Source organism: Pithys albifrons, chromosome 20 (assembly GCF_047495875.1).
Source record: "Pithys albifrons albifrons isolate INPA30051 chromosome 20, PitAlb_v1, whole genome shotgun sequence".
Lineage (NCBI taxonomy): Eukaryota > Metazoa > Chordata > Aves > Passeriformes > Thamnophilidae > Pithys > Pithys albifrons.
The window spans coordinates 1,070,955-1,141,397 of record NC_092477.1 but is presented as its reverse complement, the minus strand read 5'-3'; the positions used below and the strand labels follow the sequence as shown (position 1 = coordinate 1,141,397).

General features: G+C 48.3%; 2 protein-coding genes and 1 long non-coding RNA gene across 13 annotated transcripts; all 3 read right to left on the bottom strand.

The window, feature by feature from the left end:
* Window positions 1-30,866: 30,866 nt before the first annotated feature.
* On the bottom strand, window positions 30,867-40,016 carry LOC139681164 (fibrillin-2-like). Of its 5 annotated transcripts, none has more exons than XM_071574388.1 (9): window positions 39,895-40,016; window positions 37,848-37,961; window positions 37,435-37,575; window positions 34,633-34,758; window positions 33,086-33,292; window positions 32,290-32,415; window positions 31,616-31,738; window positions 31,351-31,467; window positions 30,867-31,264 (listed from the first exon to the last, which is right to left on the bottom strand). In XM_071574388.1, the coding sequence occupies exons 5-9, from the start codon at window positions 33,249-33,251 to the stop codon at window positions 31,227-31,229; spliced, it is 570 nt and encodes a 189-aa protein (XP_071430489.1). In that variant the 5' UTR covers window positions 33,252-33,292; window positions 34,633-34,758; window positions 37,435-37,575; window positions 37,848-37,961; window positions 39,895-40,016; the 3' UTR covers window positions 30,867-31,226. The 5 variants fall into 4 exon arrangements, 4 of the variants coding, with proteins under 4 accessions (XP_071430489.1, XP_071430491.1, XP_071430490.1 ...); XM_071574390.1 differs by lacking the exons at window positions 37,435-37,575; window positions 37,848-37,961; XM_071574389.1 differs by lacking the exons at window positions 37,435-37,575; window positions 37,848-37,961; window positions 39,895-40,016 and adding an exon at window positions 35,735-35,830.
* Window positions 40,017-41,255: 1,239 nt separating this feature from the next.
* Window positions 41,256-51,158, bottom strand: LOC139681151 (nuclear pore complex protein Nup155-like). 6 transcript variants are annotated; one of them, XR_011699480.1, is made up of 11 exons: window positions 51,018-51,158; window positions 49,044-49,797; window positions 46,947-47,067; window positions 46,150-46,282; window positions 45,596-45,749; window positions 45,248-45,352; window positions 44,986-45,140; window positions 44,374-44,503; window positions 43,990-44,102; window positions 43,386-43,544; window positions 41,256-41,878 (listed from the first exon to the last, which is right to left on the bottom strand). XR_011699480.1 is itself a non-coding variant. In XM_071574355.1 (10 exons), the coding sequence occupies exons 3-9, from the start codon at window positions 47,041-47,043 to the stop codon at window positions 44,004-44,006; spliced, it is 873 nt and encodes a 290-aa protein (XP_071430456.1). In that variant the 5' UTR covers window positions 47,044-47,067; window positions 49,044-49,797; window positions 51,018-51,158; the 3' UTR covers window positions 41,256-43,544; window positions 43,963-44,003. The 6 variants fall into 6 exon arrangements, 5 of the variants coding, with proteins under 5 accessions (XP_071430456.1, XP_071430458.1, XP_071430460.1 ...); XM_071574355.1 differs by having other exon boundaries at window positions 41,256-43,544; window positions 43,963-44,102; XM_071574357.1 differs by lacking the exon at window positions 43,386-43,544 and having other exon boundaries at window positions 43,963-44,102.
* A 1,987-nt stretch (window positions 51,159-53,145) lies between these two features.
* LOC139681308 (uncharacterized) lies at window positions 53,146-64,853 on the bottom strand. 2 transcript variants are annotated; one of them, XR_011699503.1, is made up of 11 exons: window positions 64,749-64,853; window positions 62,971-63,116; window positions 60,671-60,829; window positions 59,714-59,849; window positions 59,413-59,532; window positions 58,318-58,540; window positions 57,868-57,974; window positions 56,018-56,174; window positions 55,131-55,234; window positions 54,803-54,985; window positions 53,146-53,389 (listed from the first exon to the last, which is right to left on the bottom strand). It is a non-coding gene; the product is annotated as an uncharacterized lncRNA (long non-coding RNA). The 2 variants fall into 2 exon arrangements; XR_011699504.1 differs by having other exon boundaries at window positions 58,318-58,504.
* Window positions 64,854-70,443: the final 5,590 nt, after the last annotated feature.

Genomic DNA, 70,443 nt, shown 5'->3' with positions numbered 1-70,443 from the left:
ACATCCAAAACTACAACAGATACAAATCTGGTGACCCACGTTCCAGGTGTCCATGTCGGGCACACACCTGGTGACCCACGTTCCAGGTGTCCATGTTGGGCACACACCTGGTGACCCACGTTCCAGGTGTCCATGTCGGGCACACACCTGGTGACCCACGTTCTGGGTGATCCATGTTGGGCACATACCTGGTGACCCACGTTCCAGGTGTCCATGCTGGGCACACACCTGGTGACCCACGTTCTGGGTGATCCATGTTGGGCACACACCTGGTGACCCACGTTCCAGGTGTCCATGCTGGGCACTCACCTGGTGACCCACGTTCTGGGTGATCCATGTTGGGCACACACCTGGTGACCCACGTTCCAGGTGTCCATGTCGGGCACACACCTGGTGACCCACGTTCCAGGTGTCCATGCTGGGCACACACCTGGTGACCCACGTTCTGGGTGATCCATGTTGGGCACATACCTGGTGACCCACGTTCCAGGTGTCCATGTTGGGCACACACCTGGTGACCCACGTTCTGGGTGATCCATGTTGGGCACACACCTGGTGACCCACGTTCCAGGTGTCCATGTCGGGCACACACCTGGTGACCCACGTTCCAGGTGTCCATGCTGGGCACACACCTGGTGACCCACGTTCTGGATACTCCATGTTGGGCACACACCTGGTGACCCACGTGCTGGGTGATCCATGCTGGGCACACACCTGGTGACCCATATTCCGGGTGGTCCATGTTGGGCACACACCTGGTGACCCACGTTCTGGGTGATCCATGCTGGGCACACACCTGGTGACCCACGTTCCGGGTGATCCATGTTGGGCACACACCTGGTGACCCACGTGCTGGGTGATCCATGCTGGGCACACACCTGGTGACCCGCATTCCAGGTGTCCATGCTGGGCACACACCTGGTGACCCACGTTCCAGGTGTCCATGCTGGGCACACACCTGGTGACCCACGTTCTGGGTGATCCATGCTGGGCACACACCTGGTGACCCACGTTCCAGGTGTCCATGCTGGGCACTCACCTGGTGACCCACGTTCTGGGTGATCCATGTTGGGCACACACCTGGTGACCCACGTTCTGGGTGATCCATGTTGGGCACACACCTGGTGACCCACGTTCCGGGTGATCCATGTTGGGCACACACCTGGTGACCCACGTTCCAGGTGTCCATGTCGGGCACACACCTGGTGACCCACGTTCCAGGTGTCCATGCTGGGTACACACCTGGTGACCCACGTTCTGGGTGGTCCATGTTGGGCACACACCTGGTGACCCACGTTCTGGGTGATCCATGTTGGGCACATACCTGGTGACCCACGTTCCAGGTGTCCATGTCGGGCACACACCTGGTGACCCACGTTCCAGGTGTCCATGCTGGGTACACACCTGGTGACCCACGTTCTGGGTGATCCATGTTGGGCACACACCTGGTGACCCACGTTCTGGGTGATCCATGTTGGGCACATACCTGGTGACCCACGTTCCAGGTGTCCATGCTGTGCAGTGTATTGGGTTTGGGTGCCCAGGTTTTGGTAGTGGGGGGGTTGCAGGGGTGGGTTCTGTGAGCAGCTGCCAGAAGCTTCCCCCATGTCCAGCAGAGCTCCAGGACAGACTCAGCGCTGGCCAAGGCCGAGCCCAGCAGAGATGGCAGTGATGCCTCAGGGAGAACATATTGAGGGAGGAAAAAGTGCTTGTGCAGATGGAATTGGGTGCAGAGAAGTGCAGGGGGAGAACATGGCAGAGGAACAGCTCTGCAGAGCCCAGGGCAGTGCAGAGGGAGGGGCAGGAGGTGCTGCAGGTGCCAGAGCTGAGGTTGCCCTGCAGCCCAAGGAGGAGCCAGCCCAGAGCAGAGGGATGCCCAAAAAGGCAGAGACAGAACTGCTCAGAGACAATTTGGGGTCTTTAAGCAGCAAAGGTATTTATTTAGAGCAACAGCAGCTCCTGCTCACAAACAGCTCCAAAGTTCTCTGGGAAAAGGCAGGAGGTTTATAAATCTTCCATAGGGGTTTACAACCCTTGTTCATGCATATTCATTGAATTTTCATATAAGAGGCAGATCTTGGGGTGCAGTTGTTCTTTCAGGGCATTCTCTGGGGGGTCGTTCGGGTTCTGCAACCTCATGATGGGTCTTTTTCTTCTCCTCTTCATCCATGAAGTTTTCAACCTTTCCTGACTGTGCTTGGATGTGCTGGTTTAAAGGTAAACCTGCAGGAGAAACCAACCCAAAATACACTCAGGGGAAGGTGTGTTTAATTGGAATTCTGTTTAAATGGAAGGTGTGATGCATTGGAAGGTGTAGTTAATTGGAACTGTGTTTAATTGGAAGGTGTGTTTGTGCTGGTTTCAAGGTAAACCAGCAGGAGAAATGAATCCAACACGAAAGAGATTATAAGTCATAGTTAGAATTTAATAACAATATTACAATCAATGCAATGGCACAAAGAGAAATTGGGTTTCACCCACAAACCCCAGAAGTGTAACCCACCCCCTGGGGCACAAACACAGGGGGGTTTGGTGGCCTCTGTGCTGAGCCCCACGTGGTTCCCCCGAGTCCAAATTAGAAATAAGGGAAAGAAAAATCCTGTTGGTGCAGATGATGTCACAGTCTGGTCCAGAGTGGTGGTGTCCTCCTGTCGAGGGTCTGCTCCCCATCTGGGTCTGACAAATGGTCCCAGAAGTCCCCAGACCCCAAGATTATACACCCTCTGGTTCAGGTGGGAGCACCCAGTACCTCCCCCAGGGTGGGGAGTTCCACACTGGGTGATCTGACTCTGGGAGTCAGGGGGGATTTTGGAATCACTGATGGCCCATGAGCAGAGCTGAGCCCCCAGGTGGGTGGGAAGGTGCCAAGGACTCCCTGGAGGGGAGTTCTCCCAGCTCTTATCTCACAGGCTGGTTTCACACCCAGCTCCCAGCCTGGGGGGTCAGGTGTGCCCTGGGCAGCTGCTGCAAATGGTTCACTGTTAACAGTTCTTGGGAAACGAATAAAGGGTGGAGAATGCACAGCTTTGGTCACACCCACACAGTGATGAGCTGGTCCCACCTGCTGAACTGGGACTCCCCTGCCCAAGGAGATCTCTAGAAGTCACTGGGCATCTTATGTCCAAAACCAATCAGCTTTCCCAAACCCATGCACTTGCAGACCACATAATATAGCAAGGGATGCACAAGAATGTCTGAAAGAAATAGAAAGTTTGGGAATGGTTTAGGAGAGAGTAATTTTATTCAGTGACCTTAATTTTTACTCCCCAGAGTCAAGTGTAAAAAACAGAAATTCCCCAAAGGGTGGAATTTTTATTTATAAAACTGGAACTTGTCAGATCTGGCTGACAAGTTCATATTAAACTGGGGAGTTTGAGCTAGAGGAATTTGCAGAGTCCCTGAGACTAAATAAATGAGGAATTCCTGGAACTCGGGAGAACTCCAGAGACCTGGAACCTGTTTGTCCACGTCGATCCCAAACTGCAGCACAGGGATGTGCTGCCACTTGAGGTCACTGCACCTTTGCTGAGGGAGGGAATGATTAGAAGCTCAGAGAATCACCAAATCATGAGATGGTTTGGGTTTAAGGGACCTGGAGCCCATCCAGTGCCATCCCTGCCATGGGCAGGGGCACCTCCCACCAGCCCAGGGTGCTCCAAGCCCCGTCCGGCCTGGCCTTGGACACTGCCAGGGCTGGGGTAGCCACAGCTGCTCTGCCCAACCTGTGCCAGGGCCCCCACTGGATAAATGAGGATATTGACCCTCTAGTGAATGGTAAAGTCATCTCCAAAGGACAGCAGAAAAATGTGCTGCTCAGTGTGCAACAGCCCCAGGAACTTCAAGTAGCCCTTTTTATTGTTTTTTTTTTAAAGATTTCTCTTTTGAGGAAGGGATATCCATTTCTAATTTCCCTCCAAATGAAATCAGCAGCTGTGAGAAAACTACCCAACAGAATGGGTTTAACGAGGAATACCTCTCTGTACACTGTCAATCTTCCACATCAGTGAAGGCTCTTTCAGAGTTCCTCCTCTAAGCCTGACAGGAATGAGAGCCACGATGAAAATATTCCAGCTTTATGTGGCAACCACACACTTGCCTGTCCATGTTCAATAAACAAAAATAATTAGAAAAATGCTACAACCACAGGTTTTTGAAAATCCAAAAGAACAAGAACAAAACCACTTCCACACAATTTCTCAAGCCAGTCTTTCCCTAATGCCAGGTAAACTCCAGCCTTTGCTTCAAGCCCAGTTCACTTGAGTCTTTCTCTGCTGAGATGAATCCAACTCACAAGTGCTAAAGGCACATTCAAGGGACAGGTAGACCAGTCCAATGCCAGAGTTGACCACAAGTTATTTCTTAAAGTCAAGCTTATATCTGTTATTAGTTCAATTGACATAGATATGGTGCCAGCTCAAGACAGAAACTCAGAAGGGATTTTTGTTATTTGAAGGAAATAGTTAACACTGATATCATCCAACTGGCAAATCTGGAGAGTAAGAGATCAGAGTAATCTGTTAGAGATTGGGAAGGCTTGGGAAAAAAGGATCACAGAATCACAGAATCATGGAATGGATTGGGTTGGAAGAGACCTCCGAGATCATCAAGTCCAACCCTTGGTCCAACTCCAGTCCCTTTACCAGATCATGGCACTCAGTGCCACGGCCAAGCTCCCTTTAAAAACCTCCAGGGATGGGGAATCCACCCCCTCTCTGGGCAGCCCATTCCAATGCCTGAGCACTCTCTCTGCAAAGAAGTTTTTTCTGAATCCAACTTCAATTTCCCCTGGCAGAGCTTGAGCCCATCGTGCCCCCTTGTCCTATTGCTGAGTGCCTGGGAGAAGAGACCAACCCCCACCTGGCCAGAACTTCCCTTCAGGGAGTTCCAGACAGTGCTGAGGTCACCTCTGAGCCTCCTCTTCTCCAGGCTGAACACCCCCAGCTCCCTCAGCCTCTCCCCACAGCACTTGTGCTCCAGTCCCTTCTCCAGCCTTGTTGCTCTTCTCTTCTCTTCTCAGTTGGGTTGGAAGAGACCTCTGAGATCATCAAGTCCAACCCTTGATCCAACCCTACTGTGATCACCAGCCCAGGGCACAGAGTGCCCTGGGCTGGTGATCACAGTGGGGTTGGATCAAGATGTGGTGGATTCTCTGTCCCTGGAGGTGTTTAAGAGGACACTTAGTGCCACATCCAGTCCCTTCTCCAGCCTCGTTGCTCTTCTCTGGCCCCGCTCCAGCCCCTCGAGATCTTTCCTGAGCTGAGGGGCCCAGAACTGAACACAACACTCAAGGTGTGTCCTCCCCAGTGCTGAGTCCAGGGGAAGGGTCACTGCCCTGGGCCTGCTGGCCAAGCTATTCTTGATCCAGGCCAGGATCCCATTGGCCTTCTTGGCCACCTGGGGACTCTGCTGGCTCATGTTTTAGGGACCAACTGAGGGATTTAGGGAAAAATCCCACATTTTGGGGATAAAATCTTGGGATTTGGGGATAAACCCCTGAGATTTGGGACAAACTGAGGGGTTTGGAGATAAAAATCCCATATTTTGGGGGCCAGACTGAGGGATTTGGGGCCAAACTGCGAAATTTGGGGAAAAACTCTCATATTTTGGGATAAACTGTTGGATTTGGGGACAAACAGAGGGATATGTGGGAAAAATTCCATATTTTATGGACAAATTGAGGGATTTTGGAGATAAAAATCCCATATTTTGTTCCTAAGAATTTTTTATTTATTTTAAATCTTTCCTAAGATTTTTAATATTTTTTTAAATCTTTCCTAAATTTTGTTTTAATTTTATTTTAAAATTTTTACTAAGAATTAAAAAAAATATTTTAAAAATCTTTCCTAAGAATTCTTTAATTTTTTTTTCAATCCATTCTAAGAATGTTTTTTAAAATAGGATTGGGATAAAAATGGGATTGGGATAAAAATGGGATTGGGATAAAAAATGGGATTGGGATAAAAAATGGGATTGGGACAAAAATGGGACTGGGATAAAAAATGGGATTGGGATAAAAAATGGGATTGGGATAAAAATGGGATTGGGATAAAAATGGGATTGGAATAAAAAATGGGATTGGGACAAAAATGGGACTGGGATAAAAAATGGGATTGGGATAAAACTGGGATTGGGATAAAAAATGGGATTGGGATAAAAATGGGATTGGGATAAAAAATGGGACTGGGATAAAAATGGGACTGGGATAAACTGGGATTGGGATGAGATTGGTAAATCCCATAATTTGGGGAGACACTGAGGGATTTGGGGATAAAATCCCGTATTTTTGGGCCAAACTGAGGGATTTGGGAGTAAATCTTATATTTTGGGAACAAACTGCTGGGTTTTGAAGAAAAATTAAATATTTGTGGGACAAATTGAGGGATTTGGTGATAAACTGAGGGATTTGGGTATAAATCCCACTTTTTGAGCACAAACAAAGGGATTTTGGAGAAAAAAATCCCATATTTTGGGGACAAAGTGAGGGATTTGGGTAAAAATCCCGTATTCTGGGAAAAAACAGAGGGATTTGGGGATGAATCCCATATTTTGAGCACAAACAAAGGGATTTTGGAGAAAATAAGAGTGGACATTAAAGAGGAAGAGCCCTGTTGGAATTTCATTGCTGTTAGACCTAAAGGGCAAACCGTGTAGCTCTAATGCTGAACTTCCCTCTGTGATTGAGTGTGATGGAGCTTTAAGGAACCAGTAACTGAGATCAGAAGGGGCTGCAGCCACAGCCTCAGCAGATGTGCATAATTAGCCCATTACAGTGAGTCAGTAACGGCATCATTAGCCAATGATTAGTGGCCAAGTGGCAAAGCCTGTGGGTGAACACGGGGCCAATGTGTACATGAGTTTTACACCTGCAATAATAAAGGTGTGGAGCAGCTAATTCGTGTTGAATTATCTGTGCCATCCAGACCCACGTCTCCCTTCAGAGCCCAATCAGAAGCTGCTGTTATTATAAATTTAAGGGTTACATTCTATGTGTAATTTTTACTGTTCCCTTGGGAAGATCCAATGGTGATAAATGTTGTTCAGTGCAAATCAAACTGTCAGTGTAACGTGATTCTATAGTAAAAATTGGCATGGGCTCTCAGGTCATATATATGAGACTAATAGTCTCCTGTCCCCTCTATCCCCTCCTGTCCCCTCTATCCCCGCTGTCCCCTCCTTTCCCCTCCTGTCCCTCTGTCTCCTCCTGTTCCCTCCTGTCCCTCTGTCCCCTCCTGTCCCTTTCTGTCCCTTCCTGTCCCCTCCTGTCCTCCTATGTCCCCACCTATCCCTCTGTCCCCTCCTGTCCCACTGTCCCCTTCTGTCCCCTCCTGTCCCTCTGTCCCCTCCTTTCCCCTCCTGTCCCTCTGTCCCATCCTTTCCCCTGCTGTCTCCTCTGTCCCCTCCTGTCCCTCTGTCCCCTCCTGTCCCTTCCTGTTCCCTCTGTCCACTCCTATCCCCTCTGTCCCCTCCTGTCCCTGTGTCCCCTCCTGTCCCCTCTGTCCCCTCCTGTCCCTTCCTGTCCCTCTGTCCCCTCCTTTCCCCTCCTGTTCCCTCTGTCCCCTCCTGTCCCCTCTGTCCCCTCCTGTCCCTGTGTCCCCTCTGTCCCCTCCGTCCCCTCCTGTCCCCTCCTTCGATAATAAAGACACAGTCACTTCAAGACTATAGGTCTGGTTTCCTATTTGTCGTTCAGGTTTTGTTATAAAATGCCCTGTTCTTGTTTCATTCCCCATTGGAAGTTCTGGAACTTTCCCTGTCCCCTCATGGCTGTGGCCCCTGCCCTCCTATTGGTCAGTTTTTGCTGCATTGCAGACCCTTTCCATATATGGTTATCCCCGCCCTTGCTCCGCCCTTGGCTCCGCCCACACTCCACCCGACCCTATAAAAGGCTCTGCCCAAAGGCCTGAGGGAACAGCTCCAGGAGAAGCCTCAGCAGAAGATGCAGCCAAATCCCCTGTGGTGAAACACCTCAGGGAAAAAGCTTCTGCCAAACCACTTTGGCCAAAGTGCCTCGGGCCAAAAGCCTCAGGGAAAAGGCCCCAACAAAAAGCTTTGGGAAATTCCTCAGGCAAAAACCCCCTGGCCAAACCAGCTTGGGCAAAATGCCTCAGAGAAAAGGCCTCGGGCAAAAGGCCTGGGAAAAGCAATGCAGCCAAATGGCTTTAGGCAAAAGGTCTCAGCAAAAGGCCTTGGGCAAAACAGTGTGTCCAAAATGCCTCGAGCCCTCCTCGTGCCCACTGAGGCTGTAATATGTATTCTATATACTTTAGAGGGATATCATTATCTAATGCTATAAAATCTCTATGTTTTCAGTTACATAGGATTTATGCTGTATATAATAAAACAACATTACAGTAGCAAAACCAGTAATACTATTTGTAATAATAACAATCCCAATAACAGTAGCAGCTGTTAAGGATATAAGGATAGTGATGATAATATCAGTAGAAATATTACCAGTAATAATAACAATAATAGCGATGGCTCTGAAATTCCAGATCCTTTTCAGGAAACTCGCCCTGACTCCGTATTAGTCCAAAAAAGTCAGTCGGAGGGGGCAAATCCAAGGCCATACTTTGCAGTCATTTAAACAAGATTCTTAATAGACTTTGGAATGGAATTCCAGGTTGATGTGGAGATGTGTCAGAAGCTGGTGAGGGGAAACCAACACTGGGGTCCTTGTCCCCTTGCCCAGGGTGCCCCCTGGCCTGGATCCTCTGCCACCTCATGCCCACCAGGGCTGGGGAACCAGCTGGGACTGGGCCTGGCCCCACGACCGGGGTGGTTTAGATTAGATACAAGGAAAAGCTTTACACCAAAAGGCTTGTCAAGAATTGGCCCAGGGAAGAGCCTGAGTCACCATTCCTTGAGAGTATTTAAAATACATGTGGATGTGTTTGGGACATGGTTCAGTGGTGGACTTTGCAGTGTTGGATTAATGGCTGGGTTCAGTGACCTTAAAGGTGATTTCCAATCTAATCTGAATTCTAAAGATGGGTATATGGTAACCTCTTTTACACAGAAACAAAAATTATGTGCTGATTTTGCACACCTTTCTAGTAAGAAAGGCGCTTGTCAAAATTTTAAAGTCAGCAGATATAAGACACTTACATAATGGAATTTCTGAGCCTATTTCATGCTGAATCTACATATACCTTACCTTCCAAATATCTTTCATACGTTCCTTCTAAAAATGTGTTTTCACTTTAAGAAGGAGCTTAATACAGCCCTCTAACTCAACATTTCCCCAGGAACCCCAAAACAACTCTGGCCCCCCCAGAGCCAGAGGTGACCATTCCCAGGGACACCAAATCCCCCAGGGACCCTCCCCAGGAACCCCAAAACTCCCCAGAGACCCACAAAACACCCTAGAGACCATAACCCCACCCCCCGATCTCTCCCAGGGACCCCAAAACCTTCCCGAGGGACCCCAACCCCCCCCAAGGATCACAAAACTCCACCAGGGACCCCCCAAGTCCCCCCAGGCCCCATCCAAGGACCCCAAATCCACCCCAGACCCCAAATCCTCCAGGATATCCCCCCAGGGACCCCAACGCCCCCAGACCTCCCTTCCCAAAGGCCCCCAGACCCAGCATCGATGAGGGCCCCCAGTACCCCCCAGTGTCCCTCGCGCAGCTAAATAACCACAGCGACTCCAAGTTTTATGCTCAATTCTTATTCACGCTCCGCACCGCCTCAGGGCTGTGTTGTTGGGAGTGCCCTGTCGGCCCGGGCTAGGGCCAGGGCGGTGCCGGCTACAGCGAGGGCGGTGCCGGCCAGCGTGACAGCAGTGCCGGCCAGGGCCAGGGTGGTGCCGGCTACGGCGAGGGTGGTGCCGGTCAGAGCGAGGGTGGTGCCGGCCAGGGCAATGGCAGTGCCGGCCAGGGCGAGAGAGACCCCAGCTGCAAACATGCTTCAAACAAGCCCTAAACCCATGCTAAAACCGACCCTAAACCAGCCGTAAATCCAGATCTTAAGCAGCCCTAAATCCAGCCTTTAAACAGCCAGAAAAAGAGACCAAAACCAGCTCGAAACCATCTCCAAACCAGCCCTGAACCAACCCTAAACCAGATGGAAATAAGCTCTAAACCAGTCCGAATCCAGGCCATAAAGCAGCCCTAAATCCAGCTCTAATCCAAAAGCTAAACCAGCTCTAAAGCAATCCAAACCAGCTCTAAACTAGCCCTAAAAGCAGCTCTTAAAACACCCAGAAAAACAGACCCAAACTATCTCCAAACCAGCCCTAAACCAATAATAAGAACTGTAAATGATCAACGGCATCCCCAGCCCTCCCGGGGATGGTCCCCAACCCGCAGTGTCCCCACCGCCGCTCCCGGGCTGGCGATGGAGCCGGTGGTGCCCGACCCGGGAACACTGACCCGCCCCAGGGGGCACCCTCAGCCCCCTCGTAAGGGTCGGGGGGGGGGTGTTGGGAGGCACAGGGGGTTCGGGGGGGCCAGGGTGGGCCCCAAAATCACCTGGGACCCCCAGGTTCACCCCAGGACCCCCAAACTGCCCCCCAGCCCTCCCATCAGGGTCCAGCTCGGGGTGGACACAGGGGGGTCGGGGGGGCCAGGACACCCCAGGAATCCCCCCAGGGACCCCAAAACCCCTCAAAGCACTCCAAATCCCCCCCAAGCCCCTCTTGAGACCCCAAACCCCTTCCAGGGACTAGCAAAACCTGCAAGGACCCTCTCCAGGAACCCCAATACCCCTCTGGGCCCCCCAGAGCCCCCCCCCACCATTCCAAAGGACCCCAAAACCCACCAGGAACCCTCCCCAGGAACCCCAAAACTCCCCAGAGACCCCCAAAACGGCCCAGAGACCATAAACCACCCTCTGATCTCTCCCAGGGAGCCCAAAACCTTCCCGAGGGACCCCAAACCTCCCCCAAGGATCACGAAACTCCCCCAGGGACCCCCCAAGTGCCCCCAGGCCCCCTCCAAGGACCCCAAATCCACCCCAGACCTCCAAACCCTCCAGGATCTACCCCCAGGGACCTCAACGCCCCCAGACCCCCCTTCCCAAAGGCCCCCAGACCCAGCATCGATGAGGGCCCCCAGTACCCCCCAGTGTCGCTGACACAGCTAAATAACCACAGCGACTCCAATTTTTATGCTCAATTCCTATTCACGCTCCGCACCGCCTCAGGGCAATGTAGTTCGGATGGCCCTGCCGGCCCGGGCTAGGGCCAGGGCGGTGCCGGCTACAGCGGGGCGGTGCCGGCCAGGGCGAGAGCGACCCCAGCTGCAAACATGCTTCAAACAAGCCCTAAACCCATGCTAAAACTGACCCTAAACCAGCCTTAAATCCAGATCTTAAGCAGCCCTAAATCCAGCCTGTAAACAGCCAGAAAAAGAGACCAAAACCAGCTCGAAACCATCTCCAAACCAGCCCTGAACCAACCCTAAACCAGACGGAAATAAGCTCTAAACCAGTCCGAATCCAGGCCATAAAGCAGCCCTAAATCCAGCTCTAATCCAAAAGCTAAACCAGCTCTAAAGCAATCCAAACCAGCTCTAAACTAGCCCTAAAAGCAGCTCTTAAAACACACAGTAAAACAGACCTAAACCATCTCCAAACCAGCCCTAAACCAATAATAAGAACTGTAAATGATCCACAGCATCCCCAGGCCTCCCGGGGATGGTCCCCAACCCGCAGTGTCCCCCCCGCCGCTCCCGGGCCGGCGATGGAGCCGGCAGTGCCCGACCCGGGAACACTGACCCGCCCCAGGGGGGGACCCGCAGCCCCCTCGTAAGGGTCGGGGGGGGGTCGAGAGGCACAGGGGGTTCGGGGGGGCCAGGGTGGGCCCCAAAAGCGCCTGGGACCCCCAGGTTCACCCCAGGAACCCCAAACTCCCCCCCAGCCCTCCCATCAGGGTCCAGCTCGGGGTGGACACAGGGGGGTCGGGGGGGCCAGGACACCCCAGGAATCCCCCCAGGGACCCCAAAACCCCTCAAAGCACTCCAAATCCCCCCCAACCCCCTCTTGGGACCCCAAACCCCTTCCAGGGACTCGCAAAACCTGCAAGGACCCTCCCCAGGAACCCCAATACCCCTCTGGGCCCCCCAGAGCCCCCCCCCACCATTCCAAAGGACCCCAAAACCCACCAGGAACCCTCCCCAGGAACCCCAAAACTCCCCAGAGACCCCCAAAATGGCCCAGAGACCATAAACCACCCTCTGATCTCTCCCAGGGAGCCCAAAACCTTCCTGAGGGACCCGAAACCTCCCCCAAGGATCACGAAACTCCCCCAGGGACCCCCCAAGTGCCCCCAGGCCCCCTCCAAGGACCCCAAATCCACCCCAGACCTCCAAACCCTCCAGGATCTACCCCCAGGGACCTCAACGCCCCCAGACCCCCCTTCCCAAAGGCCCCCAGACCCAGCATCGATGAGGTCCCCCAGTACCCCCCAGTGTCGCTGACACAGCTAAATAAACACAGGGACTCCAATTTTTATGCTCAATTCCTATTCACGCTCCGCACCGCCTCAGGGCAATGTAGTTCGGATGGCCCTGCCGGCCCGGGCTAGGGCCAGGGCGGTGCCGGCTACAGCGGGGCGGTGCCGGCCAGGGCGAGAGCGACCCCAGCTGCAAAAATGCTTCAAACAAGCCCTAAACCCATGCTAAAACCGACCCTAAACCAGCCTTAAATCCAGATCTTAAGCAGCCCTAAATCCAGCCTGTAAACAGCCAGAAAAGAGACCAAAACCAGCTCGAAACCATCTCCAAACCAGCCCTGAACCAACCCTAAACCAGACGGAAATAAGCTCTAAACCAGTCCGAATCCAGGCCATAAAGCAGCCCTAAATCCAGCTCTAATCCAAAAGCTAAACCAGCTCTAAAGCAATCCAAACCAGCTCTAAACTAGCCCTAAAAGCAGCTCTTAAAACACCCAGTAAAACAGACCTAAACCATCTCCAAACCAGCCCTAAACCAATAATAAGAACTGTAAATGATCCACACCATCCCCAGCCCTCCCGGGGATGGTCCCCAACCCGCAGTGTCCCCCCCGCCGCTCCCGGGCTGGCGATGGAGCCGGCGGTGCCCGACCCGGGAACACTGACCCGCCCCAGGGGGGGACCCTCAGCCCCCTCGTAAGGGTCGGGGGGGGTCGAGAGGCACAGGGGGTTCGGGGGGGCCAGGGTGGGCCCCAAAATCACCTGGGACCCCCAGGTTCACCCCAGGACCCCCAAACTGCCCCCCAGCCCTCCCATCAGGGTCCAGCTCGGGGTGGACACAGGGGGGTCGGGGGGGCCAGGACACCCCAGGAATCCCCCCAGGGACCCCAAAACCCCTCAAAGCACTCCAAATCCCCCCCAACCCCCTCTTGGGACCCCAAACCCCTTCCAGGGACTCGCAAAACCTGCAAGGACCCTCCCCAGGAACCCCAAAACTCCCCAGAGACCCCCAAAACGCCCCAGAGACCATAAACCACCCTCTGATCTCTCCCAGGGAGCCCAAAACCTTCCTGAGGGACCCGAAACCTCCCCCAAGGATCATGAAACTCCCCCAGAGACCCCCCAAGTGCCCCCAGGCCCCCTTCAAGGACCCCAAATCCACCCCAGATCCCCAAACCCTCCAGGATCTACCCCCAGAGACCCCAACGCCCCCAGACCCCCCTTCCCAAAGGCCCCCAGACCCACCATCGATGAGGGCCCCCAGTACCCCCCTATATCCCTCGCGCAGCTAAATAACCACAGCGACTCCAATTTTTATGATCAATTGCTATTCACGCTCCGCACCGCCTCAATGTGTAGAGGAGGGGAGGGCCATGCCGGCCCGGGCTCGGGTCAGGGCGGTGCCGGCTACGGCGAGGTCGGTGCCGGCCAGGGCGAGAGCGGTGCCGGCCAGGGCGAGAGCGACCCCAGCTGCAAACATGCTTCAAACAAGCCCTAAACCCATGCTAAAACTGACCCTAAACCAGCCTTAAATCCAGATCTTAAGCAGCCCTAAATCCAGCCTTTAAACAGCCAGAAAAAGAGACCAAAACCAGCTCGAAACCATCTCCAAACCAGCCCTGAACCAACCCTAAACCAGACGGAAATAAGCTCTAAACCAGTCCGAATCCAGGCCATAAAGCAGCCCTAAATCCAGCTCTAATCCAAAAGCTAAACCAGCTCTAAAGCAATCCAAACCAGCTCTAAACTAGCCCTAAAAGCAGCTCTTAAAACACCCAGTAAAACAGACCCAAACCATCTCCAAACCAGCCCTAAACCAATAATAAGAACTGTAAATGATCCACACCATCCCCAGCCCTCCCGGGGCTGGTCCCCAACCCGCAGTGTCCCCCCCGCCGCTCCCGGGCCGGCGATGGAGCCGGCGGTGCCCGACCCGGGAACACTGACCCGCCCCAGGGGGGAACCCGCAGCCCCCTCGTAAGGGTCGGGGGGGGTCGAGAGGCACAGGGGGTTCGGGGGGGCCAGGGTGGGCCCCAAAATCACCTGGGACCCCCAGATTCACCCCAGGACCCCCAAACTGCCCCCCAGCCCTACCATCAGGGTCCAGCTCGGGGTGGGCACAGGGGGGTCGGGGGGACCAGGACACCCCAGGAATCCCCCCAGGGACCCCAAAACCCCTCAAAGCACTCCAAATCCCCCCCAAGCCCCTCTTGAGACCCCAAACCCCTTCCAGGGACTAGCAAAACCTGCAAGGACCCTCCCCAGGAACCCCAATACCCCTCTGGTCCCGCCAGAGCCCCCCCCCACCATTCCAAAGGACCCCAAAACCCACCAGGAACCCTCCCCAGGAACCCCAAAACTCCCCAGAGACCCCCAAAACGGCCCAGAGACCATAAACCACCCTCTGATCTCTCCCAGGGAGCCCAAAACCTTCCTGAGGGACCCGAAACCTCCCCCAAGGATCACGAAACTCCCCCAGGGACCCCCCAAGTGCCCCCAGGCCCCCTCCAAGGACCCCAAATCCACCCCAGACCTCCAAACCCTCCAGGATCTACCCCCAGGGACCCCAACGCCCCCAGACCCCCCTTCCCAAAGGCCCCCAGACCCACCATCGATGAGGGCCCCCAGTACCCCCCAGTGTCGCTGACACAGCTAAATAACCACAGCGACTCCAATTTTTATGCTCAATTCCTATTCACGCTCCGCACCGCCTCAGGGCAATGTAGTTCGGATGGACCTGCCGGCCCGGGCTAGGGCCAGGGCGGTGCCGGCTACAGCGGGGCGGTGCCGGCCAGGGCGAGAGCGACCCCAGCTGCAAACATGCTTCAAACAAGCCCTAAACCCATGCTAAAACTGATCCTAAACCAGCCTTAAATCCAGATCTTAAGCAGCCCTAAATCCAGCCTTTAAACAGCCAGAAAAAGAGACCGAAACCAGCTCAAAACCATCTCCAAACCAGCCCTGAACCAACCCTAAACCAGATGGAAATAAGCTCTAAACCAGTCCGAATCCAGGCCATAAAGCAGCCCTAAATCCAGCTCTAATCCAAAAGCTAAACCAGCTCTAAAGCAATCCAAACCAGCTCTAAACTAGCCCTAAAAGCAGCTCTTAAAACACCCAGTAAAACAGACCCAAACCATCTCCAAACCAGCCCTAAACCAATAATAAGAACTGTAAATGATCCACAGCATCCCCAGCCCTCCCGGGGCTGGTCCCCAACCCGCAGTGTCCCCCCCCGCCGCTCCCGGGCCGGCGATGGAGCCGGCGGTGCCCGACCCGGGAACACTGACCCGCCCCAGGGGGGAACCCGCAGCCCCCTCGTAAGGGTCGGGGGGGGGTCGAGAGGCACAGGGGGTTCGGGGGGGCCAGGGTGGGCCCCAAAATCACCTGGGACCCCCAGGTTCACCCCAGGAACCCCAAACTGCCCCCCAGTCCTCCCATCAGGGTCCAGCTCGGGGTGGGCACAGGGGGGTCGGGGGGGCCAGGACACCCCAGGAATCCCCCCAGGGACCCCAAAACCCCTCAAAGCACTCCAAATCCCCCCCAACCCCCTCTTGAGACCCCAAACCCCTTCCAGGGACTAGCAAAACCTGCAAGGACCCTCCCCAGGAACCCCAATACCCCTCTGGTCCCGCCAGAGCCCCCCCCCACCATTCCAAAGGACCCCAAAACCCACCAGGAACCCTCCCCAGGAACCCCAAAACTCCCCAGAGACCCCCAAAACGGCCCAGAGACCATAAACCACCCTTTGATCTCTCCCAGGGAGCCTAAAACCTTCCTGAGGGACCCGAAACCTCCCCCAAGGATCATGAAACTCCCCCAGAGACCCCCCAAGTGCCCCCAGGCCCCCTTCAAGGACTCCAAATCCACCCCAGACCCCCAAACCCTCCAGGATCTACCCCAGGGACCCCAACGCCCCCAGACCCCCCTTCCCAAAGGCCCCCAGACCCAGCATCGATGAGGGCCCCCAGTACCCCCCAGTATCCCTCGCGCAGCTAAATAACCACAGCGACTCCAATTTTTATGCAGTTACCTTTATTCATGTGCTTGCCTCGCCCCGTCCATAGGCCTCATTCTGTTGAAGGAATCTCAGGGCCAGCATGGGCTAGGGCCAACACTCCTCCGTACGCCGGCGAGAGCGGTGCTGGCCAGGGCGATGGCGAGGGTGGTGCCGGCCAGGGTGAGAGCGACCCCAGCTGCAAGCATGCTTCAAACAAGCCCTAAACCCATGCTAAAACCGACCCTAAACCAACCTTAAATCCAGATCTTAAGTAGCCCCAAATCCAGCCTTTAAACAGCCAGAAAAAGAGACCGAAACCAGCTCAAAACCATCTCCAAACCAGCCCTGAACCAAGCCTAAACCAGACGGAAATAAGCTCTAAACCAGTCCTAATCCAGGCCACAAAGCAGCCCTAAATCCAGCTCTAATCCAAAAGCTAAACCAGCTCTAAAGCAATCCAAACCAGCTCTAAACTAGCCCTAAAAGCAGCTCTTAAAACACCAGAAAAACAGACCCAAACCATCTCCAAACCAGCCCTAAACCAATAATAAGAACTGTAAATGATCCACGGCATCCCCAGCCCTCCCGGGGCTGGTCCCCAACCCGCAGTGTCCCCCCGCCGCTCCCGGGCTGGCGATGGAGCCGGCGGTGCCCGAGCCCAGAACACTGACCTGCCCCAGGGGGGGACCCGCAGCCCCCTCGTAAGGGTCGGGGGGAAGTCGTGAGGAACAGCGGGTTCGGGGGGGCCAGGGGTGGCCCCAAAATCACCTGGGACCCCCAGGTTCACCCCAAGACCCCCAAACTCCCCCCCATCTCTCCCATCAGCGTCCAGCTCGGGATGGGCACAGGGGGGTCGGGGGGGCCAGGACACCCCCAGGAATCCCCCCAGGGACCCCAAAACCCCTCAAAGCACTCCAAATCCCCCCCAAGCCCCTCTTGAGACCCCAAACCCCTTCCAGGGACTCGCAAAACCTGCAAGGACCCTCCCCAGGAACCCCAAAACTCCCCAGAGACCCCCAAAACGGCCCAGAGACCATAAACCACCCTCTGATCTCTCCCAGGGAGCCCAAAACCTTCCGAGGGACCCCAACCTCCCCCAAAGATCACGAAACTCCCCCAGGACCCCCCAAGTGCCCCAGGCCCCCTCCAAGGACCCCAAATCCACCCCAGACCCTCCAAACCCTCCAGGATCTACCCCCCAGAGACCCCAACGCCCCCAGACCCCCTTCCCAAAGGCCCCCAGACCCAGCATCGATGAGGGCCCCCAGTACCCCCCAGTGTCGCTGGCGCAGCTAAATAACCACAGCGACTCCAATTTTTATGATCAATTGCTATTCACGCTCCGCACCGCCTCAATGTGTAGAGGAGGGGAGGGCCATGCCGGCCCGGGCTCGGGTCAGGGCAGTGCCGGCTACGGCGAGGTCGGTGCCGGCCAGGGCGAGAGCGGTGCCGGCCAGGGCCAGGGCGGTGCCGGCCGGGGCGAGAGCGGTGCCGGCCAGGGCGAGAGCGACCCCAGCTGCAAACATGCTTCAAACAAGCCCTAAACCCATGCTAAAACTGACCCTAAACCAGCCTTAAATCCAGATCTTAAGCAGCCCTAAATCCAGCCTTTAAACAGCCAGAAAAAGAGACCGAAACCAGCTCGAAACCATCTCCAAACCAGCCCTGAACCAACCCTAAACCAGACGGAAATAAGCTCTAAACCAGTCCGAATCCAGGCCATAAAGCAGCCCTAAATCCAGCTCTAATCCAAAAGCTAAACCAGCTCTAAAGCAATCCAAACCAGCTCTAAACTAGCCCTAAAAGCAGCTCTTAAAACACCCAGTAAAACAGACCCAAACCATCTCCAAACCAGCCCTAAACCAATAATAAGAACTGTAAATGATCCACAGCATCCCCAGGCCTCCCGGGGATGGTCCCCAACCCGCAGTGTCCCCCCCGCCGCTCCCGGGCCGGCGATGGAGCTGGCAGTGCCCGACCCGGGAACACTGACCTGCCCCAGGGGGGGACCCGCAGCCCCCTCGTAAGGGTCGGGGGGGGTCGAGAGGCACAGGGGGTTCGGGGGGGCCAGGGTGGGCCCCAAAAGCGCCTGGGACCCCCAGGTTCACCCCAGGACCCCCAAACTGCCCCCCAGCCCTCCCATCAGGGTCCAGCTCGGGGTGGACACAGGGGGGTCGGGGGGGCCAGGACACCCCAGTAATCCCCCCAGGGACCCCAAAACCCCTCAAAGCACTCCAAATCCCCCCCAACCCCCTCTTGGGACCCCAAACCCCTTCCAGGGACTCGCAAAACCTGCAAGGACCCTCCCCAGGAACCCCAAAACTCCCCAGAGACCCCCAAAACGCCCCAGAGACCATAAACCACCCTCTGATCTCTCCCAGGGAGCCCAAAACCTTCCTGAGGGACCCGAAACCTCCCCCAAGGATCATGAAACTCCCCCAGAGACCCCCCAAGTGCCCCCAGGCCCCCTTCAAGGACTCCAAATCCACCCCAGACCCCCAAACCCTCCAGGATCTACCCCCAGGGACCTCAACGCCCCCAGACCCCCCTTCCCAAAGGCCCCCAGACCCAGCATCGATGAGGGCCCCCAGTACCCCCCAGTATCCCTCGCGCAGCTAAATAACCACAGCGACTCCAATTTTTATGCAGTTACCTTTATTCATGTGCTTGCCTCGCCCCGTCCATAGGCCTCATTCTGTTGAAGGAATCTCAGGGCCAGCATGGGCTAGGGCCAACACTCCTCCGTACGCCGGCGAGAGCGGTGCTGGCCAGGGCGATGGCGAGGGTGGTGCCGGCCAGGGTGAGAGCGACCCCAGCTGCAAGCATGCTTCAAACAAGCCCTAAACCCATGCTAAAACTGACCCTAAACCAGCCTTAAATCCAGATCTTAAGTAGCCCCAAATCCAGCCTTTAAACAGCCAGAAAAAGAGACCGAAACCAGCTCAAAACCATCTCCAAACCAGCCCTGAACCAACCCTAAACCAGACGGAAATAAGCTCTAAACCAGTCCGAATCCAGGCCATAAAGCAGCCCTAAATCCAGCTCTAATCCAAAAGCTAAACCAGCTCTAAAGCAATCCAAACCAGCTCTAAACTAGCCCTAAAAGCAGCTCTTAAAACACCCAGAAAAACAGACCCAAACCATCTCCAAACCAGCCCTAAACCAATAATAAGAACTGTAAATGATCCACGGCATCCCCAGCCCTCCCGGGGCTGGTCCCCAACCCGCAGTGTCCCCCCCGCCGCTCCCGGGCTGGCGATGGAGCCGGCGGTGCCCGAGCCCGGAACACTGACCCGCCCGAGGGGGGGACCCGCAGCCCCCTCGTAAGGGTCGGGGGGAAGTCGTGAGGAACAGCGGGTTCGGGGGGGCCAGGGGTGGCCCCAAAATCACCTGGGACCCCCAGGTTCACCCCAAGACCCCCAAACTCCCCCCCATCTCTCCCATCAGGGTCCAGCTCGGGATGGGCACAGGGGGGTCGGGGGGGCCAGGACACCCCAGGAATCCCCCCAGGGACCCCAAAACCCCTCAAAGCACTCCAAATCCACCCAAGCCCCTCTTGAGACCCCAAACCCCTTCCAGGGACTCGCAAAACCTGCAAGGACCCTCCCCAGGAACCCCAAAACTCCCCAGAGACCCCCAAAACGGCCCAGAGACCATAAACCACCCTCTGATCTCTCCCAGGGAGCCCAAAACCTTCCCGAGGGACCCCAAACCTCCCCCAAGGATCACGAAACTCCCCCAGGGGGTTCCTGGGGGTGATCATGTCAGATCTGGGAGTTTCGAGGGGGGATTTTGGACTCCCTGGGGGTTCCAGCTCCCCCAACCCCCTCCAGGGAGCTGCTGTGGTTCCTCATGATCCTGGGGGGCGTCCTGGGTTGGGGGTGGGGGATCTCCAAGGGGCTGATACGAATTTAGGGGTCCTTGGGGGCCTTTGGGGGCCCCTGGGAGGGTGGTCTCAGATTTGGGAGGTCCATGAGAGGGTTTGGGGGTCCCCGGGGGGGGTGATCTCGCATTTGGGGGGTCCCTGAGAAGGTTTGGGGGCCCCAGCCTGACCCCCCTGCCCCTCCCAGGGAGCTGCTGCGGCTCCTCACGACCCTCACCCGGGCTCTGGGGCAGACCCTGCTCAGCTTCTCCGCTGCCCTCCAGCCCCTCCTCGAGGGACCCCCGGCCCGGGCCCCTGTCAGGGGGCACTGACCTCCCCCCAGCCCCAGACCCCGCCCCCTTCCTGGAAACCCCGCCCCTTTCTGCTCGGACCCCGCCCCTTCCATTGAACCTCCATTTCAACCATTAAAAAGGCCCTAAAATCTCAGGAAATTGGCCCAAATTCCAGAGGGGACTTGAGGAGGGGTGTTGGGGAGAGCAGGAGAGGGGGGAAAAGAAGTGAAAAAAATTGAGAAAAATGGTTTAAAAAGCTAGAGGATTTATTTTTCCTAAGCTACTGCTGTGTTGGGGTGAATTTGAGGGGAGTCCCATCACCTTGGGGGTCTTTGGGGAGTCCCAGGAACCTCTTTTGGGTCTTCTCTCCCCTTCTGGAGCCTTTCCCAGCCCCCCCAGCAGTGACTGGGTGGGGTTTCCCATCACCCTTGGGGGTTCCCTCAACCCAGGGGGGCAGTTGGGGTGAAGTTGGGAGGGGTGTCACTTCTCCAAGGGAGGTCCCAGGAACCTCTTCCTGGTGTGTCCCCCACCCTCTGGAGCCTCTCCCAGCCCCCCCTGTCACTCAGGAACAGCTCCAGGTGGACTCTGCAGACCACCCGCGGCCCGTGGGGTCTCACAGCAGCTCCTGCAGATGGGGGGCTGTGGGGGAGGAAGGGCTTAGAGGGGCTTTGGGGGGACTCAGAGACCCCCTGGAGGGGTTAGAGGGGCCTGGGGAGCCTGTTCAGTGCCCAACCAGCCTCTGGGGGAAGATCCTCTTTGTTGTGACACTGCAGGGCCCAGGGGACACTGTGACACTGCAGGTCCCAGGGAACACTGTGACACTGAGAGGACCAGGGGACACTGTGACACTGAGAGAACCAGGGGACACTGTGACACTGCTGGGCCCTGAGGACACTGTGACAGTGCAGGTTCCAGGGGACACTGTGACACTGCTGGGCCCTGACGACACTGTGACAGTGCAGGTTCCAGGGGACACTGTGACACTGCTGGGCCCAGGGGACACTGTGGCACTGAGAAACCCAGGGGACGTTGTGACACTGGGAGAATGAGGGGACACTGTGACACTGCAGGGCCCAGGGGACCCCAGTGTTCCCCTGTGCCCCCCAGAGTCCCTCTGTCCCCCTCTGGGACCCCCAGGAGATCCCTTGTGCCCCTCCTGTGCCCCCCAAGGTCCCTCTGTGCCCCCCAGAGTCTCCCTGTGCCCCCCTGAGACCCCCAGAGTCCCCAGGCCCAAGACCACCGAGCCCCCCAAGCCCCCCCACCCCACTTCAGTGAGCCCCCCAGACCTCCACAAATACCCCCCAGTCCCCCCTTACTCAATGGTGCCAATTCATAGCACTGGTTGTACAGGTACAAGACCCTCTTTGTCCCCCTCCTATTGCCCCCCTGAGCCCCCCCAGACCCCTCAGACCCCAATGAGCCCCCTAGACTCCTCTGTGTCCCCCTGACCCCCCCAGGGGGGCTGCGGGGGGCGGGGGATGCGGGTCCCCCCGGGGCGGGTCGGTGTTCCCGGGTCGGGCACCGCCGGCTCCATCGCCAGCCTGGGAGCGGCGGGGGGGACACAGCGGTTTGGGGACCCCCGGGAGGGCTGGGGAGGGTGTGGATCCCAAGGCCTACTGTGCTGTGCCTGGCAATGTTGGACCATGGCCATGTGCCCAGGCTGGCAGGGGCCAGGGAATTGCTGCTGCCCTGGGCAGGTTGAAGTCCATGTGAACTTGAGTTGAAGGGCCTGTGAGCTGTGGATGAGTCCAGGATGGAGCAGAGACCCCCCTGCAGCCAAGGGATGAGCCCATGGCAGAGCAGGTTTGGTGGCAGGACTTGTGACCCTGTGGGGGATCCACACTGAAGCAGCCTGTTCCTGAGGGACTGAGCCCGTGGATGGACTCCCACTGGAAAAGTGCTTGGAGGGTTGTTTCACATGGAAAGGGACCCCACGCAGGAGCAGGGGAAGGACTCCTGTCCTTGAAGGTGTAACAGCAGCACAAACATGGAATGAACTGATCATAATTCCCATTCCCATCTCCCAGTGCTGCTGCAGGGGAGGAGGGAGGGAATCAGGGATAAAGTGAAGCCTGGTGGTGTTTCAGGATTTCTTTTATTTCTCATTCCCATACTCTGATTTGATTGGTCATAAATTCAGTTAATTTCCCCAAGTGGTGTCTGTCGTGCCCATGACAGCAATCAGTGAGTGACTCTCCCTGCCCTTATCCCGACCCACAAGCCTTTCCTTCTGTGTTCTGTGCCCTGCCTGGGTGAGGAGGGCACTGAGGGAGCAGCTTTGGTGGCATCTGGCACCAGGCAGGGCCAGCCCAGCACATCTGCCTTGGTTGGGAGCTCTTAACCATGAAGGTTAAGGCAAACAACTGTTTCTGCAGCTGGTTTCTGCACCCCTTTCTCTTGGCAAGGAAACACTGAGAACAAAATCACAAAGTTGCTGGAGAACAGCCAAGTGTTCAACTGTGGCCACCGATAACTAATTCCTGTCCTGGTTAACGATGGGGAGTGATGGAGCAGCTTTGGTGGCACCTGGCACCCAGGCAGGGCCAACCCATCACAAATGCATTGATTTTATTTACCCCCCAAAGGGAAAAAGGCCCCAAATCCCTTTTGACTGAGCAGAAGAAGGGACAGATTTCTGGCTGAAAACTCCAACCATCAGTTTTCCCAGTTTGGGAAGAGCAAAGCAAACCAAACTGAGGTGAGACCTCCCAGCAGCATCTCTGCCATCCCCATCTAAAGCCCTCCCTGGGGTGCAGCAGCAGCATTGTCACTGTGTGTGTCCCACAAGGACTTTGCACATTCACATGGCAGCACCTGCTGGAGTGCATATACACAGGGTTATGTATTTATATAGGGTTAGTGTACAAATATGTACTGTTAGAGAAACAGGGTAACGTCTGGGATGGTTCCAGGAAGGAGAAGGAAACCCAGAGCCCCAGTCCAGGCAGCCACACCTCAGCTTCCACTTCATCTGCCCTTCCTGCAGGTTCCTCTCCTGGAAACCTGACACTCAGGTGATCCCAGAGCAGGCACTGAGTGACCCTGAGAATAAGTGCCAGGCAGACGAGCAGCTGCAGAAGGACATCCCCGTGCTGTGAGAAGAGCTGTGAGTGCCCAGCACAGAGAAGGTCCTTCCTCCATCACCTCTGTGCCAGGTGAGCTCAGCAGAGATACTGCTGCTCATTTGAGCAGATCCCACTCCCGAGTTTCTCATCAGCCAGGTGCACACCCTGTGCATTGCCAAGGACGGGGACCCTGCAAGGAGCAGCAGAGACAGAGCTGGCACAGGACAGGTTGTCCCCCCGTCCCCTCCATCAGATGAGGACACAAGCACTGCCCACGAGGGACAGTCCCAGCAACTTCGTTCCCCCCAGGCTTGCCCTGTCCACCCCATGCCCTGCCCTGTCCCTCCCAGGCCCTGCCCTGTCCCCCCTGGCCTAGCCCTGTCCCTTCAGACCCTGCCCTGTCCCCCCAGGCCCTGCCCTGTCCCCTCAGACCCTGCCCTGTCTCCAGGACTCTGGAGGAGCTGAAGCTGCTCCGTGCCCCCACTGCAGCCACTCGCCCCATCTCCTGAGCCCGTGCCAGTCACTGGCAGTGCCCCTGAGGAGGAAGAGGGAGAGCTGCCCCGGCCCCTTGGGGTGACCCATGCCCGGGGCTCCTTCCCAGCACTGTGAGCACCGACCCTGGGGGCTGCAGGGCTGTGCCTGACCCAGGAACCCCCCCAGCCTCCCCTGTGCCACCCCACACCCCCCACAGCCCCTCACTCACCATTTCCTCATCCTTCAGCATGGCCAGGGGTGCCCCAAGCTCATAGCACCAATCTTGGCCCTGCTCCCATCTCCCCTCAGCCCTCAGAGGCAGTACCAGACCCCACAGTACCCAACCCAGTCCCAGGGACAGGCTGGCAGCAGCAGTGGAGCCACAGGGGTAACTGGAATCTCTCCCCAGCTCATTCCTGGAGAGGGAAGGGGAGAATGTCTGAGAATTCCCCTCCACAGGGAGCAGGGACCCCGCTCTGTGCAGAGAGGCCGGGCTGGGGCAGCTACTCCTCCCTGACCTGGCAGCACAGCCAAGGCCACCCCCAAAGGCAGGGCCAGGAGCAGGAGCAGAGGCAGCAGCTGGGTGAGCACTGGGTGGGATCTGAAGCACTTGTTGGAGCAGGAAAGAGCTGCTGGACATGAGGACAGGGCTGTCCTGAGCAGGCCCAGCCCTCAGATCCCCCACCCAACGCCGACTGCCTGGGGAGTGCAGGAGGGACCCCCAGCCCGAGTGCCCCACACTCAGCTGGCAGTGAGAGAGGCAAGGGACATGGCCAGGGACACCAGCAGGGAGACAGGGGAGGGCACAGCCTGTGCCAGGAGAGCTGCCCAGGGCTGGGGGCAGCCAGGGGGTCAGCACTGGCCACTGATGGGGCCGAGCAGAGCATGAGGCCTCTTCCAGATACCTGGAGCAGCCTCACACTTGGCAGTCCTGTCCTTGTGGGGTGACACTGTGCCCTCCCTGTTGGCCACAGGGGTGGCCCTGCACTCACCCAGAAATCTTCTGAGGGTCCTTTCAGCTGTGTATCCCTGTAACAGGGAGGGTTAGGAAGGATGCCAGAAGTGAGACTAAACACCGTCAAGAGTTCAGCAAAACAGTATCTTTATTACCAGTATTGGCCAAGTGACCAGGAATGAGAGGGGGAGAAGGAGAGAAAACAAGCCCTGCATGTAACACCCTCACTCACCCAGGGGTTACTCACGAGGTTGTCTTACTGACCCAGAACGCTCAGGCTCCCCAGAGGCAGAGACTGCAATCTCTGGGCATTGACTGGCTTGGCTGGTGTCCCTGCCACAAGACAACGTTGTCCTTCATGTGAAGCAAACCAGCACCAGAGCATGAGCCATCTTGCCCTTTCTTCAGTCTGCCAGTGGCATCCACCTGGCCAGGTGTGGCCAGGACTGCCCAGCCTGTCCCTCTTGTTATGTAAGTGGTACTTCTGCACACGTGTGTGGGTGTCAAAGGCTGACCTGGCAAAATGCCAATTGCCAGGCACAGAGTCAGAGACACCCCCCCCCGGCCCTGAGGGAAACAGGGGGACATAAACTAAACCTTGAAACAGAAAACTGGGTTATATATTTATACAGAAGAGGGAAAATTAGAAGGTAAAAGAAACAATAACTCCCCAGTCCCCATCAACACAAATCACAAACCACTCCAGACCCACAAAGCACCCCAAAAGACACGACCCAAGAGAGCTCAGCCTCCTGAGGGACACACCAAGCAGAGAGAAAACTAAGAATAAACATTTACTTCCCCGTAGATAACACAGTAGCAAGTGGTGGTGGTGGGGCCTAACCCAGCAGAGCAGCAGCAGCAGCAGCAGCGTCCTGTCTTCACTCTGTCCTAGTTCAGCGAGCTGGGGCCAGTTTATCACTGTGTGGGTGTGACCAAAGCTGTGTATTCTAAACCCTCTGTAATTTTTCATGAACTGTTAACAATGGACTATTTGCAGCAACTGCTCAGGACACACCTGACCCCCCAGGCTGGGAGCTGGCTGGGAAAGAAGCCTGTGAGATAAGAGCTGGGAGAACTCCCCTCCAGGGAGTCCTTGGCACCTTCTCACCCACCTGAGGGGTCATGTCTGCTCATGGGCCATCAGTGGTTCCAAAATCCCCCCTGACTCCCAGAGTCAGATCACCCCTTGGGGCACTCCTCACCCCAGGGGGAGGGACTGGGTGCTCCCACTTGAACCAGAGGGTGTATAATCTTGGGGTCTGGGGACTTCTGGGACCATTTCAATAGATCCAGAGGAGGAGCAGAACCTCAACAGGAGGAGACCACCACTCTTGACCAGACTGTGACCATCATCTGCACCAACAGGTTTTTTTCCCTTTTATTTTGGACTCAAGGAACCACGTGGGGCTCACCACAGGGACCAAGAAACCCCATTGTATTTGTGCCCCAGGGGGCTGGGTTATACTTCTGGGTTTTGTGGGTTAAAACAAATTTCTCTTTTTATCATTGCATTTATTGTAATATTTTTATTAAATTGTAACTCAGACTTATAATCTTTTTTGTGTCGGGTTCATTTCTCCTGCCAGTTTTCCTTTAAACCAGCACACTTATATTTATTTGATTTTTAAACTTGTCTTTTTCTACTTTCCTTTATTGTTATTTTTTCCTCCTTATCTTTTTTAATCTTTCTCCCTCCCTTCTCTTTCCCTCCCCTCTCTTTTCACCTTCCCTCTCTCTCTGTCTTTTCTGCCTCCTCTTCCTGCTGATGCGTGTTCAGCTCAGGACAAACCCTGCCCGGCCCTGCTTCCCAAGGTGCCTCTTGGCCCTCCAGCCCAGGGGCTGCAGAGCCCCAGCCAGGCTGTGCTGGCTCCACGGGATGTGGCAAACGCCGGGGCTCGGCTGCCTGCAGGTCTCCTCAGCCTTGCCCTGGGCACAGGCGCCCCAGAGGATTCACCTGCAGGGGCCGTGAACAGCAGCCCTGGGCTCTGAGGCTTCTCTGCTATGATGGAGAAAGAAACCCAGGAGACTAATCCTTCAGGCCAAAAGGAAGCATTGAACACCTGCAGTGATCCGGAGGAACAGTCCAAGTGGGGCAATGCTGGGAAAACCAACGTTCTGGGTGAGGGCAGGGGGTGGAAAGAGCATCTCACTCCAGGGGAGCACCAGTGGGATGGGGATGGAGCCTTTGGGTGGGTGTGGAGCAGCCCGGGAACACCTACACTAAATTCCAGGCTGTGGCCACATCCGAAGGCTGAAGATCCATCTCCAGTCCTCAAACACACACTGGTGTCTGAAGAACCCCTGTCAGCTCTCCCACCCTTCGGAGCACCAAGAGGGTCCCTGTCCTGGGTGGGACTCGGCATGGACTGAGGATCCAGCAGAGAGCGGCAAAGCAGAGGGGAGAGGACCCAGCCCACTCTTTTCTCCCCCAGGGTGCAACAAAGCAAGTCAGACTGGAAAACATCCCACACTGTGTGTGTTCTCCTCTCTCTGAGTGTGTTCCTGGGGCCCCTCAGCTTCAGCCTGGTTGTGGCACTGACTGGTGAGTCCCAGCCAGGCACCCTGTGGGGAGGATCTGGGCCAGGCACCTCCATTCTGGGGAGATGGGAGGATCCCAGGATTTTCCTGCCATTGAGGGGTGCTCCCCAAGAAAAGTTCCCTTTGGGGATGACTCCTTTTCTTTCCCTCCCTGTGGTCACTCCTCACTCAGTCACACCCATTCCCTTTTCCAAAAGCATCATTCCCAATTGCCCCCTTTCGGTTTCTAGAAAAAAACAATGAATAAATCCCAATTTCCTGCCATTTTAGGGCTGCCCACGTGTCTCGCTCATCTTTCTCTGTTTCAGTTGTTGGAGATCCCATTTCCCTCAGCTGGAATTCTCTGGGGTGTGCCCAAACAGCCAGCCTGGTTTCCAAGGAAAATGCTATTACTTTTCTGAGTCTGAGGGCAACTGGACCACGAGCCAGGAAAGGTGCCAGGCCATGGGAGCTTCACTGGCCATCAGAAGCACCAGGGGTGAACTGGTGAGAACTAGGCCCGACTCTCTGTGCCAGCACCAGGGTGGGAGATGTGGGGAAGTGGAGTATAAACCCAGCTCCAAACCTGCCTGGCCCCAAAGTGCTCCCAGTGCTGGAGCCAACACATTGGGAAAAGCCCCATCTCTGGGTGGGGGATGGACACAGGTGGGGAAGGCAAGATTGGCCAAACCCTGGTGTTTCTTTGCTTTCCAGGCCCTCATTCTATGCTATAAAGGTGAAGGGCACCACTGGTTTGGGCTGGAAAAGAGGGATAAGGGCTGGTGGTGAATCAATGGCACAGCCTTCAAAACCAGATGGGTCCCTCTGTCTGTGCTGGGGCTCAGGGTCAGCACTGGGGGCAGGGCTCCCTCTGGGTGTGGCTGGAAAGGGCCTGGGGGGCTGCTCCCGCCTGGAAGGGATTTCATGGAGTCTGGGATGACCCATCCTGGGATGGGAACCTTCTCCTGCCCCCATGTCCAGGCAGGTCCTGACTTTCCATGGGATGTTGAGATGGGCCGAGGTTGCTGCCCACCAACCCTCATTGGAGAACAGGAGACCCTCAGCCAAACACTGCCCCTTCTCTCCTGGAGGGGAAGTCCCAGATTTTCTTGATGTTTTGGGGTAGTTTTATCAAAGTCCAAAGATGGGTCAGTGCATTCAATCCATCACTGAAGTGTGCAGTCACAGCACAGGCACCCTGGAGTCTCATGCCAGTCCTCAGACTAAAGGAATGTCCACGAGGAAAGTAACATATTCACCAAGTCTTCTGATTTGTCTTCTGATTTCTAGCCCAATTTTCAGGCTTTCAGAAGTTAATCCAGCATTTACAGGGAACATGCATATAAACATTGCTATGAGCCTCAGCTCTATAAATCTCTTCTAAACTACTGTAATAAAATTATGCCTAGACATACTCATAAAATCACTTTGCACCATTGGAATCTTTGTAAATTAAATTGATATCACTGGAAACTACATCTGTGTGAAGAGAACAGTTCCCACACCCACACAAATCACATAATATAACTTTGGAAAACTACATAAGAAAATCTTAATGCAAAGCCCCAAATTTGACAGACATGTCTGACAGAAAAGGAAAACAAAAAACCCCAAGTAACTGAAAATACTACTCTCTGCAGTTGCCAAACCCCATTCACAGGGCTGGCCTCCTTTGTGCTGCTTTTTATTTCTTCCACACTAGCTTGATAATACCCTGCTAACTACAGGGGAAAGGGCTGGGCCAGTGAGTTCCCTGAGCCTGCTGAACAGTCCTTGGAAAGGGCTGCACTCAATGCTGGAGCACCACTGCAGGCTCAGCCTGCAGATCCACGTGCTCAGGGTGCTGGTGCTGTCACAAGCCCACGAGGAGTTGGCTCAAAGTGCCTCAAACACCTTTCGCACGGTCTCCAGTTCCTTCTGCTTGTTCTCGTTCGCCGTCTGCAGTTCCTTCATCTGCCGCTCCAGCTCCTCCTGCTCAGCCAACAGCTTCTGGCGCAAGTCCTTCCGCTTCTGGCGCGCTTCTTTGTGGGGTGGACATTGTGGTAGTTTTGGCTTTAGTCACCATAGGTCCCCAAACACCATTCCCAACCCCTCAGAGTCCAGCAGGACCCGGTGCCTCCAGCACTCCCTGCGCAGATGGTCTCAGGTGAGCCAGGGAGGATCCCTCACTCCAGGAAGCTTTTTTCACTTGAACTTTGTATAGGATGGTGTGTCTGTTATGTGCAGTAGTCGAACTAATGGGAAGGACAATTATGTTTCTATAATTAAATATGAGGAACCATTTCTGCTCTTGCTGTGTCTTCTCAGTAAAGCAAACTCCTTTCAAGGCTTTTATTGCTGTCCCAGCTCTATCGACCCCACTGCCCAAGGCACAGACTTCGCTGCTTCCCCAGCTTGGGGGCTCATCCTCAGCCCCAAACTAGTCCTGACCCGCCTGGGAAGTGGATTTGCAAACCTTGAAATCCCCCGCAGAGCCAGAACAGGGAACAGACCTGACCTGGGAAGCCCCAAACCCCCCGTTCCGCCCCAAATTCCCTTCCAGCAGTTCCCCCGCTGCTGCAATCCCTGCCCGGGCTGGTGGTGCTGCCGCTGCTCGGCCGGGGAGGTCACGGGGCACAAACTTGACGAAAAGTTTCTTTATTCCATCGGGGCGATTTCCCGGCGTTTCTTGGCGGCAGCGGGACATGCGGGACCCGGGCGGTGCGGGAGGACCCGGCTGGGAACAACCCTCCGATACGCCCCCGATGCCCGAGGGCTGAGCGGACACGGCTGGGAACACTCCGCTCGTCGCCGCCGCTGGAGCCGCTTCCCAGCTCCGGCTGCCGCCGCTCGGCCCCGGCGGGTCCCGCGGGGCGGCTCTTTGATTGTTCTTTATTCTCCTGATTTTCTTTATTTTATTCCCTTCACGCCTCCCACCCCTCTCGGCGCAGCCCTCCTGGGGACACCCCACAGTGCCCGTCCCTCGGGGCGGCTCTTCAGTGACACGGAGGGGCGGGGACTCGTCCGTGAAGCTTTTAATTCTCTTTATTTTCCTCTCTTCTCTGTAGTTTATTCTATTCCCGCGCCTCCCGTCCCTCGGGCAGCTCTTCCAGGCGCGGGCGGCGCAGACCCCCCGGTGCGGCTCTTTGATTGTATTTTCCTCTGTTCTCTGTATTTCGTTCCATCCCCACCCGCCCGTCCGGCTCCTTCAGTGCCACGGCCCGGCGGGGACCCCTCGGGGCGGCTCTTCCAGGGCTTTTTCTCCTTCCCGACGGGATTCCCCGCCCGGGTCCCTCCTCCCGCCCCAGCGCTGCCGCTGCCGGAGCCGAGCCGGGCCCTTCCCAGTGCTCCCAGTCTGCCCAGTCATCCCGGAGCGCCCCAGGGAGGGCTTCGGGTGGGCACGGCACGGGAGAGTTGCTGGGGTGTCTCTGGGCTGCCCAGAGAGGGGGTGGATTCACCATCCCTGGAGATTTTTAAACGCAGATTGGACGTGGTGCTGAGTGCCATGGTCTGGTAAGTGGACTGGAGTTGGACCAAGGGTTGGACTCGATGATCTCGGAGGTCTTTTCCAACCCAATCCATTCTATGATTCTATGATTCAACAACTGTTTATTAACCAAGAAAATACAAACAGTGGGCAGACTGGATAGACTGATTTTTTGCTTTAGCTGTAATTGTCACTGTTCAAAACCTCTTCTCTGAACTCCTGGCACTATTGCTCTCTAGAAAGAGCAAAAGAAATGACTGAGAGTTGAGAATGTTGTTCTCTCAGAAAGAAACTATGAAAGAAAACTAATGTTTTTCTTACCAATACAAGCTGTGTGATGTTGTGTAAAACCAGGTGAACACTTGCATGTGAAGCCTCCAAGGATATTGACACAGAGAAACTGACAATTGTGCTGCTTGGTTTGACACTCTTCAAGATCTGAAAGTAAGAGATGTTGTCTTAAGAAAAGTCAACAAAGAAGAGGCACATTGAGTTTAATTTCATCAAACCATCACACTTCAAAACTACTTCCTTCTAAGTCAAGTTAAAATGAAATTAAAAACTTAGTGTGTGTAACTTTCTTTACCTTTACATGTCTTTCCATCTTCCTGAAGGACATAGCCCCGAGGACATGAGCACTGGTAGCTGCCTTCTGAGTTCTTGCAGATGAAATTGCATGGTCTGGGAGACTGGGAACACTCATCAAGGTCTAAAGAGAGAAAATATTAGTATCTCTTGTACTGATTTCCTTGACAGAAAGATGGTTGCTAAACAGCACCACATTTAAGGGGAAAATGTTAGTGGAAAAAGCCCCTGATTCACATGTGGTCAGAATTTCTATTCCTTTCCCTGTGAAGATGTTGATGTGGAGTTTATATGGGGTTGCCTCTACCAAGAAAAACTGTCTTGAAAGAGTGAACAGTGACATTACTATTTTCATCTAAGGAACAACTATTTAATTTTTGGCATCCTATGGTCTACTAATATGTGTTAACCAACAAAAAAAAGTGGGGAAATAGAGACCAATCAGTTAAAGTGATGACACAGCTGAAACAGCTCAGGGATCATTGTACTGCAGGAATATTGCCAGCAGAGCCCCTGTCTTGATTTCTCCAAATCAAATACAGAAACAAAGGGGCTTATTAGGTAAAGACAGAAACGAGGGGAAAGAGAGAAAAGAGAAAAGAATGGTTTGCTACAAGGTTTACAGAGGTTGTAGCCAACAAAAAATTTACTGCTGATTGAGACACTGAATCTCACCATTACAGGATGTGCCACTTATGTCAGTGGTATATTCAGCTCTGCAGAAGCATCTGAAGGAGCCCATTGTGTTAATACATTGTCCATTTCTGCACAGCTTTGGCATGACCTCACATTCATCAATATCTGCACAGAAAATATTCAATAGGTCATCTCTCAGTTTTAAATCTGACATTTTTCTTCTCTCCCATTTTTGCAGAGTTCCTTATCATCCTGCTTCTGATAGGAACTTTACCCCTTCTCCCTCTTCAAAATGGATCTGAATCCAAAGCCAAGCATCCTTCAAACTTTCATTACTGCTCTTTATACCGAAACCTTCCTGCTATTCCATCAGGTACACAGGTCCCAGTTTTTCTAACTCAAAATACAAACACCACAGAAGTGAATTTTCTTATTCCCACCTATATGTTAAAAAGTTTTCACCAGAATTAGAAACTGTATATTGGCTTCTGCTTCCTGAGAAGAAATAGTACCTATATTGTTGTTAGAACAACAGTTGTTGCCTTTGCCATCTATGTAACTTTTACCATACGAAAACTTTGGGATAATTTCTGGCTTTTAGTTACTGGTTGGTACCTCCTGTTTTACATCCCAGTCCTGAATATTCTGCACAACTGTTCTGGTTGCAGCTACTGTTGAAATGTGTTTTTAATATCTGATCTCTCAGCATAATTTGAAATACCAAACTCCATTAACAGGAAATTCTTCAAAGGAACTTCAAAGGGAATCCTGCATTTTCTTAAATATGTGAGCATATTTTTTCCCCTTTTCTGCCTCTTTTTCATCCCTCCAATACCTCTTCCATCTGTGGTATAGCCTGGCCCGTGTGGACAGAGTTTCTTGTCCTGGGTGGTTCCGGGCAGTGGGCAGAGCTTGCACTGGTTGCCCCGGCCCCTGCCTCCATCCCAGCAGCACTCAGACCTGGTGACAAGGTTCTGGCTGCTGGGAGCCATCTGACACATTGTCTGTAAAACTTCAGCAAAGCAGAACCCCCGGCGATTATCTGGGAGGAAGAAGGGTAGAGATTAAAACAGAGAAGAACAGAAAATGAAGCACCTGATGTATTATTCTCCCTCTCCATCAACACATATGAGCACTACATAATTAGCTACCATGAAGTCTGTCTTGATTTAGCCTTTCAGATTTGTTGTGTGTTCTGATAATACTCTGCCATTCCAAACATATTCAAGACATTCCTAATGTTCAGTGCCTGCAGGAGCTGGATAAGACCTTTCCTTGCAGGAAAGTTGTGCCCTGGGGCATATCTGGTGATAGTAAGACTTGCTTGGTAGTAATCCATGACTCCACGTTTGTGCTTTAATTCTGAAGAAATGTTATGTTTCTTTTCTGCCAGCCTCATTTTGTGTTGTCATTTCTAAACTAGAAAACCCCAAGGAAAAGCTGCAATGAGCAAACCCTCCCAACTCAGAGTTTTCAGAAAATAACAAGAAAATTACATGTTACATATAAAAAAGCAATAATGACCTCCAAACAGGGTATTTCCTTGGCCTTAATGACTGGCTGGGGTTAACAGATTGCAGCATTCCCTTCCCATCTGCTCGCAATCCTTAGGAAATACTCTGTGCTTCCCTTGTTATTGCTTTGCCATGAAGTCAGTGCACTATTGATGGCAATTTACAGGGAGCTGACTTTATAGCACTTACATAAGATGCAGCATCTTTGATGAAAGAACATTAATGATTACTTGTTCTATTTCAGGATTGTACCTACACTTGAAAATTGGTCATGGAAAAATGAAGGTTTTGCAGCTCTGTTTGACTTCCAAAACGAGAACAAGGAATTTTACAGTGCGAGTCTGAATATTGAAAAGGAAGTACAGGTTGATGAACACAAACCCTTCATTAGCATTTAATCTTTAGGCCTGCACCAAAACTTCTTAATATGTCTTACAAACTCTTAGTGAAATTATAGTGTTTTATGTTCACAACCACTGTCTGAATTAAAGGTACAGACAATTCAGATGCCTTGTTGCAGTATTATGGTGATTAAGGTCATGTGCTGAACATAAAACCAATTTTACTCCACATCCTAGTTTTTTATTTTATCTCAAGGTAACCAAAGTCTCCCTCTTTAAAAATACCTGTATTTTATTTAAGTCCTATAGAATTAAGACACTTCTGTGTGAGGTCCCTGATTGCTACACTTAGATGATATTCTCAGGATGCTTCTCATTCCTATCATTATTTTATATTCTATCACAGCACTGTTTAATATGGATAATGATTTAATTGCTGTAGATCTGAGAGCTGTTAGGTACTAATTCACTCTCTGCACCCGTTACACTTTAATTTAGGATGAAATGTGTACAAAAGAGGCATTTACCACGACACTCAATGCCTGAGGGACTTGTCAGGAATCCTTCATTCCATTCACAGCTGTAGCTCCCGACAACATTCACACAACGACCGTTTTCACAGACACCTGCCTTGGTCCAGCATTCATTTTCATCTTCATAAAAGTATAATAATAATAAAAACAATTGTTACAGGAAAATATATCAGACTTCCGGAATACATCAATTATTCTGTGTAATATTTGAAAAATATTTGCAAGAAGTGGAAAAGTCAACAACTGGTTAAGCCTGGACAGGACTTTCCTGGTAATATCCTATTTAATTCCTTCTGTTCTCTATACCAAGAAAGATTTAATAATTATTCTTATTATATTAAAATAATGATGTAATAATAACTTTATAAAATAATAATATTTTAGTAGTAAATACTTAATGATGGATCTAAATTCAATAATTTAAACCTTTTATGTTCTTTGCAACTTATAACAAGAAGCAGAAAACACTTTCAGCAGAGTAACCTCAAGCCATAACACCTCCCTGGCAAGTGATATTTAACTAAAACTGGAATATATGCAAGATTTGAGTAACAGATTTTCACTTTGTAATCAGTAATAGTCCCTGAATACATTTGACCTTTCCTTCAATAAGTCATATTTCAGTTCACATATTACTTCCCTGAAACAGTTTACAGTTCTAGGGTATTTTTTTCCATCAGTAAAGGCACAGATACTGTAAACAATTACACACCATTATAGACGTTTAAAATAAAACCTCAGAAGAACCTCAGGTGAATAAAAGGCATAATTACATGTCAAAAAAAAAAAAACAACCCAAACCAAACCAAAACCAAAATACTCGATAATACAGATTATATTCCCTGAAAAAAAAAGTGGTAAAGATCTGTAAAAGGGAGCAATCATCTCTCGGTGAAGGAACATTGTTTTAAAATATTTTCATTTAAAGCATTCACTAAGATGGAGACTTAATTTTTACTAATTTTTTGGCAGAGAACTTTGGAATGGTTTGGGGTTTTTAATATACCAGAAGAAAGTATAATTTACTAAAATGTAGTTATTGTTTTCCCCTCAGCCAATTGAGTAAATGATGGAGGAAAGCTGTTTGCTTACTTACAGGACAGGGAATTATTTTGAACTGTGGCAGTTTCCACATCTTTTGCTCTTCATGGCATCTATAGGTAGCTTTAGATCTTACAGTGTTAATTCTTTAAAGAAGTCACACATGATTTTATATTAATGCTAAAGGAAAGATAACTTTTTATTTATGCTAATTTCTCTTCCTACCCATCAAATGAGGTTTCATTTGTTTGGCAATTTAATTTCTTATATGTAGTAACTGTCTGTTATAGTTTCAGAATCTGAAACTACAACACTGCCTGAAAAACGTTTGGATTTTGTTGTAGAGCAATAGAGTTTTCCTTCTGAAATCCTGATTAGTCATTCAGAACTGCTTCCAGATAAGGCTCAAACGCCCCAGAGACCATAAACCACCCACTGATCTCTCCCAGGGAGCCCAAAACCTTCCCGAGGGACCCCAAACCTCCCCCAAGGATCACAAAACTCCCCCAGGGACCCCCCAAGTCCCCCCAGGCCCCCTCCAAGGACCCCAAATCCACCCCAGACCCCCAAACCCTCCAGGATCTACCCCCAGGGACCCAAACGCCCCCAGACCCCCCTTCCCAAAGCCCCCCAGACCCAGCATCGATGAGGGTCCCCAGTACCCCCCAGTGTCCCTCGCACAGCTAAATAACCACAGCGACTCCAAGTTTTATGCAGTTACTTTATTCATGTGGCTGCCTCTAAGCACTCTGAGCACGGCTGAAGGCACGGAATGCGCTCTTCACTCTCCTCCAAAGGCAGAGGACCCAAGCTCCCTGCCCTTGGGCCTCATTCTGCCGGAGACAGAGGCTGCAGCACAGCAAGAGGGATGGCGCAAAGGGGCAACCCTCCTCCGCACGCCTGGGCTCCTCCTGCGGCCCTGGCGAGAGTGGCCCCGGCCCCGGCGAGAGCGACCCCAGCTGCAAACATGCTTCAAACAAGCCCTAAACCCATGCTAAAACCGACCCCAAACCAGCCTTAAATCCAGATCTTAAGCAGCCCTAAATCCAGCCTTTAAACAGCCAGAAAAAGAGACCGAAACCAGCTCGAAACCATCTCCAAACCAGCCCTGAACCAACCCTAAACCAGACGGAAATAAGCTCTAAACCAGTCCTAATCCAGGCCATAAAGCAGCCCTAAACCAGCTCTAATCCAAAAGCTAAACCAGCTCTAAAGCAATCCAAACCAGCTCTAAACTAGCCCTAAAAGCAGCTCTTAAAACACCCAGAAAAACAGACCTAAACCATCTCCAAAGCAGCCCTAAACCAATAAGAACTGTAAATGATTACTAAGATGAATGTGTCAATATACTAATTGATAAAATAATAGAACTATATCAAATTCTATCTTGTATAATAAAGAATGCCAAATAGAATAAAATCTACCTGATGTAATGTTCTAGTCTATACTATTCTAAAAATAACAATAATAGTGATGTCTCTCCAAGTGGTGTCTCGCCCCCAGCACCCTGTGAGGACAGTGGTGGGACAGCAGAACAGGCCAGCAGAAATCCACTGGGGTGACTGCTGGCCAAGTGGACCAGCCCTGCTGTCCAGGGTGGCAGCTGAGATTCAGTGGAGCAGTAAGTCTCCTTCAGACCAGCTGTGATGGAGAGCACAAGAGGATGGCCATCAGAGGGAGTGCCCCCATCATGCTGCTGCTGAAGGACAGAGACCACTGTTGCATGACTGCAGTGCCTACCGCTGTTTCCCTCACCTGGTTTTGCAGAGCCTCCCTCTGCTGAAGCAGAAGATTGTACTCTTGAATTCTTTCTATTTCTTCCTTGTGCCTCTTCTCCACTGCCTTGATCTTACTCTGAGCTTCCTGCAGCTCTGCTTCCAGCTGTTCCTTGATGTTCTAAAAACACAAAGGGATGCAAAGTGACAGGGACCTGCCGTCTCGCTCAGGTTTTCCTCTCAATCTCCAATTCCTGTTCTTTCAGACACTTGGTTCTGTGTCTCTCCCCAGCGCTGCTTCCATCCTAACCCTTCCTTCCTGGTGCTCATCTCTGGACCTGAAGGGCTCTGTGCTTTCAGGGCCTGCTACAGTCCTTCCCTCCTCAGTACCGAGATCTACCTTGCAGGCCCTTGCTGCTGCTTTCCTTCTGTCTGGGGGCTACTCAGGCTTACCTGGCCACTCTCTCGTTCCTCTTTCATCTCCTGCCTCAGCTGCTCAAGCTGCTGCTGGGTTTGGAGCAGCCTCTCAAACAGTGCGTTCTTCTGACGGTCCTTTTCCTGCAGGACCTGCACAGGAAGGTAGAGGAGATGGCTTTAAACTTCCCATACAACACTTGTGTCAGGTTGCGTGCTCAGATCTCAACTCTTGCACCTCCAATCAAGCAGAGCAAAGCAGTGAGAGACTACAGCCTTGTTACTGTCAGCCATATCAGAGACTATGAGGAAAGGCAAAGAACAGCTTTAAATTTCACCCCATCATGAGAACAAGAATCACAATGGATAAACCAGCCCTAAAACCAGTTCTTAAAACACCCATAAAAACAGACCTAAACCATCTCCAAACCAGCCCTAAACCAATAATAACAACTGTAAATGATACTAAATAAGAATGTAACAATATACTAATTAAATGATAAAATAATAGAACTATGGCAGTTAAATGCCTCCCTGACATCCGATCCCGTCAGATCTCGGAAGCTCAGCAGGGTCAGCCCCGGATTAGTACTTGGATGGGAGACCTCCTGGGAAATGCCGGGGGCTGGAGGTTCTAGTCCTGAGGACTTCACTGGCACCGTCCAAGCTCGCTCGGCCGTGGCAGATGAACCTCAGGACTGAAACGGTGGGGCCAGTTCTGCGCACGCTGAGCCTCACCTAAAATCCACTGCGCAGGCTGGAAGGGCACGTGGGGACAGCCCTGCCCAAATCTTCGTTCGTGAAGCTGAGCCACACACAGAACTATATAAAATTCTATCTTGTATAATAAAGAACGCTAAATAGAATTAAATGTACCTGATGTAATGTTCTAATCTATACTATTCTAAAAATAACAATAATAAAGATGTCTCTCCAAGTGGTGTCTCGCCCCCCAGCACCCTGTGAGGACAGCGGTGGGACAGGGCGAGGGGCTGGTGTCTCGTTGTCACATTTGGGCACAGCAGGGGACGCCCGGGAAGGGGTCAGTGGGGGACCGGCTCAGCGGCCAAAGTCATATCTCATATACCATGTTTTCATTTTCCGCCATGCTCTTTGCAGAGCCAACAACCCTGTTCCTTGCTGGCGAATGTTCCTTGGCTGGATGTGACGCCGCTGAATTGGCCCATGCCAGACGTTGACTAAACCAGCCTTAAACCAGTCTTAAACCAGGCCTAAAACCAACGCTAAGCCAAACCTAAACAGCCCTAAACCAGCCTTAAACCAGTCCTAAAACCAGCTCTAAATCAAACCTAAACCAGCCCTAAACTAGATGGAAACCAGCTCCAAAGCAGATTCAAACCAGCTCCAAACCACACCTAAACCAGTTATAAACAAGCTGTAAAACCATTCACCAGACCAACCCTAAAGGAGCCTTAAACCAGGCCTAAACCAGCTCTAAATCAGTTCCAAACAGGCTGCAAACATGCTTCAAACAAGCCCTAAACCCATGCTAAAACCAACCCTAAACCAGCCTTAAATCCAGATCTTAAGCAGCCCTAAATCCAGCTTTTAAACAGCCAGAAAAAGAGACCGAAACCAGCTCGAAACCATCTCCAAACCAGCCCTGAACCAACCCTAAACCAGATGGAAATAAGCTCTAAACCAGTCCTAATCTAGGCCATAAACCAGCCCTAAATCCAGCTCTAAACCAAAACTCTGTTTACTGCATCAAAGGTTCAGACAAGACGCAGGAATACAACAAATTTTAATTGTTATTAGGAAACAAACAAAATTAATATATTCAATACATGCTCTTCCTTCTGCAACATAAGAATTCTTATTCTATTTTATCCTAAATCAGCTCTAGGTGAAGTAAAAGAACTAACAAATTTCCTTATCCTCTAGGATTGAAATGAGTAAAACACGGAGGGAAAACACAGATTTTAAGAGTCTTTGAGCAAAGAAAGCAGAACTATGAACATGATATTTTAATATATCCCAACTTACATTGCTTTATGTTTCCCACTAAAGACAGACCGTGTTAGGAGCTGAAGACAGAAATTTTATGTTGTGCTGTTCTCCTTACCCGTGCTTTAAACAGCTGGTCATACACTTCAAGCAGCCTTGGCAATGGCACTCCAATTTCTTGCATGGTGTATGTTACAAAACCTACATCCCAGTTCAAAGTGCAGACCTGTTGCTTTAGAAACTGCACTAAAAAGTCGGGAGGACAAAAATAAGGAAATATTTAGATTCCAAGTTGTTAGTGGGAGTCTAGCAAAGAAAGGCATTTAAAAGTCGTTTATTCAAGGTTAATTTTTCTTTCTTCCACACAATTGGTGCCGTTCCCCTGTGAAGCACACGGAATAAGTTCCCCCAGTCTACACTGAGGGAAGGCCAGACAAAACTGTCCTGGTTTGAGGGGAAAAACCAAAATGTTTACCCACAAGCAGGGGAGGGGCCCTCTCCACAATAATCACGCCACTCTTTATCAAATTTAAGAAAAGGGATTTTAATACAAGAAGGATAACTGTCCCTAACTGCTATAAATATATTTATATGTAGGTATAGGTATAACTATAAACAGACCAGAGCAAACCACTTCCCCAACACCACAGAGGAAAAAAAACCAAACCAAAACAACAACCCCCACAAACAACAATCCCCACAACAACAAGTTTCCTTCGGGAGAAGAGTTATACTTATGGCAGTATCAGTGTCACAGCCCGGCTGGCAGCAGGGGGAGCTCCCAGATGAACTCTGTGTCTCTTGTCCCAAATGAAGAAAAAGAAAGCTGAAAGTGGGGAACCGCCGCGTGTCCTGGAAAGCAGCAGCAAACCTCTCTCTCCCGGGTCACTGCCCCAGCCGGGGCGGGCAGGCCGTGACGCTGCAGGCGGCGGTGAGAGCGGAGCAGAGGCCGGAGCCCAGATGCAGGAACCAGGAGAAACAGCCGCGGCGAGGAGAAAAGCAGCGGCTCTGCAAGAAGGCCCAGCAGAGTAGCCAGCAGCCAGAGCAGGAGAGCAAAAAGAGCAGCTTCCCTCCTCGGCAACACACACACCGCTCCTGCCTTCTGCCCAGCTGAGAATGGAAAAAAAAATGTCCCCAAAACCAAAAGAGACAACCTGCCCCCGCCTAAGCGATCAGCAGTAGCTACTGCTGTTTGTTAACTGCTGGCATGGGCAGTTAGTGGCAGGGGAGAGAATTTACACAATAATCTCAAACTACAACGAAAACATAACTACCTCCAAAGATGGTATTAGACTGTCAGCAAGGCATGGCAAGGATTACTAAGTATTCTGTTATAGTTTTGCCACCCAACTCTGCTGTCAAGAAAAAGTCATGAAATTTCTTTTGTTTCAGCACAAAACACGTACAATCATTACATTTTCTGGAATAGCCAGCAGCACTGCTGGAGCTTTTATCATGTTTAAGGATCACTAAAAATTAACAATATATTTCAAGACTAAATGTTCCTATTGAATGTTGTTGCACAATAGTTTAGTATTATAAAAGAAGATTTAGTGCTGAACAACAGATTTTCTAGGTTTTTATATAATACTAAGTTGTTAAAACATGAGCATCTCAAAAGCAGAAAGAAAGCCCAAAAAGGATCCAGAAATCTCCTGAATTCTGTTTTCAGAATCTGCTCTTTCAGACAGCAGCTGATGCTCCAAGAGACAACAGATAAATGCGGTTGCCTAAAATCTTATTATATATAAAAATACACATTTTTACTTTGTACTTTGATAGGAACAAACTTTACTGCTTTCTAAAACGGGATCTGCACAGCCATCCAAAAGCAAGTGCTGCTGCAATCTAAACTTCATTCACTTCCTGTTTCTTTTAGGACTAAAAAAAGAGGCATTTCTTGGTTTAAAACTTTGTTCAGAGGCTACAAAGAAGGCTGAGACCCACTCATGTCACATATACTTATTTAGTATGCAGGCTAAACAACTTGCCTAAAGGGAAGTAACGAGGTGTGCCAGCATATATCTTTCCAAGCAATGCCCATTTCAAACACAGTGCTTGCATTCTGTCAGCGGCGTTCCGCGATACGCTGTCGTTCAATTCTGAAAGTGAAAAACATTCAGAGAGAACCTCGGGAAAAAGTTCCACATTTCTACTAAACAACACTGAGGTACTTAAATTTACATAAATAATGCAGCAAAATCAATTGTCAATGCAAAATCAGCAGATAGAAGTAAAACCACAACTTTTTCTGGCGTTCATGCACGAACATTCACAGACTTCTATGTTTCCTTGAAGTTCCATGCCAGCCTACTTAAACACAGCCAAACAAAAACACATCCCAAAACCCCACAGCAAACCCACTACCACACAGCTTTTCCCTCAAATCCCTATCAGTGTTGTTTGCACAACGACAAACACGAGCCCAAAATATCCAAGGAGGGTGAAGTAGAGAAAAGCCAGAACCCAGGGGATTTTACTAAAAGCACCCAACTTTCCGGGGAGTCTCCAAGAGATAAGGTCTAATTTATGGAAGACATCTAACTCTCAGTGAAGTCATAATTAAAGGTCCATGTAGCAAACAGGTTAATCCCAAGAGAAAAGCCAGAGCACCATGTTTGGCAAGACCCACTGCAAGAATCTGCAAGAACCAGCAAAATTAGAGCGAGTTGAAAAGTTCATGAGGATGAAGAGCAAAAATACGACCACCACCAGATGAAGTAACAGGATCTCCCCTCATAATATTCCTCAAAATGGACAGCTCCGCCCCAACTCCGCCTGCTATGAATATTATAACTGGATATTGCAATATTATAATCGTGCATGAATATGTAGGTAACAATATTGTAATCCCTCACTAGAAATGTATAAATACTGGAGCTTCTCACTGTAGAGTTTGGAGCTCTTTTGTCCGATACTAATCGGAGAGTTCCCCAACGTTGTCTTAATAAATACCTTGCTGTTTATTGACTAAAACTTTGTCTCTAAACAGTTTGTTCTGCCTCTTTGGGCATCGGGGGGGGGTAAAAACCACGAGAGAGTGAATTACGAACTCATGGCAAAGGATTGTCACAGCTGAGTGGCTGAGCTTGCACAGTTGTGCCCACTACTGTTTCTCTAAAAATGGACAGAACCCCGCCAGTTCCACTCCTGTCAACATTATAAATGCAGAATTTTTTGAAGATTCTTTAGTTTTTGTGATAAGAAATTTACTTACATTGTAACATTTAATTTACATTTAACATTTTTATTATAATTTCCTAATGGTGGCATCTTCAGACAGAATTTCATGGGTATTCTGAAGTCACATGTAATGGCATCATGGGATGAAACCATTTTTTAAATGTTATCTGGAATGTGATTATTCAAGACATATGTGCAATATGCTCGAATGTTTATGTAAAATATCACTTTTCTGTCCTTTAGGCACACAAACCAGAAGTAATAAAATGAACTAATTGTTAACTACACTTAAGAAATATAGTAGAGAATAGCCCAGAAAAGATGCATCTCACTTGGACAGCACAACAGTAGCAGCACACTCACTCTTGAAAGCCAGAACTGGATCATTTTCTTAAAGTTCCAGCTTGTACCAGTTTTAAGACCTACCTTTTACAATGATTTCTTGCCAGAGAGTTTGCACCAAGATAGGATCAGAATGACCTGCACAGTGTAGGATTGCAAGCTTGCACTCCGAGAGCTTGAAAGGGTCAGCAAATTCTCCATATAGCCGGAAGGAAAATTACCAGGCTTTACACTTAATGTAGGCTAATTGTAAAGGAAATTCTCTAAGTCAGTTATGCTTTAATTTGTGAGGTAGATATTAGACTAGTAAAGATGCAACTTAAGTAACTGTTGTCAATGACGAAACCTTTTTTTTGCTCTGTTTAGTCTCACTTCTTAAAGATAATCCCAAATTTTATGTGAACTTAAAACTGATAATTTTTCAACAATTTAACAAAAAAATCAAGAAATCTAAGAGACTTCATAAAGAAGACAAAGTTGTAAAAGAAATTAAAGCACTGAAGACTGAAAGACTATCAAAGTACAGAAAATGACAGTGGGAGGTAACAGACACGTTGAGACCAGAAATGCCAAACTATCTACTTCTTTTGATAGTCAGCATAGGATCATTCTTTAAAAAACCTTTTTCCCCCCCAGAATGTGATAAACTGAACTTTATCACCTTTTAACACAGGGAAACTTCAATCACCTTGGTTGTATCCATCAACTCAGCATCAAGCTGGGAGATTGCATCTTGTACTGAAGAATGATGGGAATACTGACGTTGTAACGTTTCTTGTGTGTGAAGCTGGATCCTTGGGCCTTGTTTAAAGAGGAAAATACAGTATTTCAAGATTGAAGGAATTTAATCAAAGTTTAAGAACAGACCAAGAATTAACTTTAAATTATTTAAATGCAGAAATATTACTACATTACACCATTGAGTCTATTATCAACTGCATAACTTTGCCATGTCAGGAAGAAAGCACAGAAATCTGTTTCAATAGAACTGGTAATAAAAATGTCATGTGCCAGTGAGACAAAGTGAAGTAATGCCTTTAACAGTGTAGCTTAGATTCATGTTTTTTCTTACTTCCACTTTCTCTTCTAGTTCATGTAGGAATTCACCATCTGCAGCTACAGAGGATATGGCTGTGGAACTTTTGGCACTCAAAATGGCACGTGCAGTGTATTCAAAATGCTGCTGTAGAGAAATTTCTGTGCTGCAAAACAAATATTCAAAACAAAATGGAAAATTAATGGAATTATTTGATGATTAGTTATATTCCAGCTATACCCTAGAACTGGGCATGTGGCTTGTCCTGATTTTACTAAATCATGCAGGACATGATTCAACCATGTAGCCTCATCTTTGCTGCAGGCTCAGTTCTAGTGTACTTCTCAATCCAGTACTCCAGTTAACTATTCCATTATAAAAATCTGTGTAAGAAATTACCACTTAATATATGGTACTTGCAACAGAAAATACATTGCAAACTAATATATGATACATAAAATAAACACAATGCCTTTGCAATAACTGCTGGGATTAAAAACTAATATATTCTATTCATTTCAATTGTTTTTAGAAAACCTCCTTGGGCACTGGCCTTATCTTGTCCTCGGCCTTTTCTTAAAAGATCTTAGTTTGTTTGCTTTTTCCTAATTGCCTCAGTATATGCAATAGATCACACATAATCCATACCTATGTAGGTCAGCCAGCTTAGCCAAGACTCTGGCAGCATTACTAAAATTTCTGTTCTTCTCAAAGTATCTCCACAGTAAATCCACATAACGGACTTTGTTTTGGTCAGTCTTGGTCATCCGCACCAGGGAGGGCTCCACAAAGGGCGCTGTAACCTGTACAAGTCACAACAATAACACTGATTCGCTTGCCCTTCCATTTTTTTAAAAGCACCAGTTATTACAATTAACTCTTGTAGTCTGCTGTCCATGCATGAGCTCACCTGTAACAGTTTGTCTGCCAAGTCAGCTTGTATCAGCCAGTTGTAAAGTGCAATACTGAAGAGTTCATCCGTTGAACACTGAGCCAGCTTTAGCATTTGTTCAAACTAAGGGAAGAAAAGGCCAAAGCTGTTACTCCAGATACAGTTACATTACATAAAGCACTGAATTCCTACACGGTAAGTTATTTGCACACCACAATTTCTATGGAAGCTCTAGATAGAGAAGCCGATTCCTGACAAATCTTCACTTCAATAAGCTATTCCACAGTTTAAAATAGTAAATTCTACACCACTTCAAATTACACTATTTTCTGGAGTGCAGTCATGACTTCTTTGTGAGTTTCTTACATGGTGTCCTGCCTCTTCCTTGCTTAGCATGTTGGGGTCAGATGACAGCACTGGAGGACCTGGCTTTTTGGGTACACTGGGAGACTGAGGAGCAGCTTTACTTTGATTCACTAACTCTTGAAGGGTGTCAGTGACACACTTGTAGCTGTTCAATCTGTAAACAGAGCAAAAGAAAGGTCTCATAATTTTCACTGTAACTATCTCTGAAAGACTTTTTTCAAGTGTTGTTATTGTATGGCTTTGTAAAAAGCTACTAAAACTGAAAAACATCGCAGAGTATTGTCAGCCAGTTGTGTCTTTCTAACAAGTATTTCCCTAATGTTCAGATCACAATGTTTTCTGCATCTTTCATTTTAGCCTTTCTTCCAGATTAAGTTGGTGCCATATTAATCACAATCAAAGGGTGTTGCTGAACAAAAAGATTTATATTGTATCCCGTACCATAAAATGCTAGTTTGTTGTTACCCTCCATACCTTGCCAAAAAGAGCTCCTTTTCCAGTCACTTGAAATAAAGTACCCCATACAATGATAATAAAGTATCACGAAAACTTGCCTCTCTTGAAAAGCTTGTAGTCCAACAACATCCTCTTCTGGTTCTCCATTTTTATAGAAATGAAGACCAAGACCTTGGGGATCTTTCTTCTCAGCAGCTGTAAGAGAGAGTTCTACTCCCTCACAGAAACGCACTAGGAAAAATCAAACCAAATATCACTGTTCAGTATTATAGTAAATCTAGGACAAAATCCTAAGTGACATCATGACTCCTCCTTTTAGCAAGCAAGAAAGAATAAACACTATTCACTCTGCTCTGTATCATACAGAGTTTACACCTGTGCCCAACCTGTGGGACTTATTTGCAAGTTAGCTGTTAGAATCAATATTGCATCAGAATGTCCAGCACAACGTGTAACACTGTACAGATTTGCCAGTTACATCCATGTTTAAATTCTGTACCAGCTTCTACTGCACTCAACAGGATTCAAAACCATCTTTCAAATGGCTTATTTGGTATAAAACTTTAACTGAAACCACCTGCTTACATACAGCCCAACAATTTTCCTAAAAATATTTTAACCATATATATGAAAGAAAAGGATGTTGCAATATGAAATAAGTGCATGGAAATATTTCAACAGAGAAGTGGTTTTCTTGGTTAGCTAGTTAAATCTAGAAAGGCTTTAAAAGAACAGGGTGGAACATTTTAATTGTAAGAGTTATCAACTAACTGTTTGTGGTAACACACTGTAATAGGAGTTGAAAGTTAGTAAACAAAACAAATAGAAAAGAAGATGGCATGAAAGGATACTACAGAAACTATTTGACAGAAGGTGATTAGTGACTGGCTCTTACCCTGCCTATACTGTGCACAAACATTAGCAAGGTCTACTTGATTGCTGATCATCTGGTACTCCTTCAGTGACTCCCTCAGCATCTTCTCTTTTTCCATTTTACTTTGAGCCTGTCGAGAGCGCTGAAGAAGTTCATTTGCCCAGAGACAACAGGAAAATGGAAATCACTCACATGATCCACAGATCACGGATACTGACAATAAGTTTTTATTCCAAACTTCAAAGCTGAAACAGTAGAAATATCACCCTTTCAAAAGCAAATTCTGGTCACTAAGTTTCCAGCAGAAAGACTACAATAGCAATGCATAGAAGGGCTGAAAACTTAATGAAGTGGTTCTCCATTCTCTTCTCACAAGTTCTTCATTTCAAATTTATTTGAAAACTTTCAAAGACCAAAGGTCTTAAATACAATTATCTTTTACAAGTTCCACTAAAATATGCAACAGACAAAAACCATGACACTACATTGAAGAAAGACTGAAATAAGAAAACATTAACATATGGAAGACAAATACACATTAGATTAGAAGTAGAGACTCTATGAACATTATAAACAACTGCAAATGCCTCAAATGATTTCCATGTCATATTCAGCATTAATCAACTTAAAGACACTGTGCTGGTTTAAAGGCAAACCAGTGGGAGAAATGAACCCAACTCAGGAGAGATTACAATGCAAGAGTTACAATTTCCTAAAAAGATCACAATAAATAACACGGAGAAAAATTGGTTTTAACCCACAAAAGAACAGTTGTATAACCCAGTACCCTGGGGCACAAACAGAATGGTGTTTCCTAACATACCCCTCATATGCACTACAGGGACTTCATCTACAATATGCAAGGGTTCTGATTGGGCAGGGCCAGCTCAGCTGATGGAGCCTCAGGTGTTGCCCAACCAGGTGGCTTTTGCTAAATGCAGCTCCCAGTGTTTCAAAGTCCCCCTGCCCAGTGCCTTCAGGGTGGTTTTCAGCAGTCCATTGCACTGCTCAACTTTCCCAGAAGCTGGTGCATGGTAGGAGTGCTGTACTCTCTGGCCCACGTGCTTGTTATTGTTCAGGGCCCCACTGGAAACCATTTTTCTTCTGTGTCACAAGGTAGAGAGAACATACAATCTGACTGTACTCAGGGATATGCATCCTCCAAAAGCCCACGGTGCCCAGGAAAGCCTGAGTTTCCTTCTTGCTGGTCGGTGGGGACACAGCTGCTATTTTGTTGATCACCTCTGTTGGAATCTGGCAACATCCGTCTTGCCACTTCACTCCTAGGAACGGAATTTCCTGAGCAGGTCCCTTGACCTTACTTGGTTTAATGGCAAAACCAGCTCTCAGGAGAATCTGGATTATCTTCTCTCCTTTCTCAAAAACTTCCCCTGCTGTGTCCCCACACACAATGATGTCATCGATGTACTGTAGATGTTCTGGAGCCTCACCCTTTCCCAACAAGCTTTAAAGATTGCCTACAATCTACAGGTGTACCAAGACATTAAGTATTTAAGACAAAATTCTGATAAGAATTTTAAGAAGAGTATCACCAGCCTGAGGCTGTCATGACCCAGGTGCTGGACGTGCAACCTGGCCTTGATGAACCTCACACAACTGGCCTCATTTCATCAATCCAGCCTGCCCAGACCCCTCCCAGATAACACTTCTCCAGCTGGTGTCATCTGCAAACTGACTGAGGGTGCCCTGGGTCCCCTTGTCCAGACCATTGACAGAGACACCAACCAGGGCTGGCCCAGCTCTAAGCATGGGGAACTGCCCTAGTGACTGGCCCCAGCTGGATGTAATTCCATCCACCACAACTCTTCCAGCCCTCTCATACATACAGTGTTCTACCCAGCAAAGAGTGTACCTCTCCAAGCCAGGAGCTGCCAGTTTCTCCAGGAAACACTTGGAGAACAGTGTCAAAGGCTTTAGTCAAGTCCAGGTGCACAGCATCCACAGCCCTTTGCCCTTGCCCACCCAGCAGATCACCCTGTCAGAGATGCAGATCATGCTGGACAGGCAGGATCTGCCTTTCATAAACCCATGCTGGCTGGGCTGGATCCCCTAGTTGTCCTGTGTATTTTTATTTCCCCATGCAAAGATTATTCATACCTTTTCTCTGGTTTTGCATCATGGTGTACGTGAGGGGGTCTCTAAGCAGAGGTTTCAGCCAGATGAATTGCTGAGTAGTATCGTCATCAAGAACTAAGAAAAGAGGCACAGTGAGGGAGTCAAGTTCCACAAGAACATTACCATCAGGAGATGCAAAAAAATTCTCCTACTGTAGTACACACACACTACTGAGAGTGTGAGAAACCATTTTTAAAAGACAGAAGCATGCCAAAAGGTTTTTTGAGAACAACTGATCTTGCTGCTGTATAAGCATCATTTTTAAAGTTTCTAATGTCAGCTTTGCCACATGTCCAGTGACACTGGCTCTTGAATGCCAATACAAGACAGTCAAAAACTGCCCAAAATATTGTAGGACGCAAGGCATCCACTGAGTTCTCTTCACAGACTTGTTTAAAGATGTATCCTGTTTTAGCAAAGAACATTTCACAAACTGAACAATGCTGAAAAAATGGATAATGCAGTTCACTGTATAATTCAGCAATGTCTCCTTCTCTTCCACGTTTTTTGAAATCCCTCTCTGCCATGCAGTAAGGAGGTTTTTCTGAACGGAATACAGTTCCAACGATGATTTATCTTTCTCTTCAGTATCATCTGCATGCACAGTATCAAACATTGATGCAAATTCTAAGTGGCCTTGATCAGCTTCACAACCAAACGAAAGGATTCTTTGGTTATGGAAGCTGGAAGGGCTATTGTAAAACTGCTTTTCATCATCTGATTCCTCTTCATAATCCTAAATCAGACAAAAAAATCAAGTTTATTCAAGCTTATTGGGAAAGAGCACAGCCTGCAAGGAATTGCCATTTAGTCCACCTCACAAATTAAATCTTTCGGCTAATTAACTTCCTTAAATGCCAGTAAGTTTAAATCACAGCAGTTTCATCTTGATCTCAAATTAAATGTGGTTATTTTGCAATAGGTGGGCAGACAGAACTTAAATTACCTAACAAACCCACAAAATCACACTGCCAAAACAGCTGTAGATTTTATAGTAGAAAGGGAAACCCTGTCCTTCACTGAGCACAGAACATGAGAGTTTTTGCCAAATACCTCTAAGATATGAAAGACATTCAACAAAAGCTCAAAAGCATCAGAACAAAGCAAAACACAAAAGCATGAAATGGAGTGGGGAAAGGCTGAACCATAACTATGGTCACAGAACCACACCTCTGAAAGACACAGAAATTTTGGACTTGATGAAAGAACCCTCTGAAACTAAGGATAAATATAAGTATCTTATTTACTAAGGATAACACCGTGCTTATTAATATACTCTACAGTCCCACTATATGTAACAGAGTAATGTTACATTTTATTTTAAAGTGAAGCTAAAGCTTTAGGTCTCCAGAGAGACCTTATGGAAACTTCCAGTCTGTACAAGAGGCTACAAGGTGGAGAGGGACTTTTCGCGTGGGCACGTAAAACAAGAGGACAAGAGGGAAGGCTTTAAACTGAAAATGGGCTGGTTTAGATTAGATAGTAGGCAGAAATTCTTTACTCTCAGAGAGGTGACACACTGGCACAGGTTGCCCAGAGAAGCTGTGGATGCTCCATCCCTGGAAGTGTCCAAGGCCAGGCTGGATGGGCTCTGAGCTCCCTGCTCTAGGGGAAGTTGGCCCATGGCAGGTGGGTTGGAACTGGTCCCTTCCAACCCAAACCACTCTATGATTCTACTAAAATACAATAAACTGGTGCATATGTAGATTAGCACATACTCTTCGAAAAGTTAATGCACTGCTGAAAGAAATGTTTGAAAATAAAGTATCAGTTAAAAAAAATAAGTATATTCCTCACACCAATAAAGGAAATCAGAATTTAACCAATACTAAATTGCTTTAAATAAACCTAAAGAGAGCAAACATATCTATATTATTTGGAAAAAAACCATTATTCTTTCCATACATTAAAATGAAATAATTTCACAATTTTAAGTGGAAAAATGTTGTTAAGTACCAGTAAATCCATAGTTTTCTCACTCATTTCTGTTGTGTCCTTCTCCAGGAACTTTGGAATGCTGGAAAAGATGCAACTTTGGTTTTGAACTTGTTTTAAAAGACTTGCTTTTAAAGACAACAGTGATCGTAGATGCTGAGATCTCCCTTTAAACTGAAAGAAATGACAGTAACAGAAAACATATTATCAGACTTTAGGAAGACAAACACTTTATAAACAAGTCAAGGAATCAGATACTTTTGTTAAAAGCTTTAATTCAGCAGTCCCAGACAGAAAGGGAGAACAGGTGAGCAAGCACCTGCTTGCAGAAACAGTCATTTGACCATGCTCCAGGAGAGCAGAGTTCTGTCAGCACCAGACAACTTTGGTTAGCTTCATATTGAAAAGATATGCTTTCTTGAGCCCTGAAAAGGCCCTGCAAGTTTGCTTGTATGTTGGGTTTTCTTGCATTCTTACTAGTAACACATCTCTTTAAATCCTTAAATCCTTGCTCACTATTCTAGCTTATGCATGAATACCATAACTCATTTCTCCAAAAATCCCAAATAGAAAATGAATTGGAAGAGAAGTTGTATTCCATTCACGAATACAAAAATTCTGAACTAAGTATCTGTTACACCTTACATGGCTGCCAACAGCTGTAGGACCTTCTTGTTCAATGGTATCATAGAATTGAATCATAGAATCAGCTGGGGTGGAAGAGATCTCTGAGATCATCAAGTCCAAGCCTTGATCCAACACCACTGTGACTACCAGATCATGGCTCAACCCAAGATAGTGCCACATCCAGTCTCACCTTAAAAACCTCCAGGGATGGTGACTCCACCACCTCTCTGGGCAGGCCATTCCAATGCCTGACCACTCTCTCTGTTAAGAATTTCTTTCTGATATCCAACCTAAACCTCCCCTGGCAGAGCTTAAGCCCATGCCCTCTTGTCCTACTGTTGGTTGCCTGGGAGAAGAGACCAATCCCCACCTGGCTAATCCGATCCCGTCAGATCTCGGAAGCTCAGCAGGGTCAGCCCCGGATTAGTACTTGGATGGGAGACCTCCTGGGAAATGCCGGGGGCTGGAGGTTCTAGTCCTGAGGACTTCACTGGCACCGTCCAAGCTCGCTCGGCCGTGGCAGATGAACCTCAGGACTGAAACGGTGGGGCCAGTTCTGCGCACGCTGAGCCTCACCTAAAATCCACTGCGCAGGCTGGAAGGGCACGTGGGGACAGCCCTGCCCAAATCTTCGTTCGTGAAGCTGAGCCACACACACAACATCCTTTCAGGTAGTTCCAGACAGTGATGAGGTCACCTCTGAGCCTCCTCTTCTCCAGGCTAAACAACCCCACCTCCCTCAGCCTCTCTCTCCCCACAGCACTTGTGCTCCAGTCCCTTCACCAGCCTCGTTGCTCTTCTCTGGACCTGCTCCAGCACCTCAAGATCTTTCCTGAGCTGAGGGGCCCAGAACCGAACACAACACTCAAGGTGTGGCCTCACCAGCGCAGAGTACAGGGGAAGGGTCACTGCCCTGGGCCTGCTGGCCACACTGTTCCTGATACAGGCCAGGATGCCATTTCCCTTCTCCCAGACTTAGCTCAGTTTAAAAATGAGAGAAAAATAAGCACAAAATGCTTTCAGCAAACTTTAATTGCCAGCCTTGACTGAGTGCCTGGTGGACACAGGCGTACGGCATCCCTGGGACTGCTGCTGACTGCTCTAAAACAGCAGCAGCCCCAGAGACAGGAGTCACAGAAACCTTTCTGCATCACTCTGAAAGGATGAGTTGATCAGAGCAGCGCAGTGCCCGTCAATGCTGTGCATCAACTCTATAGATGCAGAAATCCCTATTTCTTTTGCAGGTCCAGAAAAAAGTACCACAGTGACAGTTCAGACTGTTCCCCTCACCACATTCTACTGAAATATCGCCCAGACATCAAAGGAATAAAATTCCAGAAAAACTGTGTATTCATTGTTTTGCAGACCAACACTACTCTCAAAACAACTTTATAACTCAAAGGAATTTATGCAAATATCACAGTAAACTAAACTCAGGTACTCAGTTTAGAAGTTACACACTTTCATACAGATAAACCTTTTTACTGGAAGTCTACAAAATCATTCACAACCCCACCTTGAAGTTCAGCAAATTCCGGCGGATATTTTCAAGCTGTTGGGTTGAATCCAGCAAAAGGGATCTTATAAATCCTGACGGTGAAAAGTTATTAGGAAATCTGAGCACTGTTATCATGTATCCATCAGAGACAACGAGGTAGGGCAACCTTGAATGTGAAGCCACAGAGAATCTCTGCCTCATGAGATCACGTTCAGCATCTGAAGAACCAGGAGACCGCCCAGAGTCTTGACAAAATGAGTGCTGGGGCCTAAACCAGAGATACAGCAAAAATTATGAAGCAGCTACACATGTAATAATCATGAACAGAAGAGAGAAGAAATAACTGAAGAACATCTAATACTATGCTCTCTGCTATCCCAGTAACTCTCAGAGCACTAAGGAAGTGCCTAAATTTTTGCAGGATGAGCACTATGGACAGACTATTTGTGCTTGCAAGATGACAGTATTTTGCTGCTGTAGCAACTATGTAAAATTTAAATAAAATTAAAACCAGCTTATTTCATTAATAAGAATTGTACTTTTTCATAATTTAACTTCAAATTTCTACACTATGCATTCTTATCTAGCTCTCATTAGCCAAGACAGATGCTCAGAGATCAAACTGGAAGTCTCTTCTAAGAAAGCCATATATGGAAAACAAAAAGAATCCCTCAAGATCTGAATCTTAGGATTTCAGCATCAGTTCAAATATTCAGAAGAAAAATTATACAAATACACAAGTCTTCACTTTCAGAAGAAGGCTTTACAAAATCACTTATTAGAGAAATCCCTCCTTACTGAGTTCCAGAGGGCTGTCTTATGCATGTATTTTAATGTTAGCCTTAGGACACATTATTGCCAAGTACAAAGTTATTCTTTGGCTTTATTTGAAGAAAGGTAGCCACAAACATTCAATAAATAACCATAATAACATGTATTTTAATACATTTTAGGATCTGATTTTTCAACCAGGTACTGTAAGAAGGTATTATAATGCTTTGAACATCTTCATGAGATGTTACATTCACACACTGCCTGGATTAAGTCACTCAACATCAACAGGATTTGAAAAAAAACCCTTAATGTTTACATTCTGCTGTGTATGCTCTAGTTATTTAGACTGCACTACTTTTTGTAACTTCCAATTGATGCTGAAGAGCTATCAGAGATCTTTCTATTCTCTCACACACCCAGCAGCATGATTTCAAAATTTACATCTGAAGAATCCCAAAAGAACATTATAAAAGATAACTGGGTTTTGTCCATGCAAGTATGTTATTTACAATACCCAGTATGTAAACTTTATGTCAAGTTCTATAGGTGAAATTAAACAGTTAGCAGAGAAACAACACTGGATTAAAATAAATTCGCACTTTTAGTACTTCCATAAGTTTAATTTCCTCTTACATCATAAAAGCATGCTATTTTTAATTATTAATACAATCAAACACTTCCAGAAGAGCAAATCATTGATGTACATTTACATGGTCACAATACCAATTTTCATCACGACAAACCCATTATAAGAAATAGAAGAGAACTATGAATGAGAAACAGATATTGGGAAGACAAGCAAAAGAGTGAATTTGAAAGATTACTTTTATGTAAAATTATAATAAATATGATAGAAAGTAAGATAAGACCATAAGACAAAAACATATAAACATTCAAATCCTTTTACCTGTATGTTATAAGTGGATGAAATGGAATAAACTGTGCTGGTCCAAATTCTACAGAGCAGCCAGATGCAATTAAGGTCAGCAATTCACCCAGGCATGTCAATAAAATCAAAGATCCACGTTTTAACATGCAAGCCAAGAAAAGGCCATCAGGAGTCCAACTCATATCACCAACCCAGTAAGATCTAAATTGGACAGGTAAAAAAATACTTTTTTCTCTGTCAAATTTCTACATCAGAAGGTTAGAAAAGTTTTAAAACAAACAACCAAATCACAACAGAAAACTAAAAATAATCCACAAGAGCAGCAGAAACAGCATCAATTACTGACCTGATTAACTTGGATGGGACCATGTTATTCTTGCTACTACAACCTTTAAGGCTGCCCGAAACAGTTACAAAATTCAACGTGTTTAAAAACAAAACCTGAGTGGCCTAGAAAGAAAAAAATAAATGCAAAGACATACATAAATGTTGGCATCAAAATGTCACTATGGTAAGGGAACAAAAAAGTCTATTGTTAACATTCATTTCACTTGATGTAACAGAAATAATTTTACACGTGAAAGTGACATTGCACTTCAGTGTTTATGACTATTACAGTATTTATTAAATTTTATACTTAATTACAAATTTGAAAAACAATTAAGGACTATTATATACTCAATATACCATTTGATATTCTTGTTAACATAACTTTTGCTGAAACTCTCAGTATAAGATCACTCTTCTTTAGTCTTATTAGCAATTAACAACTGGAGTTTTGAAGAATTGCATCATCCCAGCCTGGTACACCAAATAAGCTGGTCCATAATCCTTCCCACCATGAGCACTTAAAAGTACACATTAGGATTTGATCTGAGTTGTTAGAAGCAATAACATTATGAAGTGCAAACATAACCTCCAATACATGTTAGGCTGAGGCTTGAATGAAAATCATCACAAATCTCTACAGATAAAATGCAGTAACTGAAATTAACTTCCTTATTATTGAAGACTAGAAATGACAGAGGAGCTTACACGGACTTCTAACTGAACACCACATTCAAAACATTACAATTTGTAGCAGAATTTTTTAGCTGTGGATATCACTGTGAATATAATCCCATGTATCTCTATGAATGCTGACAAATCATCCTAAAAGTGTGTTTTTAAATCCCTGTTACCACTTCATTCAAACTGAACTATTAGCTTAAATGAGCACCACCATTCATATACCTTTGGATCAGTTTGGTTGACAGCTACTGCAAGCAGAAGTCCATCTCTTGCAAACGCACACAGCAAAGCTCCTCGTGACTTTACAGACACACACTGAGGAACCAAATTAACAAGAGAACAAGTCTGCTGTACCCACTGGATCTGGTATGGCAAAGAACTGAATACCAACAAAAAGACAAGAAAACCAAGAGGTTACTCCATTATGCTGAATGGCATTATTACAGTAAAAGAACACACACGACAAAACCATATAGAGCAGGAACAATAAACACCTTTTTTTTTTTTGAAGTGTGTTACAAATGAAAAAATATTTTGCACTTGCACAAGTTTAAACATTATTTCTGATCCCTGGGAATAATTTTTATAGGACAGGAATTTGGGCTGTAAGTATAGAACATGCAAATGAATATAGATGATGCATGACATAATTAAGGCAGTTGCATTTTAGCAAGGAACAGCTTCCTCCGACCTTGCAACACTGTCCAGTGCAGGAATACTCAGAACCAGAAAATAAACAGTAGGCTGCTGTGAGCACAGCAGCTGTGGATGCCCCATTACTGGAAGTGTTCAAGGCTGGGCTGGGTCAGGCTTCCAGCAACCTGGCCTAGAAGGTGTCCCTGCCCATGGCTGTGGCGTTGGGATAAATGAGCTTTACAAGTCCCTTCCAACTCAAACTGTTCTGTGATCCTACAAAGATTCAAAAGGACACAAGATTCCATTTAGAAGCCTGCTACCCAACAGACAGATAAAAAAGCACATTAACACAGAAAAAACAATAGTAAATAATGAAACTGAGCATGAGTTAGCATAATAGATATGAGTAACATGTCTGAGGGTTTTGAATTCAGGCCGCAATTGCTATTGTGTCTGTGTAAAAATACATGTATATATACACATAGATAGATAGATAGATAGATAGATAGATAGATAGATAGATAGATAGATTATGCATTTCTACACAGAGCACATTATGCTCTATTTTGGTTTTTATATAACCAGAAAGGCATTGCCATGCTACTGACAAACTGAGTGAAGATTAGCTCAAGAAGGACACCATTAGTCAGTCAGTATCAAAAGGGCATTATATAACAAACGTAGTTGTACCATGTAAAGTGCAGGGTAAAATTTTAGGAAGTTATTCAAATGATAGCTGCAGAAGACACTTCTGTTTAAACTCATGGATTTGTGTATCTCTCTTAGGAAGAGGAATAATCTGTGCTCCAGATTATTGCTCAATTGCATTTTTAAGTGGTTGTATCAGCATATTTCAGTATGTGGTCCCAACCCAGACAGACAGATACATGCCGGCTCTTTCATAGTCAAGCTGAAGAGATGAAAAGGGGTATAGAAAACAAATAAAAGAGACAAATCTGTGTAATCAAGGAGAGGGAGAGGTATTCAGGGCATTCATGGCTGAATGTACAAGAAATACAGAAAATGTAAGATTCATAAGCACTATAAACAAGAAGAAGACATTCTATTAGCATGATGCAAAAAACTCTGGCAGTAAAACACGTGTGCACAGATGTGTGTCTGTATACACAGCCACCCACATGGAATGATAAATGCTCTCAGTTTTATTTAATTGTAAACTAATAATGAAATATGGAGCATGTAAATAAATGCTATTATTTTACAAGGATCATGCAGTGATAGGACAGGGGAGAATGGCTTCAAACGGACAGAGGGCATGCTATGAACTTACACATGTAAACACAAGTAAGTACCTGTAACCACAGGCTAAGGGGACATCCCCATAAATGGGTTCAGTTGCAGCTCTGAATCCCAGCTCTAAAGAATAATCAAAATGCTCCTGAAGTTACGGTAACTTCAGGTATCTTTGAACTTACCTAACATGTTTCAAGGTATTTTCATGTCACTGAAGAATCAAAAATGTGAGCACCAAACACTCTCCAGAGTAAAATACAAACGTGCATAAACAGCAATCACCCAGTATCTATGGAAAAAAAAGAACAGAATCAAAACAAACCCCAAAAGCTTGTTACACACAATTTTCTCTTTAATTATATATTTAAATCAATAGCTATCACAATTCAGATTAAATAACATAATGTTGTCATTCAGAAACATAAGGGCTGCCAAGAGTATTAATGGACCAGATAAACTGTGATCTGATTCACTACGGCCGTTCTTATGTCGCCATTAAAGGTAACACGAGCTGAACTACTAAGTTTGCACATGATACCAAAGAGGCACACATTGCTCTCAAAATTCACTGTAGCTTCTGCTTCTCTAATTTAATTAAGAAATAAAATTATTGCTTTAGGCTTACTTTGTACCTGATTTTGTATGAAAGCAGCATGCACTCCAATTCCCTTCTCTTCAGTAGAAGGCAACATGACTGATTCATCAGGTAAAATTTGTGTCCAACGCCCAGAGTGTTTGTAAGAGGATGTATTTCCATGGTCTGTGCTCTCCCACAAGAAGACACAGCTGTAGCAGTAGTTAATAGTGCCTTTCTGCCATCTCCAGATACATAGAAGTACAACCGCATTAGACACTCTGGGGGAAAAAACCAAACAAAACCCAACAAACAATACAACGTGGCAGGATAGTTTCTGTTCCATTGTTAGATACAGAATTAAAATGAATAGAGAAAGGAAATTTCTTTTCTTGTCTATCACAAGAAATCCGAGCTGCCACCTTAAGTATCTTTCATTTCCAGCTTCACCAATGATGGCAGACCTTGGGCAGCAAGAATGTCAGATGGGATGCCAATTTTTATGCATCTTATGAATTATCTTTCCCGCCAGACGCAACCATCAACCACATTTCCTGAGGCTGCCTTTCTTGAAATCCATCTTTCATGAAAAGCAGCAATAAATGTGTAACTACTCAACTATGTATTACCTTTAGATACTAAATGCACTACTGATCTTCCCTGAAATTACAGAATTGCTGGACAATACTTCATTTTACAAGCTGATATCAGTGATATTATCCAATGCATGATGATTTGATACTTAAGTTTGCAAATATATGCCTTTATTTATTCTCTCCAGCTAGCATTTGTCATAAAATCCCACTTATAGAACAAGCTTCCAGTTGCCCATATACTGTTTATATCAGATGTACATCTGCTCGAGAGTACTGACAACCTAGTCAGGAAGACTTACCTACAGTTACAAACTGACCATTAAAAAGTACACTTACAGTATTGGAAAATGAATTGCTGCTTACAGGGGATTATTAAATGGAAATACCTGCACCATTCAAATGACAAAAAGAACATTTCCCAAAGTTTAGCTAGCATACAAATTATACAAATGCAAAGCAATGTGAGAATATAGTTTTATTCATGAAATAAGTCTAAAGGAAATCCAAATAACTTTCTCTCTACTCAATTTTTCACAGGATTGATTGAAAAAACCTACCTTGTGCTGCTGCCACTACTTTCCCAGACTCTTCGATTGCTGGCACAATTTTCAAGCAGTCCTGATCTTTATTCCAAAGAAACAGCTCTCCTGTTGTAAGTATTCCTGCCAGCCAAGCAGCTGTGTTGATTGGGGGAGAAAAGTTTTAAAGGATATTATTGTGAAGTACTTACATTACTTCCATCTCAGCTACAGTTCTAAAATTGCCAGTAAATGGGCAGATCATTTAGATATTCTGCCCTTCTAGATTGTTACAAACAACATAACACGAACTTCCAACACATAAGATACTGTACTTAACCATTTCCTGATGTTGTTAAGACAACCACATTTTTCAACAATGTCTGAAGCTGAGGGATTTTCTTCCTTGTCTTCCCTGATGCCAGGTTAATTTCATTTATATGTTTACCATCTAGAAGAAAAACAGTCTCTTTTTCCTGTTAAAAGAATAGAAAAGCATTTAATTTTTTTAAATGTATTTTCTACACAAGCCTACAAAATAATGCACAGATAAAAGAAGTTAAGGAAAAACAGTAATAAAAATAGTATGTTAAGAACTGCAATTACAATTCTAACTCCAGTCTTTGTCATATCTGCTTTACAGTACAACATATTTAGCATCAACCTATGGTGACAATCAGTTTGGTTCACAGGTTTCAAACTACCAAACTAATTTTACAGTTATTATTAAAAAGTTCTTCACAGTAACTCAGCTTGCTAAAAAATGACAAAAATTGGACAGTGGCTGTCTTGTCTTGTAGTGTTTAATTTATTGAGATATTTGTCAGTGATTCCAACAGAAAAAAAGGATTGCCCTTAAATTACTACCTACTTAAATTCCAATAAAAGACAAGAAAAAAATTACTCATTTTATCAAAAAAGTCTAAGAAGGCATTTCTTTCAACAAATGCAGGATGTGCTGGCGGAGGTGGGGGGGAATTGTTCACGTTTCCCACCATGTACTGTAAAAAAGGTTATGAAAAACTAGAACCATCAAAACAATAATCTCATATAAGGGACGGCTTTTGTGAAGGAAAACAAAAAGGCTCTGCGTTGTTTCTCTGAGAAATCCTGAATCTCCAGCCTCATGTCAAGAAGATAAAAATCCAAGCCATTTATTTTAATAACTCTTGAGATGTGTTTACATCACTTCCTGAGGCTTTTTTTACCCACATCCTCAACTAAGTGTAATTGCAAACTATTATATAACTAAAAGCCTTGCTCTTCACAGAAGTTTATTCAAATAGAAGTCCATTACACTTATCTGTCCAACCCACGCGATGCGAGGCAACGCTTTGCTTTGCTTGATGGACGTAGAGATGAGCACATCGAGCTTAATCTCCATTCTCATTGAACCCTACGTAACCATCACACAGCACAGCAAGCAGCGGTTCTTTCACACAGCCCTAGAGGAGCTCTAGAAATTAAGAAACAAACAGAAAAAAGGCCGAGAGGTCTGTCAGGAGCGGTGGGCGGAGGGGGACAACGCAGAGGCGAGCTCTGCCCGGGGTCGCTCCCGCTTGGGCACGGACGGCGCCGGTTCATGCTCAGCCCTATATGGATCTATTGCCAACCCGGACCGGGCGGGAGCGCCCGGGACATGGGCGTGAGGCCGGCAGGAGCCACGGGATTGCCCCGCCAGGGGCTGGGAGAGGGGAGCAGCCGCGAGGCCAAGCACGGTGCCAGGCACCCTGAACACACAGAGCGAGGCAGAGCGCGCTGCGGGGCCGGAGCACGAACCGCTGGGAGCGGCCCGGGCCGAGAGGGCGGCCCGGGGGCCCCACCGCGTCCGTGCGGGGCCGGCGCTGGGCGGGCTGCTCGGCGGCACACGGACCGGCCGCGCAAACAACCCGGGGCCCGCTCGCCGCAATCGGGGTCTCGGTGATGCGGGACCCCGACTCGGTCTCGCCAGCCCCAGCCGAGCCCTAGTGCCGGCCCCAACGCCGGTCCCGCCAACCTCCCGCGCTGCCGCAGCCGCCGGGGCCGGGCCAGGGCTGGGCCAGAGCAGGGCGCAACCGCAGCACCGCCCCGGCACCGCCCCGGCACCGCCCAGGCACCGCCCCGGCACCGCCCCGGCACCGCCCAGGCACCGCCCCGGCACCGCCCCGGCACCGCCCCGGCACCGTCCCGGCACCGCCCCGGCACCGCCCCGGCACCGTCCCGGCACCGCCCCGGCACCGCCCCGGCACCGCCCCGGCATCGCCGCGGCATCTCTCCAGCACCGCCCCGGCATCTCTCCAGCACCGCCCCAGCACCGCCCCGGCATCTCCTCGGCACCGCCCCAACATCTCTCCAGCACCGCCCCAGCACCGCCCGGCACCGCCCCGGCACCGCCCCGGCACCGTCCCGGCACCGCCCCGGCACCGCCCCGGCACCGCCCCGGCATCGCCCCGGCATCTCTCCAGCACCGCCCCGGCATCTCTCCAGCACCGCCCCAACATCTCTCCAGCACCGCCCCAGCACCGCCCCGGCACCGCCCCAGCATCTCCCACTCACCCATCTCCCCAGCACCGTCCCAGCATCTCCCCAGCACCGTCCCAGCATCTCCCCAACATCGCCCCAGCATCTCCCCAAGATCGCCCCAGCACCGCCCCAAGCACCGCCCCGCCCGGCTCCCGGAGCGAGGGAACGGCCCCGCGCGAGGGTCGGGAGGGTCGAAGGGTCCCAACGCACAAGGGTGGATCTTCCTCTGCCTCCCCGAGCCGGGCTCAGCGTGAGGCTGTTCGCTGCCTCCGCCTCTTAGACCGCCGGCTTGGCAACCCGAGGGGGAGTCTCGCCCGCAACCCTGAAAGCCAGCCGTATCCTGGACAGCCAGTCGCATCCCGGACAGCCAGTCGCATCCCGGGCAGCCAGCCGCATCCCGGGCAGCCAGCCGTATCCTGGACAACCAGCCGCATCCCGGGCAGCCAGCCGCATCCCGGACAGCCAGTCGCATCCCGGGCAGCCAGCCGCATCCCGGGCAGCCAGCCGCATCCCGGGCAGCCAGCCGCATCCCGGGCAACCAGTCGCATCCCGGGCAGCCAGTCGCATCCCGGGCAGCCAGTCGCATCCCGGGCAGCCAGCCGCATCCCGGGCAACCAGTCGCATCCCGGGCAGCCAGTCGCATCCCGGGCAGCCAGTCGCATCCCGGGCAGCCAGCCGCATCCCGGTCTGCATCCCGGACAACCAGTCGCATCCCGGACAGCCAGCCGCATCCCGGTCTGCATCCCGGGTGGCCGGCGGGATGGCACAGGTGGCTCTGTGCCTCTGGTCTGCCCCAGTGAGACCCCACTGGAGCGCTGAGCCCAGCTCTGGGGTGCCCAGCACAGGAAGGACGTGGAGCTGCTGGAGCGAGTGCAGAGAAGGGCAGCGATCATCAGAAGGATGGGGCAGACTGAGAGAGCTGGGGATACCTTGTAGCCCTTCAGTACTCAACAGCGGCTTATAAAAAAGAGAGAAAGGGACTGTTTACAAGGTATGTAGTAATAGAATAAGGGGGAACGGTTTTACAGAAGAGCTTGATTAGATGTTAGGAAGAAATTCTTTACTTTGGGGATGGGGAGGCACTGCATAGCTTACCCAGAGGAGTTGTGGGTGCCCCATCCCTGAAAGCCTTCAAGGACAGGTTGGATGGGGTTTGAGAAACCTGGTCTAGTTGAAATGCCTCTGCCCATGGCAGGAGAGTTGACTTTAGGGTCACTTCCAACCAAAACCATTCTGTGATCCTAAAAAGAGTGGGGGGTGTGGGAGTGAGCAATAGTTACTTGCCAGATGGGACTAAACCACAACAAAGTGAAATACAAGTTGTGTGAGCAGACAGACACTTTGTTCCATCACCTCGAAGAAATGTGCTTGAATCCCTTAGAACAGCTGTTCTTTCAAACTGTCTCTTGCTTCTGCCTTCCATTACCTTTCCTTAATCACAGTCTTGACTGGGAATTAGTAACACTGACACAGAAGGAAAACAGTCCCATAAAAGTAAGGATACAGTTGTTGATAATATTGACAATGAGAAATGGTTCACATTCCTGCTATTTACTTCCCTGTAACTGTCACCATTTATTTCATCTACTGCATTAGCACATCCCTCTCTGCTGATCTGTTTTCCACATCTCCAAATCTAAACTGGGAAAACAAAGCCTACCCTTTCTTCATCTGAGAGCAGAGCAAGTGTTATGGAAACAAAAGGTAACGTCTACGCTGCAATTACTTGCTGTCATCTGAAAACTATCAGAGGTACCTTGTGATATACTTTGAAATACTCTCTTTGATAAAGTTGTAATGTTGTTAGAGGCATCCTTGTTCTATTAACTAGAAAGAAAAAAGAAGTGTTGAACCTTAAGTCTGTGACTTGTGCCTGTTTTCAACTCTTCTGTTATTTCTCCAGATCTGAGAATAGAAATCCACTTAATGGACTACAGGATATTGCTTAACACAACATACATTCATGAAAACATTGAAATTTAATTAAAGACATGAGGCGAGACTTTGGACATCATTTGTATGAAGAGAACTGCAGTAACAGGACCAGCATAAATGTTTCCTTGTTATGAAACATAGCAGAAAATAACTTTTAATATGTAAAGATAGTATATTTCATATGGAAATATCTAAATCTTTTTCCCAGGACACACAGGATTTTCTCTGTTTAAATACTTTGTAAGGTGATTTTAACACCGACAAAGGAGAAAAGCTAATACTAATATTTCACCTTTATTTTTAAAGGTAAAAAAACCAGATGTATTTGAATTTATATATTACTTCACTGAATGCATTCTTTGGCTTAAAATCATCAGATTGTAACTAGTAGTTCAGATGGAAAGAAATGTACTTTAAGCAAAATTTTAGAGTAATCAGATCTGCTAGTAAAGGCATTGTAGAGCAATTCACTTAGCATGTGAGGAGCAGAGTGATTGATGCCTGCATTCTCCAGCACTTTTCCTTCCCCTTGTCTGGACACAAGGCCCTTTGGTGGGGGTCCCATGTCCTCTGGAAGGATGGGGAGAGCAGAATGGAGCAGTGGAAGCTTGCTGAGCCCATAACCCTGAGGTCAAGAGACTAAAACCATCCACTGCTAATGGATTTTTTGTCTTCCATAAAGCACAATGATTGACAGCAGTTGAACAGGAGCCAGCAGTGTGTCCAGGTGGCCAAGCAGGCCAATGGCATCCTGGCCTGTAGTCATTAGTAAATGTGCAGATGACACCAAGTGAGGGGGAGAGTGTCAGTCTGCTGGAGAACAGAAAGGCCCTGCAGAGGGACCTGGACAGGCTGGAGAGATGGGCTGAATGGGGGTTTAAAAATGTGCCCAAGTCTTTCTGCCGGTGCGGGTGAGAAAAAGGACAGTTAAAACTCACAGTATTTGCGTCCATGTGGTTGTCAGACAGATGCATGGTTGTTTCTCCGGGCCGAAGAAAGCTGGAGGTGGCCGTAAGGTCGGACAGAGGAGTGCCTGCAGCCTGCCCTCGTGTCGAAGAAGCTCTCCCAGGCTGAAAAACTTATCTTGGGTTTTTAAAACTAAATGTTCATTTCCTGTGTGGGGTTTCTTTGTTTCCAAAGGGGAAGCCAAGGCATCCTGTGATAGGGAAGTTGCTGTAAAGTCATTTTCAAAGCTGTTTTTGCCCTCTGGGGGCTCAGAGTCTGAATAAAAGGCAACACTTTTATTTTTTCTATTTTTTTCTGGTGATTTTTTGGGCGACCCAGGCTGCTTTATAGCAGAACCTGCTGATTTGCTGTTTTTTTCTTGTACATCTAACATGGCAAGGATGTGTGTCCAGGCCACGGACGCATGGATGGCTGCACAGTCATTGCTATTAGCTGCTTGCCAAATGTGTCTGTCCAAAAGGTCCCAGTCCTTAGCTGTAAGACAGAAAGGTAGCTTATGATTGCTTTTCATGATAAATTTAGAAAGGCATTTTAAAGAATTTTTATCATTTGAAAGCAATATATTTTTTAAACTTTTATAATTTTGCGTTTCTCTTCTTGACAAATATGCACCCATGTCTTTAATTTAGGGTGTGAAACTTCGATGCCAAGACCTGCTCTCACCTCTGTCCTGCGAGATGAGATGGCTCGTGTCCTTCTGCTGCTTTCCCTGGTACTGTGCGCTGAACAGAGACACGCAGAAACGCTGAGGTCTTGGTATTGTTGCTAAGCCAGAAGCTCCAGTCTGTCCTCTGGCTCTGAAGTCAGTCCAACCTCACAAACAGGGGCACCATCTATGAGGGTTGGTTTCTTGTAGCTTCGTTATGCTGTGTGCTGAAGGAATCTGCGACAATATGGAATCTCCTGGTCCTGGATTATTAGTCCAGTAACCCAGGAGAAGTGTGTGCTCTCTGCTCACCCCGACCATGTGGTCTCTGAGAGCCCCCCAGAAAGGACACGCACGGACCACCGGCGAAGGCAGGAACAAAGAGGAAGTTTAATCAGGGGTACAGGTTTATATGGACTTTGGAGTGATACAAACTCACCAATAAGGGACAAGGGGGGAGTCTGAATTTGTGCCAATAAGAGTAAGGGGATTTACATTCAATGGGAGAGGGTTTCAGGTAACATGAGGTCACTGTCCTTCTCCCAGCCCCCTGGCCTGGCAGCGGGTTATGGGAAGAAGAAGCAATGACTATGCAGTTTTTACATTCAGTACATTCAAACCACATTAAAAACATCAGTTGTTAAAGCATTCTCAGTGGCTGGTGGATTTTCTTCATCAGCCCATTTCTGGCGTGACATTCTTCAAGCCATGTATTGAGAATGCATTGCTACAGACAACCATAGTATTAACACACTATTTTAAAGATTTCTCTGGCTTTTTATCCTTTGAGATGTCTCAGTGTGTTGTGTGTGCTGTCTGGATGGCTTAAGCTTTAAGCAGGGAACATGCAGTGTTTAATCTTGTTCAGAGTCAGAGATGCTGCTCATGCTCCAGAAGGATAACTGATCATTCCCTAAATAATGCTTTGTTTACAAATGCTAACCAAAAAATATATCAATAAAGCTTCTGTATGAAAAACTCTTTCTGCTTTCCTTATGCCTTGACACTGGGGAATATGAAGGGAGAGCTGACAACTCCCTGCTGCTCTGTTAAGAACAAATAAGCACAACCCAAACAGCTCCTTCTGGAGAAGCTGGCACCTGACTTCCCCATTCTTTCTCTGACATGCTTTTGTCTATCCTCTCACAAAACTGCACACAATGATCTCTACTAGATGGAGCTGACTAGCAGTCTCTCTTAATGCAAAATCTATTTACTCTGCCCAACTGTTACGTGTGCCTGTAGATGCAGAACCAATGCCCAGTATGTGTGTACATTTGGATAACTGAGCCAGAGGTTGTTTACCAGGGAGAGCGTGTGTTTGCCTTCAGTGGTTCTCTCTAGGCATGTAATGTAGGCATACTATTCTAAAACTGTTCAAAATTCAGATACTTGTTTGTTCACAACTTTAGTTCATTTAATAATTTCGTTTTCCTGTTAAAGTTCTTGCTTTATCATCACAGAGTGGTGATTGAGTACTTCTTCAGGTATTATCCAAAAACAGATGCACACTTACTAAGCCAGCTTTAGGTATAATTTTCTCATTCTTCCCTTCTCCTGGTTGTTTGCTTTAGCAAAAGCATTCCTATTCAGGCAATGCTCGTCACTGCTGCCAACTAGAAAGCAGCATTTTTTAATTCTAAATAAAACCCCCAAACCTAAAAGCAAACAGCAGCAACAACAAAGAAACCAAGTATTCCCTGCCCCTAGTCCAAATGTGGTGATGATAATTTCCAAGAAGGTTTCTTTTGCATTGTACAAGTGAACAAGTGATGCAAATTTCTCAAGAAATGGATCTGATCACCAACTGAACAAGAAACCAGTCATAGCTAAATGCCTCCTTTTACACGTCCTGAAAAAGTTAGAGAGGAATCGAGAACTCTAGAACTTGACAGTTCTGAAAAATAGAATTCTCAGCTTTGATGCTCAGAGAAAGGAGAATCATAAGATGCACTGTGGTCCCAGATTTTCTGAGTGTGTAATTTCTGGCATACATGTTTTTATCACATCAGCTGCCTTGCCTGCACTGAACTCAAGACAGAAAGACTTTCCTTGTGATAACTTTCTGTATGGTATCTCTTTATTGGAGGGATTGGAGTGGTTCTTTTTAGTGCTCTGGATTAACCACCCTCTCTACTGTCTTGTGCTTTGACACAATTCTCACGGTTGTGGGTGGATAGGTGTAGGTGTCTGTTGCTGGTTAGGAGGACACTACATAAGTCTTCTTTTAAAGTTTAGCTAATGACTGTAAATTATAGCCTTTTGAATACAAAGGGCTTCTCCAAATTAATCTACGTTTCACAGTTTGCAATAAACAGCACCATATTTGTGCTTCAAAGGGATTATTAATACAGAGAAAAAAGCATTGTAGTTAACAGTTCAGAATAAAGCAACAACAGGAGACTTTTCAAGAAACTTCTTCCTACAAATGTCTTCAGTGTTGTAAAACATTTAGGAAGCAGAAACTAACTGCAAAACAACAACCATCTGATACTTTGCTCTCCTTCCTCCCTCCTTCCCTCCTTCCTTCCTTCCATGAGATTGCCGTAATAAAAGGGACACAACACAGACACACACACACAGAGACACAGACACACACACACAGAGACAGACAGACACACACAGACACAGACACACACACACAGAGACACACACACACACAGACACAGACACAGACACAGACACAGACACACACAGACACACAGACACAGACACAGACACAGACACAGACACACACACACACACACACACACACACACACACACACACACAGACACAGACACTCGGGCCCGCCCCCCACTCCCTGATTGGCCCCCCCAGACCCCGCCCCCTTTCTGCTGAGACCCCGCTCCCTTCCATTGAACCTTCATTTCAACTATTAAAAAGGCCCTAAAATCGCAGGAAATTGGCCCAAATTCCAGAGGAGACTTGAGGAGGGGTGTTGGGGAAGGCGGGGGAGGGGGGAAAAGGATTGAAAAAAATGAGAAAAATGGTTTTAAAAGATGCTTTATTTATCCTTAAGCTACTGCTCTGATGTTGGTCCACAGAGCTCCGTTGGTGGATCCGCTCTGGCGCCCCGGCCCCGGGCAATGCCGGACCGCGCGATTGCAGCGCCGATCCGGGTGATGCCGGCGTGTGCCATGCCGGCCCGCGTGATAGCGGCGCTGGCCCTGCTCAGGACGACCCCTGCCCTGGCCAGGGTTTCACCGGCCCAGGCCAGGCCGACGGCCGCGAACCCCAACGCGGCGCAGATCACGATCCTGCCCGCCGTGGCCAGGACTCCCTGCGCGGGGCGTCCCCGGCGTCCCCGGCGGCCGCGGTTGCCGCCCCGGGGTCTGGCGCCCTCCCGCCTCCGCGGCATCTCCTGCCGGGGTAAAGGGGTCTGGCCCGCTGCCCCCCTTTTATAGCCCAGCCCCGGACAGCGCTTTGTGACGCCACCACCCTGCCGAGCCCCCGTGGTCACAAGGCATTGTTGTTGGTGGGGCTTGTTTGTTCCTGAATGGAGGCTGTAGTGAGGTGGAATTTGGCATCTTCTCCCAAGTAATGAGCAACAGGACAAGAGGAAATTACCTCACTTTACACTAAGGGAAGTTCAGATTACATTTTGGGAAAAAAATTTCAGCAAAAGTGTAGTCGAACACTGAAATAGCTGCTTAGGGAAGTGGTTGAGTTACCATCTCTGGAGGTAATTAAAAGATGTGTAGATGTGGTGCTTAGGTGCATGGTTTAGTGGTGAACATGGCAGTGCTGGGTTAACTGTTGGACTCAATTTAGAAGTCTTTTCTCAAACTAAACAATTGCATGAATCTATGAATCTAATAAGAGCTTGTCTTTTTAACCATCTTCTATCTGAAGTCAAATATAAGGTTTGTTGTTGTGGAGAGGTTAGACATGTGACAGGGCACTTTTCTAGGTGCTTACATACCACATGGGAGGATTCTCTCAGAAGATATGCTTTCATTCCCTTTTCTCTTCCCACAACAAAGGAGTGTCCGTGTCCTGTTCCCCATAATCTAGCAATATATCAAGTAGTACAGTCATGAAGAATATGGATTTTGGATTTACCTACCCATTCCTGAACACAGTAGAAAAATATTCACAGGGAGGCTCTATTGCCACTTCGCTGCAATGTCTTTTATGCCCCATGTGTACTTTGCCTGCTTTGAACCCTCAGCTGGGACTGAATCCTTTTCTTTGGGAGGCTGGCTGTCCAAGGGCAACTATAACATTAAGGTTTTCAGCAAACCCTCTAGATGGAAAAGAGCACACAAGTTTAACTGGATGGTGCTCCTCCAGAGAACTACAAAATAAAGCACTCTTAGGTTTAAGTGGGGAAAGAATCTTTTAAGAAAAATGAACCCACAGACTCATTTTACATGACAACAAGTGAAAGAACCACATGATCCAGAGTTCCCCACCAGATGGGGACATGATGGAAAAAACATTTCTAAAAAATTGGAAGGCATTAAATAGCATGATTTCTTTGACAGCATGAATTTAAGGGCAATTAAGGGTGCGGTGTGGAGATATGGAGGGGTGGCAATCCTGTTAAGAATATTGTTGAAAGAAACTAGGTCTGAGTCAATTTTATCCAGCCCTGCCTTACAACGTTCCACACATGTACTAAAAGGATGGAAATAAAAGAAATTTAGTTTTCACTTTTTTTTTTGTCTTACCTCAAGTTCAGGTTGCCTCAGAAAGAGGGGCACTTCATGCATGCTAATGCATTTGCAGACACACTACTATTTTGGGCAGCCAGGGATTAGGGCTCAAGTGTGATCTGAGAACAAGCTATTACAATAGTACAGGGGCTGTGAACCACCTTTTGAATGAAGCCTGATTTAATAATATGCTTGTGCACATTGTGAAAGCAGAGCCTTGATGTGTAGGTCAAAGAACAGCACTTAAATGTTGGGACACATCTCTGAATTAAAACCGCCTCTCTTTTCTCGATATCCGTTGTGGCTCTGTTTTCCTCATGATAACTCTAATGTTCAAGGTATTTGGATTGAACCATCTGG

Excerpts from the sequence above, each read along its gene's own strand:
- LOC139681164 (XM_071574388.1), bottom strand. The coding sequence starts at position 33,251 with ATGTGTCAGATGGCTCCCAGCAGCCAGAACCTTGTCACCAGGTCTGAG. Across the intron at positions 32,416-33,085 it reads CTATACCACAGATGGAAGAG|ATATTGATGAATGTGAGGTC; the intron begins GTATTGGAGGGA and ends TTTTCTGTGCAG. Across the intron at positions 31,739-32,289 it reads AAGTGGCACATCCTGTAATG|ACCTTGATGAGTGTTCCCAG; the intron begins GTGAGATTCAGT and ends TTCTCTCTTTAG.
- LOC139681151 (XM_071574355.1), bottom strand. The coding sequence starts at position 47,043 with ATGGAAAAAGAGAAGATGCTGAGGGAGTCACTGAAGGAGTACCAGATG. Across the intron at positions 46,283-46,946 it reads TTGTGCACAGTATAGGCAGG|TGCGTTTCTGTGAGGGAGTA; the intron begins GTAAGAGCCAGT and ends GATTTTTCCTAG. Across the intron at positions 45,141-45,247 it reads TGGCAGACAAACTGTTACAG|GTTACAGCGCCCTTTGTGGA; the intron begins GTGAGCTCATGC and ends TGACTTGTACAG.